General features: G+C 39.2%; 3 protein-coding genes and 1 long non-coding RNA gene across 4 annotated transcripts; 1 reads left to right on the top strand and 3 right to left on the bottom strand.

The window, feature by feature from the left end:
* Positions 1 to 19,706: 19,706 nt before the first annotated feature.
* On the bottom strand, positions 19,707 to 50,313 carry LOC139774803 (uncharacterized). Its single transcript, XR_011718678.1, has 4 exons — positions 50,075 to 50,313; positions 46,630 to 46,805; positions 20,860 to 20,991; positions 19,707 to 20,782 (listed from the first exon to the last, which is right to left on the bottom strand). It is a non-coding gene; the product is annotated as an uncharacterized lncRNA (long non-coding RNA).
* On the bottom strand, positions 47,561 to 49,273 carry Roc1a (Regulator of cullins 1a). The gene is made up of 5 exons (XM_071710286.1): positions 49,117 to 49,273; positions 48,913 to 48,940; positions 48,681 to 48,802; positions 48,113 to 48,198; positions 47,561 to 47,881 (listed from the first exon to the last, which is right to left on the bottom strand). The coding sequence occupies exons 1-5, from the start codon at positions 49,207 to 49,209 to the stop codon at positions 47,869 to 47,871; spliced, it is 342 nt and encodes a 113-aa protein (XP_071566387.1). The 5' UTR covers positions 49,210 to 49,273; the 3' UTR covers positions 47,561 to 47,868.
* Positions 50,314 to 51,431: 1,118 nt separating the features above from the next.
* Positions 51,432 to 59,731, top strand: LOC139774823 (jmjC domain-containing histone demethylation protein 1). Its single transcript, XM_071710298.1, has 7 exons — positions 51,432 to 51,684; positions 51,868 to 52,147; positions 52,224 to 52,911; positions 53,000 to 53,327; positions 54,623 to 54,911; positions 55,171 to 55,466; positions 55,601 to 59,731. The coding sequence occupies exons 1-7, from the start codon at positions 51,640 to 51,642 to the stop codon at positions 56,609 to 56,611; spliced, it is 2,937 nt and encodes a 978-aa protein (XP_071566399.1). The 5' UTR covers positions 51,432 to 51,639; the 3' UTR covers positions 56,612 to 59,731.
* Positions 59,732 to 59,891: 160 nt separating this feature from the next.
* LOC139774824 (uncharacterized) lies at positions 59,892 to 71,857 on the bottom strand. The gene is made up of 8 exons (XM_071710299.1): positions 71,151 to 71,857; positions 66,572 to 66,821; positions 65,519 to 65,809; positions 64,093 to 64,415; positions 63,711 to 63,954; positions 63,195 to 63,402; positions 62,784 to 63,081; positions 59,892 to 62,704 (listed from the first exon to the last, which is right to left on the bottom strand). The coding sequence occupies exons 1-8, from the start codon at positions 71,319 to 71,321 to the stop codon at positions 62,543 to 62,545; spliced, it is 1,947 nt and encodes a 648-aa protein (XP_071566400.1). The 5' UTR covers positions 71,322 to 71,857; the 3' UTR covers positions 59,892 to 62,542.
* Positions 71,858 to 72,089: the final 232 nt, after the last annotated feature.

Here is a 72,089-nt window from a genome sequence, read left to right as displayed (position 1 = left end):
ATTATTCAACTTTTTTTCTTTTTCTCGTGATCGATAGTCCTTAATGAATTGACAGAATCATTGAAAACCGATATTGACCGATATTCGAGGAAATAATTATAAAATGTATATCGCCAAATGCGCCGCGCGGTTATATATTTTCTGGTGAAGATAGGCAGCGACTACCCCCCGGTGCGCGAACGTAATTGCGACCGGACATGAAGGGTACGGGGGTGACAGCTTCATGTAAATTGCTGCTTAGAGCACATATCGATTGTGCCCAACTCTCTATCCTGTCAGCTAGATTAGAAAAAGTAAGGAGCCTCTTACGCGCTTGACTGGTCACGAGTCACCGTGAAGAAAAGGGGATTGAAGGGGAAGAGGGGAGGCTGGGAGATGGTTGGCAGGCGTAAAAGAGATGCAACGAGAGGCTGAGCTTCGAGGTAAATAAGGCGAACAAAGAAAGGAAGAGCGACAAAGAGAGGAGGGCGTACGTAGAGCGAACGAGAATGGAGGACGGCGCGGCGCGGCGATACTCGAAGCACGTTAATTCGTTGCCGGGCCGATAATCAAGCAGAATAACGATCGATCTCGCAGCCACTCCGCCTAATCTTGCACATCTGTCGAAATAAGGAGGGGATAGAGCCAAAGAGAGGGCAACGAGCGGCCTTTCTGCGCGCTAACGTCCGTAATTAGTATCCTGTCGGCCGCACGGAGCGTGAAATAACACGCGTGAAATATAATCGCGCCCTAGTGAAATACGTTAAACGGATACGCAGTCGTAACTCCGATCCTCGCGGCTTTTCTTAATAATTAAACGTGGGTTATATAATCCGTATAAGCGGATCCGTTTAAATGAGCGGCAGATCTAAATCTAAGGAAATGAAACTTTTAGTAAAATTGTATGTTGCGTCTGAGGAGGAACGTCGACGATTTTCTCTCCAACCATTCTTTAACGTTCTGATACACGTGGGTGCGGATGAGATGCGTGTAATTGATATGAACGGAACAGATCACAGCAGTTAAAAACAGCGCGTTCACTGCTTTATCAGGTCTATCGGATTTTCTACAAAAGTTTATTTACCAAGTACGAGAGAGGTCCAATATCCTGTCTGCGCTAGAAACGAGCGAATAGTTTTACTCTAACAAATATACATTTAAATATGTGCGTTGCAATAGTGTAACAGTATCGTGCATAGTGTTAGATTACAGGTTAAAATAAAAAATGCTTATGACATATTTGTGGCATATTTTTTTGTCTGATATAATATACGTGAGAGAAAGCAATCCCAGACAACAGGCATGTTTCAAAAAGACGTCTCTTTTAAGATCTCGTAAAAAATTTAACAAAGACGTTCTAAAAACATTTTCAAGACCTTTTAAAAAGACATCAAAAGTTGTCTTTTATATTTTTTAAAGCCTGTATGTATAGCTATGTACATGCTATCCTATCGATTCTAATATTTATTGACTAGCCTATAAAATGTAGTCTATAAAAATATTTACTGTTAGATAAAATCTAGCAATATTTTTCATTACTTCGGTCAAAACAATTAAGATAAAGTTCTGTGAAAATGCATTAATGAAAAAAGAAGATAGGAATTGGAATTACTTAATAAATCGGTATGATTTAATATTTACTTAATTTTCCTAACAGCAAAAATCTCTATCTACTATAATACGTCTATTTGAAATTTTTAAACGTCTTTTAGAAAACATCATGCAAAATATATTTTTTAAAATATTTATTTAAAAATAAGTACCTTAACCATTTTCTAACAATAATTCCTTGTAAAGAATCTCATCGACAGCTCGTGTGTATCTTCATAAAAAAAAAAAAAGAATGGCGTGTATGACCGTATTCGAAACGACATTTCACCGGCAGGACAAATCTAGTCTACGTAGACTATCAAGACTGACGACTGTTTCGGCGTAACGCATAGTTTCGGTAATAAGAACGTACGAGGACGTTGCTTGGCGTGGAATATCCGTCGAGAAGATCGGCGGGAGAGAAAATATCGGACCTATATAGCTATAGCCAATGAACTCTCAACGATTCGTGCAGCGTCTGTGCGTATAGGCAGCAATCCTATCTACTCGCATACGTCTACTTTCGTTTACGTATTTTCCTTTCCTGCCTGTGAGGCAGGGGATTGAGGGCGTCGTGAAAGGAATCGGTGAAGAGCAGAGGGGCCGACGACGACGACGACGAATCGCGCTCGGATGCGAGATGCAGCAACGCTGAATTCAACCGGGTTGATTGATTTCACGGGGAAAAATTCCGCGCCAATATGCACACGTATATCTCTCCTCCGCCTAAGGAGAGAAGGTCGAGCCCGTTCGCGCAGCCGACGTGAGATTTCGCCGATTCATTCCTTGTAATTGTGCAAAATCAAATTGTATAGAAGCGAGTCGAGTCGTTCTCGATTAACCGATGTCTGTCTCGCGGATATAGAGATCTTATTCGCGTGCGCGTAACGCGCGATTTACACGTGGAAATCGGCGAGATTGTTCTTCGCCGTTTATCAGACGATCTTTCTTCTCCCCTTCGACATTCCGACGAGATCGCTTTCATAATGAGCATCAACGCTCCATCGGGAAATCGGAGAAATGATAAAATACGCGGGTGCCACGTGCGCGAGATGAAATAACGAGGCAATAAAAACGCGGACCGCCCTCAACGTTTCATCGTCGGTTCAGTAATCCTCCCGCTTCGAGCTCGCGTGGCAGAGAATTTCCCTCCACGTGGCGCTTGGGTCAAAGGTCGGCCGGTATGCAAACAGAAATTACCGCGTGGCTAGCATAATCAGGCGAGATGAGGGAATACATAGCTGCATACGTCGACAGCCTCAGTTTCTTCATTTCAGTTTAAATTGCATTTCAATTGATCTCTACACGCCGCATTCTCGATCACAACGAACTGCGCTTATCTGTTAGCGCAAATAACGTGTATCAAAATTTAACGTAGCGTGACATTAACGTATATCAAGATTTACTGTTTTATTCTATTTTTATATCATATTATTAAAACTTTATCATGTACTGCTCTATTGAATCCACTAAAATTATTATAAACTTATTTTATTAAATACTTAAATTTTCCTTGCATTAACTAATGTAGAAATGGAAGAACATTAAAATTAAATTACTATATTTTCCATTAAATGTCTCACTCAGGAGCACGAAACAAACGATAATTGCTTGACGAGTAATCGTGATTATTGATGGTCTAATAATTTTCGGGGTAGTTAGCGACAATTGCACGACGCGATATCCGAGAAGGACAGAGCACCCGAAAATATGCCAACCGCACGCAGTGTTTTCAATGAGGGCTTTAAAGGCGAACGAAATCGCCAACACTAACACTTAACCCTCTAAAAAATTAAATTCCCTCTTAATGGGTAACGGCGAGCCTCGCGGAAAACAACCGGTGATAAAATTAAAGGCAAAGCCTCGAACGCTTGTAAAATTTTATTTTATTCGCCAGCCGGCAATTCGACTCGGACTACTCCTCCAGCTGTGTCTTGTAACATTCTCTATAAGCGTCCTCCTTTGCCATTCCGGCATAGAATCCATGGAAACCGAGCGTAAACACTCCTAAATAATAATAATCTACAATCTACATCTATGGTATAAATCATGTGCCCTTTTTACAAGGAATCTACGTTGATAGTGCATGATTTGTAAGCAATCACAACGGTGTTGCGTTCCTATTTAATCTCACAATTTATAACGAAACACAGAGATTTGTAACACCGAAGTATAATCAATCCTTTAACAAAGATATATTTCCACTAGGATAAAAATAATTAATATAAACCATATAATAGGAACGCGAAATTGGCTTCAATTCGCCACTGTACCGCGAGATTATTCGCAGGTAATTATCCTGCAGATAATACATAATCTCAAAGTCTTTTTCCGCTCTGACGTAGCTTCATTGCCCTCGTACCTCGCATGTGGAGAGTACGGAGAGATTGAAGTCTTCTAAATTTTTAACGCCAGGATTCCTTTGTCTAGGAATATTGAAGCGAGTCATCGCCAAGCGCTCTTGGATCTTGTCTCTCGACGAAGAAACGAAACGATCCGATTCCATCCCACATATTGGGAACCGATTGTGGCCGGAATTGAAATAGAACATCGTGAAAAGACGAGAGAGATGGGGGGACGTCTTCGATTGCGCTGTATGAGGAAAGATTTCCGGGGCCCGTACGTACCTATACGACGTCGTTAAGGGAATTAAGGGGGGTTACGGGCCGCGGTTAGCACGTTCACCCTACGCGCGGCTCAAACCCCTTACGACGAAATCACGTCCGTGCGACGCGCGTGCATGCGGAGAGACGATCGGCCCGCGCGCACGCTCACGCGGATTGCGGTCGGAGCGCGTTGCATAGACGCACCCCCTTGCTTGCAACCCTCGCTCCTTCCCCCCCCCCGCGCCCCGTTTTCTCACCATAGCGACCAACGCTCGAATACGTCTTCGTGCTAACGTGTACGGGACGTGCCCGTCGTCGTCGGCGTACGTGAAACCGGAATCGCATTCACGTAAATACCCGGCAGTATAACAGGTGCGCATAAAGGAGATATGAACGAAGTAAAAGCAGAGAGAGGGAGGGAGAGAGGAGAGGAGAAAAGCTGTAGATAGCGGCTGGGTAATAGCAAGGAGAGAACCAACCGGCAGAAAATCTCTTCCGCTGAATATAGTTCGAGAGGGTATAGTAGACAGGGAGGAAGGGTGGGCATAATATAATGGATATACGCGAGCTATCACGCAATGCATACTAAGCTCTCCTGACCGTTCGCGAGTCGCTGCGATCTTCGGCGTCGCTCTTTCCGGCCTCTTTCGCCTCGGTTTAAGCCGCCGGATTGTCTTTCGGTTTTGTCGGGATCGTCCTTGCAGAGGCACACGTCGGGAAGTCGTTTCTCCTCATTCCCGTGACGATTCAGCTTTCTCTATTCCGCACAATCGCTAAACACGAATCGCGAAATCGCGCTCGGTGGCGGACGTTTATTTTCTTTTTGTATAATTTTGCGTTTCCGCGACATAAATGTTAAGCCGGCAACTTTTAATGAGGTGCGCCGACATCGTGTTTTTATTAACTTTTAAAAAATTTAAAAGCTGAAGCGATGCGCGATATGCATCCTGCGAATACTCACTCGTCGATAACATTCGCAATTTTATCATGATTATTAAAGCGTATTTCGTAGATCGCGAGAATTTTAATATTCTGTCACGAGGTCGAAGTTAATCTAGCATAATCACTCTACACATATTATCTATGTAATGTAAATATAATTATAATATATGTAAGTAACTAATCAAGATATAAAGAAGTTGTCCGAAGTACTGAGACAAATCAATTGAAATAAACATAGATATAATGTCAGTTTTTAAACTTGCTGGAAACAATGAAATTAAAGTGTCTCAATTTAGAATTTGCGCAATATTGGTAATGATCGATAGGCGATTGATTCTGAGAGCATGAAAAATCACGGACACGCTATTCAATCGTATACGAATATCGACACGGTTGGCAGACTCGAATACGCTAAATTTGTCGAGTTGTCATTTGCGCATCGTCGCTTCACCCGGGCCCATTCTTTTGTCTATCGTTCGCGTTGTCTATCGAACGTTTCGCGCAATGGTATCGTTATCGCTCGTATCCAATTTCGTGATCCAACCGAAACGATGGATCATTAGACATGAATTCGACCATCGAGCCATAAACAATTAACTGCGTCACCCGTTAGGTACAGTCAGTTGGATAAATGTACGTTTATCGTAATGAAAAAAGAAATATTTTGAAACCGTTATTAATTTTTCCTCAAAGTACAAATCAGAAATTTTTTGAAAAAATGTATCTTTAGTAGTAAAAGTGGAATAGAATGTTTCATTAGTAATAATATATCCTGTTACAAAACGGGGAATGCAATTAATCCAAAACACACGGTTAACTAATAGATCAACGTTCGCTCAATGCATATAAAGAAATACGGGTTCAAATTAACAAAAAGACACTCTCGTGTGCTTAAAACTAACTGTGAGAATTATAATAAATTAAATAATTACGCGTGTTATCGCGGCGGCTAATTTATGCAAAAATAATCCGTGGGTTAAAACTATATTTGCTCGTGATAACACCGATAAATATTCATGAGTCTTTAAAAATTATTCAAATCTGAAACAGAACGCTATTAACATTAACGTCGGTTGCTCATAACCGTCTTGGTGAAAGGGAAGAGCGTTGTTGAATCATTATTCTACCTCATTATCACTCTTAAATTCTTCATAAAGTTTCATGACAAAGTAACGCGAAGTTTTGCCTATTAATTCGATGGGAAATTATCTTCCCGTTATACTTCATATTATTCTGTTCATAAAATCGGTAGATCATATCTAGTAAGAAATAAAATCATGATACATAGTATCTTAATCACTTATCGTAATCACAAGTCACATTAAGCTTAGTTAAATAAATTATTGTATTTATGATTTTTATTTCGTCGGAATGCTATTGTACGTTTGCTCTTATTTTTATAAAGATTTCTAAATGACATTATGTCCTTAATTCAGCGTAGTGAAGTTAATTGTGTCAAAAGGCGAAAATATTCCGTATTTTATAATATCCATAATTTTCATCGAGCCGATATCGCATAACTTGCGAAACGGCAATCACGTTTGCGAATTCGTCGAATATATCGTCGATAAATTCGCGCGGCACACCGGAAAGCTGTAAATTCGATAAATGCCGCACACTGTCGCAGGCCGGCCAAAGCCGCGCGATTCGGTCACCGAGTTCATTCGCAAAAATTAACGCTTAAGCCCGGGCCGGATAAAACGCCGCTGAACGACCATTGATCCCCGTAAGCTCTCCAGTCGTGCTCCCTGATATCCGGTACGGAATCGCGCGTGTATGCGGCGAGATTACACCTACGTCCACGCTACGTGCTCGCCACTTGGACGGGGTGGATCCCGATACGATGGGCACGCGTACAGAGAAATTTGAAAAGAGACATACGGATACAAATAGAAAAATGACTAATTAACGCAGTTGTGCAGATTAATGTCAACAAAAATACACATAGATAATTTACCTAATCCAATCAATTAAATACTACGATACGTAATAACAATCTCGTTCGACATTCTTGTGCGTTCATCAGTTGCCTATCACGGCCTATCTTGATCAAATCACTGAGTCATATCAGCTTATTTATAATTAGCTTCCATGAATTGCTTGTCAAGGCTAATTTGTGAGCCTACGTTAACTTTACATTACATTTTCACACCGAGTTTTACATGTTAAGTTCTAAAACCTTGGATCGTGTTTTTAGATAATCCTGTATACGCGATTGGTAGTTTCCGCGTTTCTCTTTATTCCAGGCCGTGACGCTCGTACGGCCGCGTACGTTCTCGTTATCGGCGCGATATTTCAGTTAGCGAGCGGAACGAAAGCGCGCTCCCGCATGTGCAAAGCAAAAATCGAGCGCAATCGTATAAATTTCACTACCATAAAGAAAGATCCGTTTGTGCGCGCTTAACGGTTTTAAATCGCGGCAGTTAGCGGGGATTGCGACGTGAAAGCACGAAATATGTTGTCGTTCGTGGCGTTTATCGAGATATTGTTATTGGTGATTACCATCGAACGGAAAAGAGAAAACTGCAGAAAAGATTCGTTTAGTGGTTTTAGATAGAAACTGTAAGAAACAAATTGAATTTGCAGGCAAAAATATTTTCATTGTCGCGTATTATTTGATAACGTAATCAAGATAATGACAGCAAATTATCGTTAAATCTCTGATGAAATATAATTATATAAAGTCTATAATTTATGATCCTCCCTCTTTCTCTCATATTAATAAACGTGACATAATATTGCGCAATAAATAATTACTCAAAAAGAGATCGATTCGAGAACCGACTCGGCCTGATTGAGGTTTTACTACAGTATCTTCGCTGATAACAAGGAACAAAGACATAATAGTTCAGATTGGAAATGTTCTACTGATGTCTATTGTGACGCGGGACAATAGATTAGGAGCAAAAAATATGGGGAGAGTTATCAGTATCGAGGCAAGAGAAAATACATGATTGTTCCACAGCTCGATAATAAGACTCGGAACGTGCGATTGGCAAGGGATTTAACGCGAAAGAAATTCACCGATCAAAAGAACGTCGTTCGATATTCTCTCTTAATGTCGCGGAAGAACGCCCCGGATCTATCACTGTTCCATGCTTTTCCTCTTCCTTTCGCTCTCCGTCTTTCACTCTTTCTCCCCCTTTCTGTCTCAGTCTCTCTTTTTCTGTTTCGCCGTCCCGAATGCCCGATGTAGCCTACGCATAATTAAAGTCGTCGCGAACTTAGATTGGCGAGAATTGCGCATCCACTCTTTGGTGAGCGCGCGCGAGGAAATTGGTGCTTGCAGCTCCAGAGAAACTTCAGCGGGCTCTTTAATTGGGAGAGACGCCGCGCGAGATGCCGGAAATGGAAATCGACCTTGAGAGAGCCGCGGATATGCTTAAAATTTCGTTAAAGCGCTGAAAGGAAAACCGCGGGCTTCGCTGTCCGTCAGATTCCGCGCCGGAATCCATTTCTCGACCACATTTCTCACCCTTGAGAATATAACGTCGTTCTGTTTCCACTCGAAAAACGTAGGCGGATTAACGAAGATCGATGGACAGATCGAGTTCTTACAAGTGTCTATGTTTTTACGTACCAGCCACGGTTTATGTATCTATCTTTTATTTCCAATTTAACTTTCGAAAAAAGTGCTACACGATATCTTCTTCAGAGAAAAAAGCATTTACATCGATCGAGAATTAAAAGTATTGAGAAAGAGAAAGAGATTGGGATTCGCATATTTTATATCAGAAGTTATTTATATAATGATATATCCAAACATATCTTCATGCTTACTACGAATATGTAATTTAAGATCAATAACTGACTTGAAGTAAAATCATCTGTAATAACGATATAATGTTATGATTCAGCAGAATTTCGGATGAAGGTAGCAACGTGGAAAATTACCGCACGATAGGTATACTTTTCCAAGGAGCGTTTAATGAGCTCTTTGCGGCATTCTGACCCGAATGGTTCCGCGGAAAGTCGGCAGTGAGATTTGCGCATTTTCGTTTAGATATAATAATTGAGTGAACGTGACGGGAATTCTCTCGAACGCTACGTAGTAGCGAAAGCGATTTCCGCGAGAACGAGAGCTTTTTAGCGGGACATTAACGGGAGGGGTGAATACGATTCGTCGATAGAGGGAGAGGGGGGGAGGGCAACGGGAAAACGGGTGAAAAGCCGCAGGGGTAACTTCCACGGGGTAGATGTAGCAGCAGGCAGTGGAAGGCGAAGAATGTCGCACCTACGACTTTCAGACTCGTAAAATTTGAAATTGCCCCGGGGGCCATTTGCATGCCACGTTTTGAGGGGACGGTTTGCCGCAAATTTATTCGTTCCCTCTCGTTTCTTGCCCCCATTTCTACCAATCCTCCTTTTTCTACCTTCGGTCTTCGCACTGGTGTGCGAATAGAATAGGCTCAGGACTTTTAGAAAGACGAAAATGACGCAAAATTCGGAATCTATTGGGAAGCAGGCGAAGAGCTTGATTTACCATGCACGCATAAAAAAATCCTGTCACATATGTTTTTGTTCGGGCGAAAAGAGCAGATACTCCATCATAACATCAATTTATATAACATAATAAAATGGATATAGTGTATATCTATCCATGAAAAATATATTTATTTGAATTATTAGTTATGTCACACGAATTTTCATATTAATCCGTTAAAATAAATTCTGAACGGAAATAAACTCTAATATCATGCTGTTATCTTAAACTATTTTAACACATGTTTGAGCTAAACGTACATTTCGTGTAATTTTAATATTTATCAAGGAACACCATAATGCGTTATGATCGCAACTACGCGATGAGGCTAAGTGGAAATTATTTTACGCTTAACAGACTCATTCCATCGTCAAAACTGTGATCCGTAATACTCGTCAGAGCTTTCGTTAGTTTTCTTCATATTGCACTGACGTTGAATGATTTCCCAAACGGAAAGATGGATGTTGCATCCATATTTTGCATGTAATAGAGAAAAATAGAAAATGGGAGGAAAAAACAAAGGAAGAGAACGAGTGACTTTTCGAGAGTGAGAAACAAGCAAAGCGGGTCACGTCGATCGAACGACATACGAGGAAACGGCGCGTAGATATCATGCGAGAATCGACAATATCACCTCACGCCTTCGGCTGTTTTCTTATCTATGGAGCCGATCTGGGTGCAAGCGGCAGCAGCAATCGCTTGAAAAGCCGATAGGAAGTTGCCACTATCAGCGACAACGAGTACCGCCCATCGACTGTACGATACGTGCCTTTATTGCCGTTAGATAACTCGTTTGAGACTTGCTTGGAGGATCATTGTTAGCGATCGTGCACGGCGACCTTTACACTCGGACCGCGACACGGAAACTTCAACCATTTCGATCTTATCAATCTGAAACGGGAATGTAGTCATAACATCGATGATTTTAATTATTCTATTTAACATTCTCATTAGTGCTGATGACTAAATATTTTAAATGTCGTTTTTTCAAACGAGCAATAGACGCGTGATATGATAAAGCGGTCTGACCATGATTGACTGCTTCTACTTAAAGTGGAATACGCCATAAGGATCGACCACAATCTCGCAGTGCCTGTCTGAAAATGATTTATACTACTGCGGTCAGCTTAATCCCACGAACTTATTCCACGTAGCGTCGATGAACTCAAAAAGGAATCTCGCGAGAGAAGATGGAAGATGTATCTTTTTCTGTAAGTTAAACGCATCAGGATATCTAAATTCATTACCGCTTGTTTCGCGAAGTTTAATTGAATGGGTGGCGCGCGCCGCGCGGGGGGAGGGGGCTCTCCGTAAATCCGAAGACAATGGCAAGTAGGGACATTAATACGCGGATACCCCGCGAGGAACGGGGGAAGAGATAAAGATTGCGAAGTCAGGAAATTAATAAGTGTCTATGCAAATATTTCACTCGGACAAACCGCGCTTCGCGCAATTCGGTAATTAAATTCTCCAGACTAGAGTCAAGCTCAACAGGGTCTTCTTTCCCCGCTAATTTTTCCAAGCCCGTTCCCTTGGCAGTGGTTTCGCTAGATAGTAGATAGGGACAGTGGGAATCTCGTTAATCCGCGACTTCGTCTACCGGTCGCGGGTTCTTCATCACTCTCGTCATTTCTGGAGTTCTCATCATTTTCTGGAGGAGGAAACTCGCGTCGAATGGCGAGAGTGCGGCGTTCTTACTTACAAAAAAAAAGGAATTACTAACGAGTTTAGAATGAAAAAGTTTCGCGCGCGATAAAATCGCAACAGTGATCGCGTGCGAATTTAGAAGTGCCGAGCGTTAATTCCGCGCAACGCGCGGAAAACGCCGTCCTCCGTTGCTTCTGCGCGACCTCCGCAATTATCCGGCCGAGCTCGACGTTTAAATTGCGAAAGTTGAGCGATACTCGCGACCCAAGTTCATTACGATTTTTCACAAAACTCGCAATCAGGTAAATAACTCGATTTCGACCGGCGCAAACTCTTATTGCCCGCGCCATACGACGCGAGTTCTCTTTAGCGTGGCGCTAACAGGAGTGCGAGATGAAATTACAAATTTATCGATTTACGTAGTTCAAAAACCGGCGGGCAAGACACGTTCGCGCGTTTTGCAAGCTCGCCAAAGCTATATAAAAAAATAAAAAAAGGACATCTCACTTTCCCGCTGAAATCAGGGAAATTTGTCGAGTTCTTTTGCCTTGAGATGCATCTCATTTACGCGCTCGATTTCCATGTCTGTGCCCATAGTATCATAGCAAAATGTAATTAAAACGCGTATCAGTCGCGATTTCTATCTTCCGATCAGATTTATGACAGTCAATCCGGCCGAGTGACATTGTCTGACTCAATTTTCAGGAATGACAAAACCATTCATAGAAATTGAATATGTCACGAGTGACACCGGTTAAACTTGCAATTCGATTTCTTCGTGCAGGCACATTCCGCAAGATGGTTCGTTGAAAATGGAGTATCCAGATATCCTGCATCCGTCCTGAATAATTCGATTTCTTCGGGCATTCTGCTCCACTTTTTACCGAGAGTAACCGAGAGACAACAGAGCCGATTAAAAAGCGAGGTCGCAACGCGAGTCAACGTCACTTCCTGAATTTGCGGCATGCCACGCGAGTTGTGTGAATTACTGGATGCGTGTCGGCAAGGTACAATGACGTTAGAACGTAAGGGAGAAGACGAGGGAAGGCTGTCAGATAGTAAAGCCGCGATAGCCAGACCGATTCACTGTGAACCTGTTACTCTATATATATATTATATATATATATATACACATATTCTCTCGCTCTCTCCCTCTCTTTGCGTACAATGTACCCCATGTGCACAATGCAGGCGATTGCCTGCGACACAAATGCACGGCGTGCACGCGTTCTCGCTCGCTCGAAACGAAGTGAGCACAGTGCGAAACGTCGAGCATGGCACGCTCGAATCGTATCTCAAACGGAAGGCGTGCATTGTTTCGCCCGAGTGGCAACGCCTGACGTCGCCGACGACATTTCCTTCGCACTTTAAACACCCGCATTGCTCTCTGTCTCTCTCCTTCCCCTCCCCCTCTCTCTTCTTCTCTTCATTCTGCGTATACAGGGTATCTCTGATTTAGATAAATTTTTTCCTTGGCCCGTAACAAAAAAAAAAGAGAATAAAATCTTTCTTTGAACTGTGAGTAATGGCTCATTTAATGCTAATTTTTTAATATAGGAAATATATTTGGTTTTATATAAAAACTACGGTGTTTTCGAGATTGTATTAAATTCTCGTGAATATCTAATATGTAACATAATATACATTTCCTATATATGCGTAAAAAGCATATTCACACATCTAGGGAGAGAATTTTTTGTTATATTTTACCCTTAAATTCACTACAAACTTGGGACAACTTGGCAACCAAGGAATTTTTAAAATATACAAAAGACATTTTACAAACAACGTGATAAAAATTACCAAGCAGATTGGTAAATTTTGAAAAATTATTGAAATTTCCTAGATATATTTTAGTAAAATTAATCAAACATATTTTATATTTTAATGTAATAGATATTAATATTTTTTATCATGGTAGATATTAATCAGAATAGCTCGCATAAAATTCTTGGTGGTACATGTTGTCCCACAACTACCATGATTTCAGGGTAAATTTTAAGAGAAAATTCTCTCCGTGCATATATTTTCGATTCGCCGCGCGAAGCCACGAGTTTAGCCTATTAACGAGTTTCCATTAAAAAATTCCTTACGCCCGTCGCGGCCCCGGCATCAGCGGTTAAGAGCGACAGCAACATCCAAAATCTCAACTCGAAGCCGACGTCTCCCTTTCCTTCCTGTTTGCCACCAGTGCCGGTCACCCCACCCGCCGCTTCGTAATTTTATTTCTCCGATTTTAAGCGACGCTCGGGGCCCTAATTTCGTTAAATGAGTTGTTTGCTAACTCGGTTAAATTCGTGAGCAGCCAGCCAACCAGCCAGCTAGCCAGCCAACAAGCTATCTAGGCAGGAGGCAGCAGTCTAGCAGTCAGACAGGCATGCAGCTCTTCCCGGCCGGTCGTCGGTCGACCGACCAACCAGCACCGAACCGGTCGACGGGGTCTCGCACGGGTAATGGTTTGACATGGTTATTGACGTTTCAGGCCGAAATCTAATTATTTGATATACGTGCTTGTCTGCCGTCACTGCGGCATACAGATACGTCAACCATCAACGCTCTCCTCTCGTTGACTCTCTCTTTCTCTCGCACTCGCTCTCGCTCTCGCTCTCGCTCTCGCTCTCGCTCGCCCTCTCGCATCTCCCTGTCGTCACTCTCCCTACGACTACCCGCTTCCTGGCTACCTAGTATATACGGCCATAGCTGCACATGAGCAACAAATTGCCCAAGGTGTACCATCACGCTCTTGATGTAGATAATAAAGATACAGGTCATGAAGGATTCAAGAAAAATGATTAAACGCAAAAGAAATGGATTCTTAACGCGATAACCTCAGGCAAAATATTCTTTCCTACTCGGATAAAAGATAAATTTCTGAGACTCTCACATATCTTATAGACGCACCGTTTTTCCACAACTTAAGTTTTAATAAATTCCAGCGATAATCGCAGCCATGTGATAATACATTAGAAAATCGATACGCATTTACGAGAGAACCTGAAAAACTTCCATCCGGACACGACGCCGGCAAATACTCGAATGGAATCCATATATTAAGCACGTGCGCGGCCAAAGTACAGTTAGTTAGTGTCTGATCACAAGAGCGGTCGGTTGCGCTACTCTATAACAGCGTTACGTTATAGGCTGGCTCGCAATACACTTCCCTATCTACCGCTCCTCTTCCGCGCACCTCCCCGGCTTCCTCTCGACTCTCGACTCGTCTGCAAGGGTGAATCTCGAGGTAACCAACTATTGGAAGCGACGGTAGTTCAGTATACGTGCACTATATGGCTTTCGCGCGCGCTACGCGACGGCGTACTTAACATAATTACAGAACGCCGTAGCATTGTTCCGCATCACGAATATCACGATGCCTTCGGGACAAACGATAATAATAAAGGTCGAGCTTTGGTCACCAAACCAGCCACCGATTTCCGGCTTTAATCTAACCTGTCTGCGATCGGCTTCCTCCTCTTACTCTTCCATTCTCTTTCTGTTTCCTGTCTCTCTCTGTCTCTCTACACGAAGGTTAATGACCTAATTTCTCCTTCAAAATTAGATTGCCCACACATTCGCCAGCATTTGATCTAAAGATAAAACGGATTTGGCTATGTACATACTTAAATTATCACGAATCGTTAATTTTATTAGTTTCGATTCGGATGTCGAAATTACACAACGAGTTTCGCGAGTGCGATGTATAAAGTTGGAATCTATTTCACGCGAAAAGGAACTTTATCCGTCCTTTATTCCAAAATCGTTGTTTCCGATCTGTTCATTACTACGATATATATAGTTAGGTGCTGCGCATAATCGTGGCCTAAGTTCGCAAATGAAGCACAAAGCCGCCTGTCTCTTTGACGCGTCCTCCCCATCTCTGTCCCTCCCTTTTATAATTTTAATCGTTATAACAGCAGATAACGCCCCGAACACGAAAGACGGGGTCGGCTCTTTACAGGCAGACGCACAAGTTCAGCCGAAATCGATCGCGCTTTTCATCGACGATCCGGGAGATGAACCGGACTTTGTCAAAGGACGTCGGGGAAGCGATCGGCCGGATTTTCAGGGAATATCGCGGCAACCTGGGCGTCCATGGCGTCAGCTTTACGCGTATGGAAGTTTAACCGGTTAATGCAACGAAAAAAGAGAGAGAGAGAGAGAGCGAGAGAGAGAGAGAGAGAGAGAGAGAGAGAGAGAGAGAGAGAGAGAGAGAGAGAGAAGAGAGAGAGAGCGAGGAAGAAAGGGTACGAGGTACTTTACCGAGCGTCTCTTTCGCTCCGACACTCGCAACGCTATATTCCTCCATCGCTTCACGCTGACGTTTTTTCTCCTCCCCCCCTCCCTCCGCCTCCGATATTTTGTCGTCTACTAATAGGAAGACCTGTCAATTGCGCTTTTCACAAAGCTCTCGTTCGGCGCTTTACAAAGAGCTTTTCCGCGGCGAAAGAGCGAGGATGCACGCGGCGCGACGGACGCGACGGATGCGTCGGCATGCACGTGTGTCCACACGCGTGCTTGCACATTGCACAGGCAGGAAGGACACGGAGGACACCCGCGACACGTACACAAACACCCGCGCGTGTTTATGCGTATGGCACGTGTATATACGTGGAAAAACACTCATACACGGACGGACACGCGCTCACGCGCGGCAGCTCGTGATACAGGGATGGACTTTACGCTCTGATCGCCGCGTGTATGTACCCGTGCCCGCCTCCACGGGGCGTCTTTCAGGGAAGTAACATCGTAATTTCATTAGGTATCCCACTCACTGACTCATTCGCTCCCGCTTGTCCCTTGTCCCTCTCTCTCTCTCTCTCACTCTCTCTCTCTCTCTCTTTCTTTCTATCTCTCTCGTGTGCGCACAGACGTGCAAACAATGCCTGCCAATCTCTCTCTCTCCCTCCTTTCTCTCTCTCTCTTTCTACTCTTTCCCAAACCATCCCCGTGGCCGTCTTGTTCGTCGTCGTCATCATCGTCATCGACTACCCTTCCCTGTAACCCAACCTTGATAACGGACTAAACGGACGGCGAATATAAATCGAATGCGCGCGTATCGGGTGCGCTTATTAACTCGGTTAACGTGGACGATTAGCGGCCGCTGACGGAATATTTAGCGGACGCGGCTTACAATAATTTCGTGTCGCACGTTGCGCTCTCGTAATATCATCGTAAGCACTGATTAAACGCGAGCCGGCCGTAACGATCGCGATGCGATACGGCGAACGCGGTAATTTTGCCGGGAGTATTACGAGCGCAGTAATGGAATCGATAATAATTACACGGCCGTGAGAGCAGTGCAACGCGCCGTTGTCCTCTGGAGAGAGAGCCTTCTTTCAAAGGCTGACCCATCGGCTTTATCCCCCGGATTGGCGAAGGCTGCACGTGCAGGATGTTAAAACCGAATCGTGATTTCTTTTATACAGAACGGCCCATTTTTATCAGATTAACCGTTAACGGCAAAATCTTTGGCGAATTCCGCACGCTTGTTTCCCTCTTAGTGGAAACGTCGAAAGAAATTAACAATCGATGAAGCTATTGGATATACAGGCAGGTTTGATTAAAATTAAATCAAATTATTCTTGAAATTTAATGAAAATAAAGCTACGCTGTATTTCTGCAACTGAATCGACTCTGAGTGATTACGCGGAGTCAACAACTATACCCATCACCTACATTACACTTTTGATCCGATTTTCAGTGTCACAAGCACGTATCAATCTCTCATATAAAATGAGATGTTATTCCACTTATTCGTAATGCAGTTTATACATAAAAGAGAAACGCTGTTAACCTCAAGAGCGGAATATCTGTCACGGCTTTAAATTCATAAAGCGTCGGATTATTTTTTCCTCTGCATCAGCCTTCTGTACTTTCTCGTCTATTCTTAAAACAAGGTTACGCTGAAAAACTTAATGCTAGCATTTTAATATTAGCTTCCTCGAAACGTATATATTATCATATGCATTTTCGCAGTATAGCAGCTTCTGCAAAAAAAATTCTGTATTACACAAGAAATAGATTTATCTTGACACCGTGACATATATCGCGCTAATTTTTTTTAACTAAGCAGGAAGGAAATATTTATGTCGACAAAATTCTGAATAAGTAAAAATCAAATAAAGAAGCACCTAATACAATGTGTTATTCATTGTATCGCTCGGGGGACCAATGCGGAAGGAGCATCGGAAGCATCAGGAAGAGGACCAAGCATGGACGCAGACGTCCGGGTTTCGTGACAGGCGAGCCGTTCATAAAACTTGGTTCGTTGTCGACGAAACCTGCACGATCTGCAACCACGTCGGCGGGGTGCCAGCGGCGCATGACGTCGCGGTGGAGAGGTGGAGACGCCTCGGATTTCTCGCTCGCTCGCTCGCGCGCGCGTGTGTGTGTCGGAAATAACACACGGCGCTGAAAACCGCGGGACCTCAAACAAAATCGTAAACGCATGAAACATCGACGCGCGCGCGCCCGTCATGCGAAGCGGCGCAAGTGATCTACCATAAACGCGAATAAAATAAATCGGAATACGCGCCGAGCGTCATGCCATGTAAACGCGATTCCCTGTGTCTGTGTACGTTATAGGGGAAAATATGGAACGTGGACTAAAGCAAAAGGGAAACAAAATATGTAATGAATATTATCTCGAATAAAAGAATATATAATTAAAGATAATGCATTATTTAGAATACAATCGAAAATAATTCTTCAGTGTAACATTCTTTTAATAAGATTATTATCCATTTTCGATATGAAAAATACATGAAACTGCGTATAACTGCAATATTCTTTAACAATTAGCTTTACACGAAATTACGCTCCTTTACGTCCTTTCCGTAAATATATAAATTTACAGTATACTTGGGACGGATAAAGAGAACGTCCCTTTCCAGGATAATAGGATAACGTGGCTATAAAAATAATAGCTTCGTAACATCGATGATAGCAGGTTTTAACTATTTTTGTCTGCAATCGGCGAGTAGCATTTCGTTTCGATTTGATCGGAAAAATGAGTTTTATACTTTTTAATAGTAATTACATATAAGGTAAATATTTTTCACGATTATATTATACGATATTCCATTACCGTCACAATTATGCCGTATTAAACGCTTTATGCGACTCATAACTTGTTCGATAATACCACTTTAGAGATACTCGAGAATCCTGATTTTAGGATCTCGAGAACAGATTAATATATGCAGCTTCTTCTCGAAACTGGGTATAAAGCTCTTAAATTAAATAAATGTTAACTCTTGTTACTGAGCCAAACTTATTGAATTAAAAAAGGGCGCGCAAGCCGAAACGCTGCTTTAAGCAAAATGCGTTTCAAGTTTTTATTTTATCTTATAAAATACTTAGAGAGAGAGAGAGAGAGAGAACCGCAACTCCATTATCTATTAACAGAGTTTTAGTGGTCCCTCCAGGTATTCTCTGAGATAAAATAAGAACTTGAAATGCATTTTCTTGAAAAATAATGTTTACGCTCCTTTTTGAATCGCCGCTGCACTTTATAGGTTCTCATTTGCGTTCTAAAATTGATCGAGGTTTTTAGCGGGGGAGTGAGTATCTCTCGTCAAAGATCGCCGCGAATCCCGCAGGAATCTCCATGACTGGCTCTCGTTAGTTCATACGACGCAAACGTAGACGAAACGGATGTTCAAGAAGGGCGGAGCAGCTGATCTAACGAAGTAGCGAGAGGATCACTCGAGGTCTGCTTAGGGGTTTCCTTAACTTGAGATTAACTCGAGGTTAATTCACTTAGGAGGACTTGGCCCGGGCACTGCTCCGGGGCTGCCTATTAAGTATTACTACTCGGATTAGTATTACCAGTTTACTCGAGTCGCGCCACACGATGCTATGCCGACGCACCGTGTGTCGCGTGCGCCGATATCTGTACGCGCTCATGTATATACACACAGGAATTTACGCGCGTTACATTAACGTGCCTCGGAAGAGCACAGCCTACAGCTCTTCCTTCTCTCTCTCTCTCTCTCTCTCCTTCGAAAATGGCTCCCGAGGCTATCGTATTTCCCTTAATGATATGCCCCGCGTGAATGACGACTTTTCGGGATTTAACGTGACGTCGCTGTTTTACAGCAAACGCCAGGATAAAGCAGCGTTACTATAAAACGATGCAGTTTCTCGTGGCCTTTGTACAACGCTCGAGGCATTATCGTAGATTGCGTCTTCCTGCTACCTCTGGTGTTGTTCAGCTGGTATGTAGAATAACAACGCCAACTTTTGAGCCGACAATTATAAAAGGTTTCAGCGAGAAGGATCCCGTTTGAACGTCCAACACGCGACCCTTTCCGCCCTTCCTATGTCCAGCTCTTTTATTATAAATATAAGAGAAGTTAAGTATTTACGCGTGAGATTAATATTAAATATTTAGTCGTACTGGCCGCTTCTGACAATTTGTACACTTCTCCTTTCTTTGTAGGATTTTAGTATTACATTATGCAAAATAGTCTTTTTTAGCATGAGAGAAGAGAGAGAGAGAGAGAGAGATTATTTGCTTTGTATTATAAAGAGATATTACGCAATAAAAATCTGTCGCTCATCAGATATAAATAGTTGTGATATAAATGTCATGCTATTCAACCGTATATTCATATCTTTTATTAATTTCGTTAAGCATAATCATAATAACTTTTGTTCTATGGCAATAATCCGTCCATGGGCGGACAAATTGAACATCGTCCTTCGCATACACAATTTCGCGAAATTTTCTACGTCGACTACCTTTACCTTGTTTATATAGGAATAAAAAATATATTAACATATTTTTACTCACACGGACTACATCTGACAAATACTTATATCTCTGCGAGCTCTCTGAAAAATATTAAAATATTTTCCACTACCAAAATTATCTCCTTTTTCTTACAAAAAATTAAAAAATTTCAGTAAAATTCTGTTCTAGTTAAGAAGCTTACTTTGTAAGCTATCTTTTTATTTATTATTTACTAGACACTACAGACGCGCGCTTCGCGCGCGCTATTTAGCTTTAACATTATGCTATTACTATTACACTATTAACTCCTTGATACACACAACTGTCAAAATATACAATGACAGCTGCAAATGAAGCAAGAGAACCAATCAGCATCGCGGAAAAGCGACAACAATAAACTTTACATCTCCTTTTTAGATATGGATGCCATTAATGAAAAAACCTGTGTATTTTCTTATACTTATGTACAATTCCGCAATAAAGATTACAAAACGCATTTATACTATCGTTCTAATAAAATTTTCTAGAAGCAGGTCGCCGCTGTACCCGCAAACGACTTATACAACCTTCCCCCAAGAATCCCGCAATATTTCACGTTCTCTACTTCTCCACTATTTGCATACATGTCTGTCGCGCGACGCGGCCGTTTCTCTCCTCTCGTCGTTTCTGCTCGTTTCTCGACTACGTTAATTAGAAACGCATCACGTATTAGCCATTAACGGCGGCGACAGACACAGGTGTCTTTTTCGCACGTACCGGCGACGTTTGACGCCCGAAATGACCATCGCCTGGTTACGAGAGCTATCGGAAATCATAATATATCGTAGCGCACACGGCATAATAACGAGGACCGGTGCGTAATGACAATTGTCTATTACCTGTGGATGGACGAGCGTGACCCGTGTGTAGCGATGGCATCGACATTGTGCGAAGTGTAAGTTTTTCAAGCTGATTGTGAGCCAACGTCGGTCCAACGTCGGTCTGCTGACGATCCAACTGTCCAATCGGTACTGGAAATAAAATAATAATGCAAGCGTCAAAATGTATGAGTATAAATGTTCGCACTGAAAAGTTTCGAACAATGAATCAAATTCAAAATTTATCAAGTCTATACATTTTATTGACAATATGACTTAAAATAGAGTTTGTAAAATGTGGATTCAGTGCATTTTTACTCTCTGGCCGAGTTCTCTCTTTCGATCGAGCATTCATATTCGGTTTGCTCGAAAATTGCGAGCAAGCATTGGTTCGAGGGCCATCACTACTCTACTATCTCTATCTCTCTCTCGCTCGCTCTCGCTCTCCAGGTGGTCCTTCCGCACGAGCGCCGTTCAATACTCACGTATGAATAGCGATGCGAAATCGGACAGCGCCGCGCGAATTCGCGATGCATGCCCGGGACTCGTTTAAACGCGTCACAAATGGCATGCACCTGCCCGACGAAATCGCCGTGCCAAATAGCGCGGCCGAGAATTTTTGCGCGCCGGTCACTCTCATGCGTCACAAAGCGCGATCGTTTTGGCACAAAAACGGAGCAAAAGTGTCTAAATCGTCGCAAGTAACCTGATATCGTCGAAGACCGGTAGTCCAGATTACCCGTACTTTATTTGAAGTTTCAGAATGAAGTTTTAGAACGATTTGTATTTGATTTCTATTTCGGTAAAGAATGTCGAAACGATACTTATTAAACAGAAGGAACGAAATTAGATAATGTATATTCTTTATTGAATTGCGCATTCCATAAATTTTTTACAGAAGCTTTTGCTTGATTACAAATGTATCATTTAAGATAAAATTGATAAAAGTTTAACTTTTTTGAAATGTATGACGGTTTAATGATTTCACACCTGTCGAAATAAAAGATATCAGTTGCGTTAATTATATCCTTTATTTTAAATACAACAGATTAAATTTTTCTAGATATACAGTACAGTAGATAAAACCGATAAAATAACAAACTGAGACGTACGAGAAATATAACGAAATTTACATATAACACAGTATTCAATTGTAACTTATTTCAATTGTATAACACGGCAATTTCCAACACGTTGTTCCACGAGAGATAAATTCACAATACGACGGCACAAAATTTCTACGATCATAGTTTGTCTCGCTTATCAGCGAGAAATAATCTCCGATAATTAAGTTAAATCCCCGAACGCTCTGTTATATCCAAGTTGTAAACCGACAATTAATATACGCGAATTAGTGGTCGATCAGACGCGGTAGCGGTCCCAGATATAACCGAACGAAAGGCCTTTACTCCTTTCAATTCCCGGCGTTACAAACCGAAAGCGACATCGGCAAACGGCCCTACGGAGAAAGGAGGATCAACGTGGTTCCAGTAGGATGATCGGCCGAGGAAAAAAGAGGATCTAACGAGAAAACGAGCAGCGATGGCGAGAGCGGGCAAGAGCGGCGGGCAGATTTCAATTACAAATAGGAACGTATCGCAAAGTAGTGGACAGTGGACATAGTATTAAAAGCCGAGCGGACTTGGCTTTTCGGCGCGAAACCCCGGAGGAGAGAGGAAGAGTGCCGAAGGGGCGAGAGGACGAGCGCTCCTCTTGTATCACTCGTGCTGGCCAGCATTCATCCATTTCCATTGAGCCGACCTGGCTGCCGTGCAGCCCTCGCACAATGCCGGGCGCTCGCTATTGCGCGCGCGAGAGACCTATTATTTCATCAGCTCGTCCCTTTTCTTCGATCCGCGTATCCGATATATCCTCCCCCTTCATCCCGGGTATTCCGACCACCCCCTCTCGTCTCCCCGACCTTCGTGCGCTCCGTCCGATCGTCGATCTTTTTCCTCCTTTCTCTCTTCGCATTGCCAACGTCTCTCCGCTTCGTATTTCGCGTTATTAAGGATCATATCCTAGACCACCGACGTCGCCGTCGCGATACGCCCGAGTGAACGGATCGATTTTCGGCCACCGCGCGCTCGAGACGTCAGCAGAATGCACCTGCATCTCGCTCGAAATAAAAGATCAGTTCCTATTCTTGCTCGCGTTTCCGTCTCACATTCCACGTTAAAAGCGAAATACACGTGGACTTTATCGATAAGTATTTATACTTGAAGAGAGAAAGACTCAGCTATGAGAAGTGCAACTACATCTTACAGTCCTATTTCCACTTTTTGGATATTTTATATTTTAGATATAAGTATTAATATTCGTAACTCTCTCGCTGTCCGTGAAACTTTCGAAGTAAAAAAGCTATCTAGTTCTTTCTTTGCTCATGAGACTTTTATGGGATATTCTTTTTCTTTTTCCGCCTGCATTTTTTATTTAATTTTTATTCTTGTATATTATCTGTGCTTACTAATTAATTCTCTTCATCTCTTGTCTCCAGGTCAATCAATACCGGCATTGACGTTGCAAATTTAGATAAATTTTCTATGTATTACAAAGTAAGCAAACCTATTGTGTTTTCTCTCTGTTTGGCTCTATCTCTCGACTTCCTCGTCTCTCGTCTCTCTTATGTACACATGCACGCTAACCGGAAGCTGTGATAGCTCTTGACAAGCACGTGACGTTTGCGGCCGTCCTGCTGCCAAGCATGTAATTATCGCGTACCGCGTAGGCAGCTAGTTGCATTGCTATCGGCTGTTCTTACTCGCGATGCATTAAGAGACGTTCGATTGTACTGGGATGCCCGGAATAAAGTTTGTCTATTTTCTTTGCGTGCCGCCGCTTCGTATTTCGGCTCCAATTTCGCAAATATTGTGTAATTTGTAACAAAACCATAATGATATAATCACAGTCGCTAAAATATATCTAATATTAGTAATAATAATATTTATAAAAACCTCAGAATTAAATCTGCTAGAAAATGTTATAAATTTAATGTAATATTAAATGTTATCAAAGTAATATATTATGGTAAATGTAACTATAATCAATGTTGGCAAATTAAAAAAAAAAGATAATTTTTTAATTTATGTGAATTTCAGGACAAATTTACTGTACTTTTTAATAACATCGCGACATGTGTGACACAGAAATTATTAAATACACTTTTAAGTTATACTTTATAAAAACAAATAAATATTCGTTATACATACGTGATAGGAATATTTAAAAATAAATGTTGAATTGACCGCTAATATCGATATCAGATATCAGATATCTTGAATGTTCCAATCGCTTTCAATAAATAAACCCAAAATATTCGATAACTTCACGGTCCTGCGCGCATGTGAGTCGTATTATTAAAATTTAAAAAAAAATGGTACGATCTCGCAGGCCAGGCTTTCGGGGCCGGTTAATCCAGCAATAACGACGCGATAGCACTCGCGCAGACGATCTCACATCCGGCCGACTCTCTTTCCGCATTAGAGAACTTAATTGCACCTCGAGAAGCAGATCGAGAGAAATGCTGGACGTGGACTCGTTCTGCGGTACTCGTGCGGAATCGCGTATTGTCTCCCGGCCAACCCTTCAAGCTCGCTTCGTCGCCCACACGCCTCGTCGGCGCGGCACCCCGTACCGCCACCCGCCCCACGTGCACGCCGTCCACGGTAACGAACCATCTCGCCGTCACCATCACCGACCAGCGCCAGCGCCAGCACCAGCACCAGCAATGACCGGCTTTACCTCTCACGCGCGCAACACAGTAACGTCGCTGTGTGAAAGCCGCTCCTGATCATTCGCGCGTGCTATATTATTTTTACCTCGGCAACTAGAGCGGCGAAACACGTAGCGTTATCAAACAACGGCTTTGTCTAACTTTAATTGAAAATATTGGAATAAATTTTCCAATAGACGTCGCCGATGAAACCGCCGCCACCGCCGCCGTCGAGCGCATGGCCACCCACCCGACGCGGAGTGAATGGATGACTGAGTCGCGCGCAAGGGGATAGAAAATATATCGGGGGAGAGAGAGAGAACGGGGACCTCATCGCGGCACCGCACACCGAGAGATGGGTAGGTAAATAGCCGTTTTGCGGGACGAGTTTGTATGACGAGTTTATATAGGATTGTTGTTCAAAAACGGGACCGCGCGTGGCCAGTCAACCATTTTCGGTCCGATTGATGTCATGCCGATGCTCGTACTTTCGTTCGGATGCGGCAGGTAGATCACGGCGGAATCAACGATGCCATAAATGAAACGTACCACGTATGTATACGAGCATCGGTCGCGGTGACCATCGTGCTAATGTGTATACGTGTCTGAATAAACGATGAAATCGGTCAGACCGCGAGCGAGCGACGCTGACGCCCGCTAACGATTAATACACGTCCCCCTACGTATGTCGCCAAGATCTGGTCGTTATCCCGGTTATCCGGGAAAGGTCGCAGCTATTTTTCATGGACCCTCGGCAGGACGGGCAGCAGCCGGCCACGTCCGTCGGCGATCTAGCCCGCGGTAGTCTAGCTGATGATAAGCGACTGTTGTGCAAAATACGTCAATCCAGCGATGGTCACTTGTATAGTGAAGAATATAATTTATATCGTAAAAAGGCGCGTGAAAATTGTGGAAATTTTAGAAGAAATATTGTAATACCTTAAGTAAACATTATTTCTATTAAACTTGACGGTGACAAATGAAATTTAGCAGCGGCAGGTAAAATTTTTTTAATTAAAAGTCGATGGAAATTTTTTTCTCTAATCGAAGACTGAAATGATCAATGAAGAGCCAAAGATAATCATAAATCATCAAATTGCAAAAAAATAAAATTTCTCTAAATTGCTCAATTAAAATTTAAGAGCATTTTCTATCTATTAAATCAATATGATGAGTGAATAGAAGAAATAAAGTCAATCACTAGTCATCACCTATTCGACACAGCCTATACGACACAGGTAACAGAGATTCAGCGGCGGCCGGGTCTCAGCAGGCAAAATGACAGACTGGAGGGCAGACCGGAAGCGAGTTCACCGCTCATTTGCGTCAGGATGAAGCCATGCCCTCAGCCCTGACTCCTGCGCCTCCCCGATTCTCCCCCCGTCTGGCTCTTCTTCCCTTCCGAGCCCTCATCCCTCTCGTGTGCCCTCCCCCCCCCCCCGCCGTTAACCAGCCCCACTGGATGTCTGGGGCCCGTCGCCGCCGACGGTCTCTTCTTCCCGGGGGCGGGACCAGGCAGAACCGGAAGTGCCCGGATATGAGTTTCCGGCGCGGACAATTTGCAACGCGAAATTGAATGATCGACTCCGATAACCGTCCCGGAGCCGTTCCTACCTAGCAGCCGACGACTACCGCGTATTCGAGAACGGCGCCATCGCCGTTATGTCGAAAACGAATCGCCGGGCCGCCTCGCCATTACTGCGATTCGTTATCGTCATTACCGGCATCGACGGTGCGCGCCGGATCGCTCCGGGGAAAGACGAAAGAGAGCGTATGGCCGACGGTGATTGTTGCAATCGCGATCTGCAAACGCGAATGTGGAGGTTCTCTTTTAACCTGGACCGGATCGGACGGTAATAGTAAAAAAACACACAGGGACACGTTAATGACAATTAATAATAAATAATAATAATTAATTCAACGATGCTAATAAATAGATCATGTTAGTTAATAATAATTCGATATAGAAATAAACTTATTGTTAGATCACGCCAACGACTCTACGTTCAATTTTGATTCATCGAACCAGCTATAATCCCCGTTAATTCCCGCCTATACTTCTCGATATTTATATCCGCTATCAGATCAGCGCGATTTTATTAACATTGTTGTTACCCGTGTGTTTAACGGGATTACAACAATAACGATTAACTACGCCTCGCAAACCGGTCACGCTTCAGGCAAAGTCAACCTGCGTGTCACCGGCGGCGGCGCGTCCAGCATGATACAATCGATAATGGCGATTAATAATACGGATATCGCGATTATAATTAGCAGAATCATACGGGCGGCGAGATGGGAGGGGACCTCGTCGTTTAGCGCGACAATAAATTTTCGCCGTTATCCGTGTCGGCGATTTGATCGACGTAAATTTCGTCGCAATTAAACGCGTTGCGCGAAACCGCATTTTGACCGAGGTGTCTCTATATATTCAACAATCGCTGCATCGTTTTGTAATATTTCAGCTCGAGAGAGAGAGAGAGAGAGAGAGAGAGACCAGAGCGAAACGCCAACGCAGACGGTAATAGCTTACTTCGATAGATATACATATATGTATATACATATACCGTGTAACACTTTTCAACGTAAAAGCGCCCACGATTTCCGCGTGATTAAAATGACTGCGATTTGCATTCACAAGTGATTGATTTTTTCAAACTATAGTTAAAAATAAATTAGAGAGATGCCAAACTTAAAACTTATTCCTTCTCTGCATTCTCTGCAATATACACATATTCTTTGTTCCCATTTTCTACAAACCGCAAAATTTTGTATAATTACACTGCAAATCCAAGTGTGTTATTTACTAAACTAAAACTCTTCTTACATATTTCTTGCCATTTTAAATCACGTCATTTAACATGATTGAACGTATTGACTTTTAATTTAATGCGGTTAAGCGTGTTAAATGACGTGATTTAAAACGTCAAAAAATGTGTAAGAAGAACTTCAGTCAAATGTGTCATTTTTAGATGTTTAGGGGAGACCGGGGCTCGTTGGCACAGTTTTCACAATTTCGGCATTTGAGTTTTTAAACAACTAATTTTCATGATTAAACAGTACTAATATGATAGAGAGAACCTTTCTCCACATTTTCATGCCAAGAACGCTCCTGTATAGTTTCTTTGTAATAAGTGAAATACGAACATGCTGCATTGTAGCCAACTTGCCCCGATAGTAGGGTAAGTTGGCTATGCGACAAAAGTCCATGTTAAATTAATGAAAACGTAATAGAAACACAAAACGGGTAACAGATATGTACTTCTTGATAAAGATTGTATCTTTTAAAGTTATTTTGTAATGATGGAATAGCAAAATGCTGTTGCAGAAGAACAATTGTAAACTATTTTAGATGTAGCTTTCTTCAATATAAAAATATTAATATAAATATATATCTACACACAGAAAAATATATACTACCTACAAGTTAATATTACTTGCTTCAAGTATTTGATAAGTTCATATATCCGCAAATCTACCATAAAGTCGTCATAAGTATCACATTTACTCAAAACATATTCTAGATCTTAGCAAGTTTAGTACTTGAAACAAGAATATTAAATTAATACGAACATTCTGTTTACTTACAATATAGAGTCCACGGAAGAGAAGCATATACTTCAATAAAGATATCACATTTTCTTGAGAGAAGTTTATCCGTTATTTGAATCAAGTAAAAATTTTATTCATCTAGAATAATCGTTTACTTCAAAAAAGAATTTGTATTCTTGATGATTACAATTAATATTATTTTTATTTATTTAATTTTCTTTAATTCTTTAGTTCCTAAGTGGAATGTAGGTTAGGAGGTTTTCGTGCGCGGTGCGGAGGGGTACAGTTTAGAATATAAAAATTCCTGTCCTCAGGTGGACTCGAACCCGGTTCCTCGTGGTTATGAGTCTGACACTTTATCACTAGGCTACATATCTGATTATATTCTTAGTGCTGCAGTATCTAGTTTTCACAGAAGTGATTCATTGATTTCAAGTATTTCATATTCTTACCTAAAGAATCAGTAAATATTCAAATCAAGCTTATGTGGCTTTTCTTAGATAAAGTTTACAGAATATACTTGAAATCAATGAATCACTTCTGTCAAAACTAGATACTGCAGCACTAAGAATATAATCAGAGATGTGGCCTAGTAATAAAGTATCAGACTCATAACCACGAGGAACCGAGTTCGAGTCCATCTGATGACAGGAATTTTAATATTCTAAACTGTACCCCTCCGGACCGCGCACGAAAACCTCCTAACCTAGAAGAATGTTGTTCTATACAGCCAAGTATTTCATATTCTTACCTAAAGAATCAGTAAATATTCAAATCAAGCTTATGTTGCTTTTCTTAGATAAAGTTTCAGAATATACTTGAAAGAAGAATAAATTCTTCTTTTAAGCACATGATGATAAGCTTTTCTAATATTTATGATGAGTATATCTTAAAACTAATATTAAGAAAATATTCTTTGTTGAAGAAAATTATTACTCAAACCAAATAAAATAAAATGAGTAATTGCTTTTCTTGGCTGTAGAACGATATTTTTCTGTGTGTAGCTTCTATCAGCATTGTAGGTAGCAAATCACATGCTCACACAGGTCTCACGCGCGCGGCAACAACAAGTCAAGCTAAGCATGCCTTGATATGAGCCAACATACCCCATCCCTACATACGTTTGATTTCAGTCATTTTTTTTACAATAAATTACTGTTGTTCCTCAAAATGACATGTCGTATAGTAACAGAAACTTTTCTTTTAACTAATAATACGTCATTTTGATTTACTTCTCAAGCTGAAGAGTTTTAATACGATATTTTGAAACGCTCGAAAATTTACTTGCCACCTCTTGAATCAGTTTTCTCTTTTTCTATTGTAATACTTGTTTGATTTAAATAAAACTTTGGGAAAAGTACCTATATCATAAAAGAAATATTTTGTGATAACTTTTCCATTGTTTCTTTCGCTATAAATACATAAACGGAACGCATTGCCAACTTGCCTCTTGTGCCAATGAGCCCCGGTCTCCGCTATGCGTGTAAAACTAACACACTTAGATTTGCAGTGCACCGTTATTCTTATTGATTCTTAATGATAATCGTTTAAAGATGTTTTGAGATAATTTTTGTCGCGACAAAAGCGCGTACTCGACTTCCCGACGGCCGGAATTTTTCGGTGTTGCGTCGTGCCCGTTTCTGGGGTAGCAAACAAGTGGATAAAAGAAAACTTAACTCTGTATCTCTCTGTCTTTCACAAAGGGGACATTCGCGCAACGGGCTTTTGTGCGATTCGTATCGTCAGTGGTAGTTGGTAGCTGCCTGCAGCCTGCAACGCCATTACCGCCTTGCCTTGCCGGCAACAGAACTGAACTCGAGTGGCACATTACGACTGTTTCTGTCGACTGACGCACCGATAGCGTCACCAGTCTCCACGATTCGTTCAACATAATTCAAACAAAAGTTCCCGAAGTTACGGCCGTTGTGCACTGCAGTCGGCGTCATATGTACCTACGTCGAATCAATGCGCCGGGAATTACAATCCAACGAGGTGAAGGTAAAAGGAAGAGATGCGGTCGCTACTGCGACAAAGATGTTACTTGAAAGTGGTGCTTTAACGTCATCAAAGTTATATAAGCCCCATCTATTTGCTTGATTATACACACAAAGATTTGTGAAATGTTACGCTTATCGTTCGATCGTTCGATCGTTCTGTGATCTTCGATAGTGAAGAGAATAAATCGCTATGTACGAAAATTTATGTATAAGATTGCGCAATAATTATTATGTTATTTTCAAAATTTATTATTGTTATATTTCTATTGCAATTGTAAAAGATTAGCCATCCTTGCTACTCGCGTTGATAAGAATCAGTCATAATCGATACGTTTGTCGATATCAGAGTGCGCGTTCTTGTTTTATAGATCAAGAATTTAATTTCCTTTTTCAGCCGCATGTTAAATCGGTAACAAACTGTTCTCGATCCATTTGGAAGTGTTGAACGCGAAACAAACGTGAAGGGAGGGAGAGAGAGAAAGAGAGAGATCGATCAATCACTCCTCGTGTGGGAGAAGAGGGTGAAGAGCAACGCATAGCGGTGCGAATGAATTCTCGGATCTCTAGCGACCTTTTTGCGACCTCGTTTTACGCGAGGAGAAGGCAGAGAGATTGACTCCGGCAGAATCGCTTTCTTATAGACGATTAAGCGAGCGAGGTAGGCGGGGCGTTTCGCTGCCACCGTAAGAAAGAAAGTTCCGCGCGTCAGCCTGCTAAAAATTCAAACGCGCGAATTTCCCCGGGAATAAATTTCCAAGTTTCCCGGCCGAGAACAGCCGAGCAAATACATCGTGCCGAGCTTACGCGGCGCGGCGCGGCGCCGAGCCAGCCAGCTAGCGCGCGGTCCAACTGGAAAGTTTGGCGCATTGTCGGCGAATAAACGGAAACGATTGTTGTGCGCGACGCTCCCGCGCGCGGTGGGATGGAGGGCTGAAACTTTGCGGACGCGCGCGCGATGCGCATTTATTGGTACTCCGCGATTGGCAACGAATGCGTCCCATCATGCGGGGTGACGTAAGTCAGAATAGCGTGGGACGCGTTGAAATAAAAAAGGCGTTTTAACAGAATAATTCATTCAGAAAAAAAGAGAACGCGGGAATAGAGCATGAAGTATCGAGATACTTCGTTCAACACCGCAGAGAATAACAACAAGATTGCTATTCTCATCCTCATGAAATAATAAAGCGCTCTTGAATATTGACACGTACGTAAGGGAAATAAATCGGTGAGATATCTGACATGAAGAAGATGATTAATACCGGATAATAAGTAATGTTATTTTCTTTATAAAATTATTCTTATAAATATCTGAAGATTGTCGCGAACACAGATGTTCCTTAAAAGCAAAAAAATTTCGTTGAAATTGCCTGTTAACTTGATTAAACGCTGGCGAAAATAAATATTTTGAGTACCGCAATAATTAAATACTAAAAATTATAGCAGCGATAGGAAAATCTGATTGAAGGAAGATCAAAGCGATCCGTCGTGGAACTACAATCGGATATACGTGACTGCAAGCGGAAACATTACAGCACTTGGTCAATCATGGATTGGACGTGCTTTGCGCGAGACTGCTTGTCGTAGTCGGAATAGCTGCGCCAGTCATGACCAATCTTAACCACAAGAGTACCAGTTGCCTCAAATCAGATCACTGACGACATTGATGGACCGTGCGTGCACCTCCTGTTTGCAGCACGTTTCATTGTCTCTGCATACCTTCCCTATATTCGTAATGAAGGAATAAACAACTCATACCGATCAATTGTACCTGCGAATTAGAGAGTAAAAATGCCAACTAAGCACCCCGCAAAGTGATATTCTAAGTCACAACGAAAAGAACATTTTCTATTTTATATTTGGCGATATGACATAATACGATTATACTAATCAGTTCTTCGAGATTCAAATTATGTAATACAAAAAGTAATTTTTTTATAATTGTAGAAAAAATTAATCTCGCTTATCCATACAGTATAAAGTCATTGATAATATGATTAATTATAATATACATATACAGTACAGTGACCAGATCGTGAAGAAAGATATAAATTATAGTAACATATGACACGTATATGATTCCTCATAATAATACTTAATAAATCTCTTTGCATTCACGATTATCACACCACTAGGATTTGACAAATAAAAACAATGACAATTATTATTAAGTCATAGTAGTGTGAATGTAACGGAGATTAAAACGATTCGCGAAATATAAATATATTAATTATTAATTGGATTCTATTTCCTTAGACTGAGAACATAATTTCAGAATTCATGAAAGATAAGAATTTTTATTAAATTCAAGTTATAACAGTGTAATTGCTACGTGTTTGTCGTAACACATCTATTTTTAAAGATGTGCAAGCTGCTTGTGAATTGTGAAAGGCTCTGAATATCGTATTCTTCTATTATTCACATGTGACTCTGTCATTTATGCGTACGACCTCATTCCGTTTTATTATGTAGAATGTAAATACGTATATGTAATTGATTAAAAAATAATCGAAAAAGTCGCTTTGAGAAGTATATCGTTATGCTCCGCATTCGAATGTTTCGCAGAATATAATTTCAACTACTTGATCGAAATTTAATAAAATTATATATAGGGTGTGTCATTTTAAATGCCCCAGGCCAATATCTGGAAAAATATATAAGATACGGAAAAACCTTTCAGACAAAAGTTGTAGGATATTAAGGGGAACAAATAATGACGAAATTTGATGAAAAAATCGATTTTTGTCGAAAATTGGTTTTATTATTATTTGTCCTCCTTAATATCCTACAACTTTTGTCTGAAAGGTTTTTCCGTATCTTCCATAGTTTTCAAGATATTTGCCTGGGGCATTTAAAATGGCACATCATGTATATGTATAGGAATGTATGAGTTTTACAATTTTCTATTAATTTACAGTTATATAAATAAAAATAAAAATTGTTTTTCTCCCTCTATCAGTGATGATCTTATATTGTCACATTCGCTTTATGAATGTAAATTATGTGTATAAATACATATATTGCTTATAATTCTGTGTATAACTACATATATTGCTTATAATAATTATGCCGACTAATTATACCGACATTTATACTATAACTTAATTACTCTAGATATATTATCAATTACGAGAAATTGCGTGAAGCGACACTTACATATGTAAATACGTTAGATATAATGTATGTATCTCTTAAATGCAGAAAATGTGACAATTCTGAGTTTAACTCCTAATTAGGCTGAGATCGTTTATCGCTGGCAACCTAAATGAAGGTATTGTCTTGAATTTCAATATGCATTATATTGTGAATATATATACCATAAACACAAGCCAACGTTATCTCATTTATACATTCGCTCTCGCGAGACACGTGTTTCTGTTAGCACAGTTTAGTTATTACATTATATATTATATATTACTGTACATATAACTGACGACACGCTACGCAAAAATAAAGTATTTTCTGCTTGTCATATCAATTCTATCAATGGGAACTATGAGTATCGGCAAGCTGCTTCTTGAGTATACCAGTGGGAAATATTTTGATCTTCTCTTTGGGAAAGTCCGCAGCAGAAGCAAGAAGCGATAAATTCCGGCACATATAATACTAGCACAACCTATTTATATGACGCAAATAAGGCACCTGGTAGGTATTATTCAAAGATTTTATAGTAATTCTTTATAGAAATACGAATACCTTTTTAAACAAAAGCCTACTATTGTTATACCAAATATCATCATGCTCTAAGTCTTGTTATACGATTTTGATGTTGCTAATGTAAATAACATTGCTATTGCAACAAATTTGTAATATATTCACGATATATACATTTTAATACATCTAGACATATTGCGCCTATATATTGCGTTCACAATAAATGTAGTAGATAATAATAAAGTAGTAAAATATTTGTATTTTTTACTATCTTTAGATTGAATGCAATCAGTTGATTATGGATGGTAGTAGAATAGGAGAAAACCAAACATGCTTCCAAACATAGGAGAAGACGCAGCTACTAATCTTCGATTTATTAACTGAATATAAATTAATTAAATGTGCCACCGTCCCAATTGAAATCGCTCTTGATTTGAATCGAAACGAAACCACAGCTTTGAGTTGTTAGCTTCAATTTCCGTTTATATACTCCAGATTGCAGAAAATGTGAAGAATAATGCAATTGTTAGTACATTCTTTTAAATGTGAGAAAAATTGTTTAGTTAGAAAGAGAGAAAATTCAAAAAATTTTTAATAATCGTATTATACATGTATACTTTATGTACGGATATTACTTATTTGATATGTTGTATTCTATTTTTTTAATGGATATGCAAATATATTATTATATTAATCAAATCGCAACTCAGATATTCATGGGAGACTTGGGAGGTGCTTGCCTAGTGATATATAACGTGCGCACTTCAAAGTTGTGCAGAGTCGAATCTGATTTCATGAAAGTAACTAATTTTAGTTTCATACTAGAAAACCAGAGTTTCGATGATCCTTGCGCTCGACGGCTGACAGTTATTGGAAAACGTAAGTACTTGTTTGTTTTTGACAAGAAAAGAAGATTATTTATTATGTGAACTTGGGACATCACATATTACGTATTTTAAATCCGTACTCTAACTTTAGACTTCAGACACCTTTGCATTATATCATTATATTATTCTCCTTCTTTATCTTATTATTGTTCACGTAAACATATGCTTCATGTGCTGATAATTGTAAAAATTGACACATTAGTGATATTTTCCTAATCTCTGCAATTAACACTTCCATCGTATATGTTTTAGGTTTATACTAAGGGTATGGCTTAATATGACGTTAACTGTTTCAACATTGCTAACATCGCAATCGTAATCTTGTAATCTGTAACCTTTCAATAGTATCTTGATGGGAAAATTTTAAAATAAAGAAACTTAAGTGTGTGATAAAAAATAATTAAATGTAAATTTTTTATAGATTTTAAATCATATAATGTAAAATATTTTATTATATTCGCATTGTTACTTAGAAAGTGAAGAAATAGTAGCGATAACTAACATCTATGTAGACTTGAGAGCTTACTATAAAATTTTTGCACATATCCTCGCTTTTTTTTAAATTAGTTATCCATATACTTGTATATGTATGATTCATTCTTATTGATCTTTGTTTCTGCCACGAATCGTCACTCTGGTCACAAAATTGTCCACGTCAAATAAAAATTCCGTTCCGTGGAATCGGCAGTCGATCATCGCGCACTTAATTATATAGCGTATATATTTCGAAACAATAATGAGACTCGGTATACATCGCAGATATAGCAGCGGGCTTTTGTCTGAGACTGGGTGCGGTGGTATTTGACACTGGCTCGCTGGATTGCAAATTGGGGCGGAATAGCTTCCGGCCTGTTCAGGATGATTGTACCGTGTGCTCTAGTATAACTTCTGGTCACGGCCCAGATTCACGTACTTCATGTTCCTGAACAGCAAGAACCGACAAGATCCAGTCGGCAAATCGTAAAACTTTTTCTACTGTATTTGGATCAACGAATCTTCACAAACAACTTGCGAGCGAAAATTTTCACGATTAGGAAGAAAATAAAAAGAACCTACATGTGTATATGTCGGGGAATCAATATACGATTATATTCGAAATAAAAGTATACTACATAAAAAACCGACATTAGTCACACTAATTATATGGGATAATTTGTATAGTAAAATTTTACTATTACTTAATCACATAAAACGATGTTTTCTCATTTACACGACCGAAACTTAATTCGCGAAACTCTTCTCGATGTGAAATACATCTATTATGATGCACTGTAAAAAATTTTTGTAAAATTACAACTATTATAGTGGGTAATTTTGAGACCCACTATAATAGGTGTAAATTTCCACAAAATTACAGTACGGAAGGAAAAAGTAATTTTGTATTACAATTACACAAATTAAAAATGTATGTAAAATTACAACTATTATAGTGGGTCTCAAAATTACCCACTATAATAGTTGTAATTTTACAAAATTTTTTTACAGTGTGCATCGCAATTACTTATCGCAAATTTCCTAGCAAAAAATCAATTTAAAATATGTACATGAACGAATTTTAAATGTTAATCATATAATCTGTGTTGATGAATTTTAATTCGTTTCTAAACTCACACTGGGCAATATATTTTAACAAGATCACTCTAATTATCGACAGAAACTGAAACACAGCGGGTGTAACAAAGCGATCTTACGTCGCGACGATCGAGTACAGATGTAGACGACGCACGCGTCTAATTATTACCATTATTATCCGGCTAATTTGAGTTCGATCGCATGGTGACGGCCACTTTGAGCGTCGAGCTTGCAAGCGTTCGCCATGCTATCCTATGCAAGTCAAGGACGGCTGGTCGTTACGTAGGTGGAGAATAACGAGCGGACGAGCATCATCAAGGGAATTACATTTCGATAATCAATAAGCTTTTAATTCCAGTAAGCGTTGATTAACCATGCCCGGTATTTATCGAAGTCGAACATAATATTTATCGGAATGTAGCGCCGATATTTATCGAGATCGGTCGCCGTGTTTGTCAACGGGCCGTTAAGTCGACATGTTTGCCTTCTGCCCTTATCCCCATTGAAGTTATTCCGGCGTGTAAGTAATGCGAACTTTAAATCGTCGATATAATGCTAGATTGATTGAAGAACATTGTTTGCCGCTTTGTATGCGCCTTCGTAGCTTCGAAATATAAACTAATTAAAATTATAGATAGAATCTGCTAAATTGCCCATTATCAATTAACGCACTTTCTTTTAAGGCTTATTACTCTAAAATTTAGAAATTTGTTAGAGAAAGGAATATATACAAAATAGACGTAATATACTAAATGCTAGATTCCAAATATATGCCTGAGTTAAATTTATCTCATAATATCTTAACAGACGTCAGGTACTTATAATAATAGATATAATTAATTATAATCAAATTTGTATCAAAATCTAATACTGCGAGCAGGCAATTATAATAATTTGCTTAGATGGACGGCTATAACTCTAACATCAATCTAATTCAAATATGCGTATATGTTTCAAATCAATTTATAATATATGTATATTACATATTTACACATATACATATATATATGTATATATTCTCTTGTAACAAATTTTTAAAAACTTAGTACTAATTGATCTAGAAGAAAGTGTAAAAGCTTTATAAAAGACATCTAATCAAAGTAAGATTTTATCAGCACACATTAAGAAGAAATATTTAAGTAATATTATATACAGCTGAGTACACTCCACCAGTTATTTTCACCATGACTGAATCATAATCCGGCAATAGAGAATACAAATTTCATTGAATAAGGCTTCTACTGTGTCCATTTCGGGATCGAACTTTGCGAGAATGGAAAAATGGAAGACCGCGCGATGGCCATAAACGGCGGCTCGCAAAATTGATGGAGATACGTACTTTTATCGACGTACTCGAAAAATACAGACAGCTACAACGCCGAAGCGGGCCGGCTCTCGACAGTTTGATACGGTTTACGGTAAACACATTTCGGTGGCAATCACGTCATGGGGCAAGCAAGCAGCAAGCAAGCAAGCAAGCAAGCAAGCAAGCAAGACTAGTTGACCGAAGAGTACGTGATGCCTCCTAGGTTGGGGAAGGTGCGCGAGTGGTCGCTGAAGAGCTCTTAGCCGACCCTTTGTTGTCCCTGCCATCCCCACTTCTATCATCACGCAAGGGATGACGGTGGGGCTGGTATGGGGGTTAAAGGGTGGCCTCGCTCTTGGCCAAAGGCCTCTGATTTACTTAGCCTATTGAGTGCTCTCCCGGAGACTCGCCCGCGCCAAGAATACCGTGTACCGAGTGTCCGGCGACTATCGTACGATACTTTAATAACGTGCGCTGAAGATTGATTAGCCGAAAAATTCTAATACATAAATATCGAGAGCACAATAGTTTCCGAATTAAAAACAATTCAGATTCGTAGAAATAGCATCGCCAGTTGAGTTCGCGCGCTCAGTCTGTAATTACGCGTACACGCGTATTGATCTATCGATTTTCAAGTCTAATTCAGTCTGGCAAATTTTTATATGTAAAAAGTTTCACAGTGATTTAATCCGTGAATGAATTACTATCAGTAGCAAATACATATAATTAATTTTTTATAAATAATTGCATGTGTTAAAAACTTATACTTATGTCATCCATATTCGAATAATAACAAATATTTTAGTACAATTATATAAATATAGTACATAACGCTCTCGAAACTGATTATTTCTGGCTCCCGCTTCGTTTGCATTAATATATCAATTATATTTCATCCTTCTTCACATAAATTTTATGCCAAAATTTAGAGTATTGTTACTATATTGAATATTAAATATTTGAATATTGGGGGACCGACAATCTTACGAAATTATATTTAAAAAATAGACATTAAAGAGTTTGAAGTGTAATAAATATTATCTATATAAAATATATTAAACGTAAATATACCTACTTATTATATTGCCAATTTAGCGTGAAAATCAATTATATATCTTGTGACAAATTTTTCAACTCTATTATAACTGCGTCTAGGTTTATAGGGTTTAGAGTGCGCAAATTTAACTCTCACATCTACTGATATGTTTTCTCTCGCACACTCATTTTATATCACTAGACGTCACAGACGCGCGCGCTATTTAGCTTAAACATTATACTATTATTATTACACTATTAACTTCTTGATACACGTAAAATAATACTGTCAAAATATGCGATGGCAGATGCTCACGAAGTCAGCGCAATGAGAGAACTAAATGAGCATCGCGGAAAAGCGTTAACAATAAAATCTCTTATGCCCATTTCTACCAATGTAGATTAACTTTAATCTCGGTTTAACTTACTTTCTATCTTTTTCTAACTTTTAGAACTAGGAAAAGATGATAGGTAAGTTAAACCAAGATTAAAATTAACCTGCGTTGATAGAAATGGACATTATACACGGTTTTTTATAAATGGATTAAAATAAAAAAATAATTTAACTCACTCTACTGATGCGAGAGTTAAATTTGCGCACTCTAAGGCCCAGTTTCACAAGTGTCGGTTAACTTTTAACATTAGATTAACTCACTCTTCGTCTCTTTCTAAGAGGGACGTTAGAAAGAGACGAAGAGTGAGTTGATCTAAAGTTAAAAGTTAACCGACGCTTGTGAAACTGGACCTAAACCATATAAATCTAAATCCCATTATAATAGAATTAAAAAATTCATGTTGCGTGAATTGGAAGTAATAATACTTCCATGGTCGATCATATGACCACAGTCCACACGGTAGCACCTGGGAAGTGCTACGTGTGACTGTCCCTTTATTTGAATTAGCAAGCTGTGGGCAGCACATTTGAATTAATACCCCGAGATGTAAGCTTACATGTATATGCCGGTTTTGTAAGCTTACATGTATATGTAAGCTTACACCTCAAGGCATTAATTCAAATGTGCTGCCCACAGCATACTAGTTCAAATAGAATAGAGGGACAGTCACACGTAGCACTTTCCAGGTGCTACCCGTGTGGACTTTGAACCAACTGCCTCCGAAAGATGGCTCAGTTTCTCCACACGAGCCCCACTCGTGCGGTGGTGTGCAGTCTGCAATATAAAAATTCCTGTGATCAGGTGGACTCAAACCCGGTACCTCGGGGTTATGAGTCTGGCGCTTTACCACAAGACCACATTGCTGCCCTGTCCTTATTGTTAAAGGAAAATTATTTTAATATCAAGTATTTTTAATTATTTGCACATAACTGATCAATCTAATATAATTTATATGAAAAATATATAACTTTCCTCTTTTGTGATAAAATGTTTATTAGATCCATTACATTTCGTATCATATGATATAAAGTTACCAATTTATGGGCTAAGAAACATTAGAATAAAAATAATTAACAATTAATTATTCACGCGTTTTTTTTGTAATTATAAAATGTTTCTTATCAAAATATGTAAAAGATAACAATATCTCTAACAGATAATTTCTATTTTGCGTAAATAATCCAGTTTTGTCAAACGTAGATGTAAAATACTTTCTATCTTTTCCAATTTTTGCTCGTAGGTTTAAATTTTCTACAAATTTCAAGCAATTTGTGCACTTCGTAATTAATATTCTGTTGCATAATAATACACCAAAATATGCCAATAAATGATGAAATCGGTCAATGATGCATTGATAATAAGCTCTATTTTATGAGCTTTCATATGTATGCGTTCTTGTACGCACAATAAATCGACGGATGATTATACATATTCCAGAGTTAAACATTTTGAATAATGTCCCAGCCCATCCATTTCAAGGCACAATAGATCTGTGATATATATATTTTTTTTTATCTATAATATTCTTACATAATACATATAACTAAAATTTTTTAATGTACCTACCATAAAAGTAAGTAATGAATTCAGATATCAAGCAGTTTATGAAAATAAATAATATAGGATATTTACCACTACGACTGTTATATCATTACAAATTCAAATCTTTGTTTGATATACAAATAATTATTTTAAAAAAGATTTTTAATCCTTCGAATTGCTATTGGTATTCCTTATATATTTTCTCTTGCTGACTCATCTTATCACATTAAAATAAAAAACATAATTTAACTTACTGAAACGATGCGCCAACAATTTAAAAAATGTGATTTAAAAAATAAATAGATGATAAGTTATTAACCTTATAACTGCTCCGCATCGTAGCCTATAGATTTTCTCCTTCTCTCATGTCCTCGTTCCTCGTTGTTTCTCGATGGCACTAACCAACACTCACTCGCGAAAACATGATTAATTGCGCAATAGCAACGGCAGCTTTTCACTCTAATACCCTGCAATGCGGTTAATAAGGTCGCGTTACTGACTAATTAGAATAGACCGCTTCGAAAATATACGATTAAAATTTAATATTATATTCAATCGTAATGAACACATTTCGGACGTACAAATTCCGTACGAAATACACGTATTATTAATAAATACGATACAATGTATCATTTTTTGTTTTGTTTTGTTTTATTTATTTATTTGAACACGACATTCGATCTGACAATTCATGTACAAATCCGCGCTCTCGATCAAAAATAATATTCAAATTACAATCAAATCGGCGAAATATTCATAGTGCCGAAACATGTTTGAGCATCTGATCTCAATGAATCAAGTAACTATCGCACCGAAATCGTAACGTACAACTCCCGTCGGCTGAATTTGATTCGAGTGAATAGTTCGTGCGAGATTGTTATTTCGACAACAACAATCGTCTCGATACGTTAGCGAGTTGTTAATCGCGTAAATTGGCAGTCGCTAATCGTAATAATGACAAGGAACCATCGCCATTTAGTCTTCCAACACTCATTGCGATCGTACCTCGAAGAATAATGCGAGAAGTAACGCTGCCTGCCCGCTCGAGTGTCGCTACGCAAATCATGATAGTACAGTGACTTTATGTACACGACACGCTGTATACTGTATAGCTATGTCGTAAAAAAAAAAACACTAAGCACGCAATGTGCCAGCCGCTAGCGTTACAAAATATTTAACACCCTGCAAAATAAACATAATACGCACGAATATTTCGTTCTTTTGTATTTCACATACAGGGGATCGATCATGTATCTTTTCCCCTAGGACGGAACGTGACAAGTGAAAAGTTTATCTCTTTCTATTCAACACTAATAGAAAGAGATAGTTACATGAAACTTTTCACTTTTCACGTTTCCGCTCTAGGGAAAAAGTTACATGATCGCTACCCTGATTTGAACGGGCTCTTATGACACATCTAACGTTCAGAGTGAGCCTATTCTGTAACTCTTAACGACAGTTTCGTTATCGTTATATTGGCGTTGCGCAGCTTTTTTACCATATATAATATCTGCAATGCGCAACGCAAATATAACGATAACGAAACTATCGTTAAGTTACAGAATAGACCCACGTGACTTGAATTTATCCTCGTTTCGATCGTAAAAGTACTTCTATCTAAAACAAATTTAATGTCACTTTTCGAAACGCAATTTCGAAAGATCGTCGGTTAAAATATTCAATCTTTAAAGGCAATATCAGTGCCAATATCGTGATATAAAAATTTAAATAAAAGGATGGAATTATGGTTGATATAGATATTACAAATACAAACAAAGCGGAAAGCAGATGCCAGAAATGATTACGTTCAAGCGTTACGTAAGTATACTTATGTAATTTCTATAATGAAGAGTATCTAGTAAAAATACTTGACACTCCTCATAAATAAATGATATAGGTACTTATGCAAATTAACATTTATTACTACTTTTTTACTTAGTTTTTATATTCCGAAAAGAAATCCGGAAGGAATAAAATTGTGTGATTTTAATAAATCGATAATTGTAATTTTAATAAGTGAAGAAGATGAGATTATATAAATCGTCGTAAAAAGATGTGGCAACTTAATCGCGTTTGCTCGATTTATGAAAATCACACAATTTCATTCCTCTCAGGATATAAAAATTAAAGGAAATAATAATAATAAATTAATTTCCATAGTTTTCCAGTCAAGATTTCTAAGATAAATTTAATTTTTTAAATAAATAGATTTAATCATTCTTTTTAGTTGGAGTAATTAACTAATTTAAATTTTCATTAAGAGATAAAACTGCTCAAAACTGCTAACTTTACTTACTTTAACAAATAAAATTTACCATTAATAATCAATTTATTAATGTTATATGTAGTACCAACAAATAATAAAATCACAAAATTGACTACAATAAAATGAGCAGAAAATTAATAACAAATGACGGATCGATACAACGTAGTTAATATGGCACGAGCAAAGTAAATTTTGCAATTTTGATTTTTCTCTGTTAACGACATGGCAACATATAACATAATATTTTGAAATATATTAAAGGGAAGGAAGCTAGCGGCGGCAACCGGAAATTCGCGACGAGGAGACGAGGAGACGAGGAGGCAAGGAGGTCAGACAACCCTTTCGCGCGGTAAGAAACCCGGAGAGAGGGAAAGAATATCACCGAGTCGGTCGGAGCCCTTTGTTTTTCTCGAGCATCTAACGAGGATTTACCGCTGTTACAACTACTCGCGTTCTCGGCAGTCGCCACCATCACCGGCGCAGCATCGGTGTGAAGATCTCTCGATGCCGGAGAAAAACGCGGTATCTCGGTTCCGGCAGGAGTCGTAAGAATAAAGCAACGACGCCGTCTCCCGCAGGAACCAATTTAGCTACACGCTCGCGGACAGATTTAAATCAAATCAGTCTCTCATCGCTATATTCGCGAAAATTAATCCGCGACGAGCCGTCCTCCGAGTCTTCTTCTCGGAGAAATACCAGTATTACGAAAATTATTAATTTTACGATTTAAATCGTTATAATCAAATCACAATCGTCTACTATTTCTTTGTTTAATAGTGGTCGATGTTTAAGCCGCTTCTCTCTAATCAGAGATTTGAAAGTAGTTAGTTTATTACGAGAACAAGGAACTGCGAATTTGACTATTTTTTCATATTATATTTTACCAAAACAAAGTACGAAAGAAAAAAATGGTAATAACCGCGAATCAACGTCGAAGTACTAACTTATTATTATTCGGCTATTTATAATTATTTTAATTTAACGAGCTAATTTTATTTGTAGAGATACCTACATAGAATATAATAAACCGTGTCTATATATCTATGCTTACAGGTAACCCTCGAATAACACGAGTAATTGGCTCCGTGTTATTCGAGACTTAGGATTTATACAATTTTGGAGATCACGTTCCGTGCTATTGAAAATTGTGCAATTCAAGGCTCCAAATCTATACAAAATTGGGCATTTGATTCCAAGGGATTATTTTAAAAAATACTTGAAAAAAATAGGATCGTCCCAATTTTTTAGCGTGCTATTCGAGACTCCGTGCAATTCAAACGCCGTGTTATTCGAGGGTAACTTGTATTTTACATATCTCTCTTTCGATTTTTCGTTATCTAATTATTTCATCTAATCACTCGCATGATTTTCCAAACACAATCGTCAACGTTCGAGAGTAACATGTGGCCGAGGGAGAAATCTCTCGATTTATCGGCGCACTCATCCCGAAGTTGCATCGACAATCTTGGCTGATTCGAAAGTCTGCGGCGCGAGGAGGAACAACAAGTAGAAAAGGACGACGGCGATCGCGACCTGGCGCGGGGCGACGAGGCGAAGGAAGCCTTGATATATCCGCCAAACACAAGGGGCCCGAACACCTCGGCGGGATTTATCGGGACTACGGATATAATGGATGGCTTCGCGCAGCCACCAAGGACGCCGCTTTTTTAAATAATACAACGCAGAAAGGTGAAAAATTCCTGGCTTCCGCTATAATCGCGGCTACCAGAATACGACGGGATATAATAAAGATTACTGAAAAACTGTCAGTTTCGTTTGTTAAACGAAACCATGTAAACATTACAAATAATTCTGTAAATCTTTACCCAATACACTTGTCAATATAGGTACTTATTCATCATTACGATGAAAAGATGAACAACGTTATCAGACAAATTTCCAAAACCCTGCTTACAACTACTTGAAAAGTTTAGGATAACGACTAAGGGAATTTCAGAATCTTTTACAATCTTCACATATGTAATTACATATAACAGTAAGTATATGATGAGCGGATATAGATATACGTTTTTAAAGTTGAGATAAAAAATTCTGATAATATGGTTACCTCCTGTCTCAATCGTGAATATTGTACGTGAAATCAAAAGAGAGCACGACTTTTTCAATGTAAAGGTATCAAAGAGCGTTAGTTACGGCAGCAACGACGAAACTCAAAGGATTTCGGCGACTCGAGCTTCAGGTGTAGCGCAGTGACGACAGCTTAACAGCCTTAACCGGCTTTCCAGAGTAAATTTACCTCTAGATTTACACTAAGATTTAAGGGGAAGCAAGAACGGCCGGCGTCGAGGCGGACGAACCGCGAGACAAAAACCGCGGAGGCACCGGCGTCGTCGGATTGGATCCACCGCGGGAATGTATTTAATTCGATTGGCCTTTGCCGCCGCCGCCGCCGCCGCTGTTGAAGCAAGGAGGGCGAGAAGAGCGGGGTGGCTTTTATCAGGGGGGGGGGGGGTGAGAGAACCTCTGTTTCCGCCGGAAATGAGGCCCTCGCTACCCCACGTCGCCCCGCGCCAGCGACCTACTCTCTCCCTATCAACCTTTCCTCCTTTCTTCCCTTTCTCCCGCCCTCCTCGTCGCAGTCGCTCTTTCTCGTCGTCGTCGAGGATGAAAATCGTATTTATATCTCATCTCTCGCGCGCTCAGGTAAATATTACAAGCGGGTGTATGCACCTGCCGCTATACGAGCTATGACAAGCGAGATCCACGACACCGAAAAATCGGCGCTCTCGTCGCGATGTTACCCTCAACATGCCGACCTGGCCGCGCTTAGATATTTTACATTTGCAAATTTCGAACATAGCAACAAGAAGTTATAAAATCAGAAACTACTCCGGTTTACTTGTCGCAAGAGAGGTGTGTTAGTTGCGTTTGCGCATTAAAAATTAATAGTAATAAAATTAAAGAGTAATAATTAATAAATATCCTGAATGAAGAAATGAGATTTAATGCCGCCGTATTATGAAAATCGACTTTTATTAAACTAAGGGTGCGTTCTCGAAAACGCTATTAGTGCTATTTGCTTATTCTATCCTTGTTTTACACCTGATGAGCGATAAAGATAGAATGATGCAATAGCGCTAATAGCGCGCTTCCCGAACGCAGCCTAAGACTACTTAATTCGTACAGTTGCAATTATTTAGATATTCCAGATCGAATGTTATTTTCTTCCTACATTGCGTATAGTTAGTGAAGATGTATAAGGTTGACAATTATTTTATTTATAGTTGACACACGTATCTTAGAAAATGCAACGACGAGAATATTTATGGATTAAAACCCTTTGTCTCGGATAGCAACTAAATGTGTTGGCAATGTTCCACATTTCTCATATATATATATATTTATCTAATTAATTTTTTCCTTTGCCTACATCTTTCTGTTGTATCTTTCTAATCATCCGAGGAATTCAAGCGGTTAAATCAATTCCAATGGGTAATTTCGCGACATGGATTTCGCTCACGGAAATACTGCTGCATCTCTCGAAACGTCCGTTCGCAGACAGGCGTATCTTATTCCTCTTACAAACGCAAATTAATTCGAACTCTGACATAAAGTAATATAAAATCCGTACAATGATCCGATCAACTGATCGACCGGACCACCCACGGGTTCTTCCCGTTAGGTGCGCGCCTTCCTCGAGGGGGTGCGGACCGAGGGCGATCTCATCCTCGCGCGCGCGCGAGTCCCTTCCCCTCGCCTGACTATTCATAAGCTCTCTTAGAACAGGTACGGATCGCAACTCTCTTTTTCCCTCCCTTTATATTTTTTGTTTTTATCGTGCACGAATCCCCGAATAAGGCGACGGGGGATATCTAGAGCCAGACGCGGCAGAGAATCGAGGTGGAAGAAGCTTACCGTTGCTCGTCTCTCTAGGCGGATGTCGACTGGCTCTCCCACCTCCGGCCATTCTGCGAGATGTAATTTTCGCTGTATGCCGAGATTAGAAGCCAGCTCGTCGGGACTACCCCCGGTTCCGCCCGCCTGATAAGTATTGCCTGCCCCGTGCCAGTCTCCTCCTGAATGCCCTAGAACTGGAAAAGGGATTCGAGAGATGATCTCGGTACGATCGATCGGCCTTACGACGTGACGTCACGAACGACGATGGGTGACCATTATATCTCGTTAAGGAGCTACGTATACCCACCATAGGCGCGGATTTGCGGAATCGCCTTGAGCATATAATGAAGATCTACTACGTCGAACTGTTAAATAAATGTCATTGCTATTAATACATCTTAAGGCGGACCGCATTGCAAGCCCTGTATGATAACTCGTTTAAACAAGGCCGTATATAATTAAAAGTAAAGATTAATCTAATGTGTAAAATATTCGTGAATTCGCGTAAGAGACTGACAAGAATTCTTTTCAAGGCGATTCACATTAGAATTAAAATTGGATGAAGAGGAGTGTGCGGTGGAAGCAGGATGCGATTCAAAGGTAAAAAGAGTATCGCTTTCATCCCACACTCCCTTCGTATTCACTTCGCGTCGTCTTTGCGATAGAGCGGGACGAAACTTTTGCTAGACGAAATCTCTGAAAGATTGTATAATCGGATTAATCAAAGTTACGGTTAAAAAATTACATAAAAAAGAATATAAGTAACTAAGTACAAATAACGGATACTAATGTAATGCGCTATATGTTTAAAAACATATATCTTCAATTAAAAATATTAAAAATTAGCCACATCAAATAAATTACTTAATGTTCTGCAATACTGCAAGATTCAACGAGATCGCCATTTAAAAAACGGTTCAGGGATGATGTGGATAAATCATCAGAAGCGTGCCATAATTTTCATTTATTATATAAGACTTACAATCTATAAATTACATAATGAAATTTGACGAAAATTGTGATTTGAATTAATTTTACATCTGCTACTGACTGAAATTTGGTTTGCTGATAACATTAAAAAACTTGGTTATATTTGACTATGCATGCCACTTTCTTATCTTCGCTTATACAGTTGTCACTTTTCTATGTAAGGGTTATATTTTCTGTATATAATCTCCCAAATCTCCCAGTTTGAATGCTTTCAGTATAAACAGCTAAACAGAGGAAAATCCGATTTGTACAGTTGAACACATCCGATTAATGACCATATCTGTAAATAGAAATGACAAAATTGTCATACATATTCATATATGTATATACATAATTATTTAATTATCTTAAAAACTAAAAAACTTAATTTAAACTTTATTAAGATATCTACTTACACATTTTATTTAAATATCTCAACATTCTTAATTTTGTACTTAAAGGATAAAAAAACAGGACAAAAGTAGTACATATGTAACGAAACTTATATATTAACAAATGAAAATCTACTTACTTCTGAAACTCCCATTCACGATTATCAAGTGGACACACCTGTCTTGTTTTCAGCCAACGTGAGATACAATGAAAATGGAAGGCGTGCTGAGCAGAAAAACAGTTACGGTAATAACCAAGTGAAATACAACCGTATATGATATACAATTAAATTAAATTAAGGAAAACGCTGTTAAACAGTCAGAACTGAATCTTGGTTGTCTAATATTATTCGCGTAAATTTATATACAAAGAAAGGTGTTTGGTTTGTTAGAGCAAAGAATTGTACATAAATTCGCGTGAATAATATTAAACAATCCAAGATCCAGTCCTGGATAGAGCTCGATTATTAAATTCATTCACAAAAGAAACGTATATATAAACAAATTCTGCTCTTACAGAAAAGTTGCAAGTTGATTGGCTATCGGCATAGCTTTTAGCCAATCAACTTGTACATTTTCGTAAGAATGGAATTTGTACGCACGTTTATCTTGCGAATAAATTCAAGAATTGAGACTCTGATCATTTAACGGCGATTACAATAAGATCCAAATAGAAACTTGACGGTGTCAAAGTACTACCAAACCTACGTTGCATACGCCCCAAGCTACTGTGCACTCCTCGCTCGTGGCGGACGCCTGGTTCGCCTGGCACTCGATACAGAGGTCCATGATGTGATTACGGCAAATAGCGCAATTGTCCACAACAATATCTAAAAGACATGTGCGAGAAATTGCGTTAGAGAGCGTTTCGCTGTACTTACTATTACATTGTGCTTCGGAGACCGTACAGTCACGATGCTCGAACGTAGTTTTTACTTACCCCAGGCCCATAGTGCCACCGCGTTCCACTGAAACGGACATGATCACGTTTAGCAATAGAAAATAACAAATCACACGAGCACACCGTGGAAAGCCGAGCGGAGTGACAAAGCGTAAACAAGGTTAGAAATCACGCTTGCACGCCGCGCGGCGACCGCGAGCGCATTCGATCACGCGTGATTCGCACGCACGTATCCACGCTTACCTTCTTCACCTCGAAACGTTTCTTCTCGCCTTTCCCGGTGCTGGAGGTCGGCAGATCGCACTCGTCATCGTCGATCTCCATGGTCGTCGCCATTCTTTAATTTTGAAGCGTCGCCCGACCGAGTGCCCCAAGTGGCGCTGCTGCCGGAGTTGCCAGACACGCAGTTCGCAATTGATCAAACGACACCTTCTGAAGGTCAACTCAACCGCGTGGTACATACGTGACTCCGTCCACGCGCGTCGAAGCGAAACAATTTATAATTTATATTTGCCCGACGAGTAGTTTGAGAAAAATAAAAAAAAAGAAAAACGCGACCGCGCGTCAATTTATTCGCAAACGCTCCGGTACTCCACAAAATTGTATGCATGTATGTATGTACATACACTGACCGGCAGGACTGGGCAGGACTGCCTGGACATTTTGATATGTATTGTATATGACATATATGTGTATGTGTATATCTATATATGTATTATGTCCAGGCATTCCTGCCGGTAGAGTGTACATACATACACCTAATCCTCGACAAATGAGAGGAATTATGAAAGATTCTCTCTCTTTCACACACTGTCTTTCCGATCCTCTCTCTCTTCCACACAGGAGCAAGCGATTGTAGGTTACTTCACATTGGTAGGAAAAAAAAACTCTGAACTAGTGCAGTCAGTTCAGCTACAAAGAATAAACTTCGTGTTCGTCAAATAAGCCCGCTGTGCTCGAGAATAATTCGCAATACGATCGAGACGGGAAATTAATAATCATGCGCGTGCGCGCGCACGCGCTCTAATTACACGAACAAAATACACGCAAATATATTTTATTTCATTTGCAAATATCGGAGAGAGGCGACGCGAGAAACAACTCCGCTGCCTCCTCGTTGCGCTTAAAATATTCCTTCGACAGCGATCTTGATTCGTAACAGAAGCAATATAACAGAAAGCGTATATGCAGATTCACTCACCGCCTCACCGTTGTCCGAAAAGTTGTTGGCGCCAAGCTCCGTCCGGTCGATCCGCTCGTCGCGAGGCTTGTCGCACTCGGAATACTCGGACGCGAGAAGCGCGGTCGATTACGCGACGCGACGATCGTCCGATATCCTTCGGCATCCTTCGATACGAGTCCACACGCGGCACTCACACTCCCGGAAAGAGAAAATAATCGCGAAAATCGCACGGAAATCGCGGAGCCGCTACGTCCCGGCGGCAATCGAACGCGACGCGACGCGACGCGACGCGAACAATATGGCGGCCCTGCGCGCAGGCGCGACTTCAAATCCGCCGGCGCGAAACGACACGGAATATATGTATTCGAGCGGTCGAGAAACATCACCCGGGTATACACGGGTATACTCCCTTCTCCTTCTAACTCGCTGAGATAGAAAGAGAAGGGAGTATACTCGTGTGCACTCGGGTGACGTTTTCGAACGCACGGAATATATGTATTCGAGCGGTCGAGCCGTTTAATTTCTTCACCGCCCATTTCGACGCTACGTCGAACGGCACGTAGTCGAATATCTTCCCGCGGCGATGTATCGTCCTCCCCTGCCTGTAGAAAATGAGCAAAAGGAATTGAAAAGACAAGGGAAGCACCTGGGAAGCCGGCAAGGAAAGAATCAAACTCATAACTCTCAAAATGGAGTTCCCATTTTCGGAATTAATTGTTCCCCTTGTGTCCGCAATGCTAGAAATGTTACAATTATGCCGCTTATGTCGCAAATATATTTTCCGAACTTCAAAGACATATCTTAAGGTGCCTTTTCACCTTGACGCTCGACGCTCATTTTCAGCAAGCAAAAATCTTCAGAAATAATATCTTTTATTTATATGTATCCATAAAATAATTATTACTTGAAGATATTACTTGAAAATAATTAATATTTTACGTATTTCGAAGTGTATGTTTGATTGTACTGGGACGATTTAAACAAATTCAACTTCATTTCTTTGACGCTAGCGTCAAAGCGAAATCACCACGTTCGCCTTGTTGACGCTCATTTTCAGCGTCTCATGAATTGGCACCTTAAAACTTCGATAGTTATTCGAAGTTAACTTCGAAGCTTTGAATCTTCGAAGTTGTCAAACGTAACAACCCTAGTCGCGAGCCGATATTTCACGGGGCCAATACATACCATATTTCTTTCCGACATTTCCATCGGCCTCTCCCGCTCCCGCGCTCTCCTTTCCGAGATCCGACGCGCGAAACACGAAAACGCGCGCTTTCGAAAATCTCAAGAGAATTGTCGCAGCGCGGGCGGCAGAGCAGGGGGATGGTGGGGAGGACAGAGAGAGAGAGACGTTGGCAGCATTGACCGGCAGGAAAATGGCGTAGCTGTTCCGCTGCTACACACGGGCGAGGAACGTGTTTTCGCGGCGTCACTGGCGCGTCGCGTCTAACATGTAGAAAAATACAAGACAGGCCGCGTACGATCGTGCTAACGTGGGTCGCGAGCTCGTCTTGTCATTTCCGTAACGCCTACCGTGCATTCCGATGAGATTCCGGTGATACGTTTCTGGCTGCACGTCCGCAATGGCCGCCGACTCCGCTCCTCCGCTCCCGAAGAGGCGCCAATTGGTAAACAAAGAGCGCGCGCGACGCCGGCGTCGACGCCGGAGTCAACGACGTCGGATGCCGTTGCCGGCGACGGCGACGGCAACGGCGACGTCGGCGCCGACGTTCGCGTCGCCGCCGCGTCGAGTGATCCTCGAGCGGCATCGTCCACGTGTTGTCTCTCATCCCGCGTGTGCCATCTTACAGCGCGAGCGAACTAGGAAGCTGTACACGGACGACTGGACCATAGGCGACGAGGAGATCGAGGGCCGCAGGACCTTCCCGCTCGACGAGAAGATCGAGGGCGAGAAGTACGACCTGAGCAATTTCAGCGGCCTCTTCCGCGAGATGAACGGATCCGACCTCAATCTAACTTACCTGCAGAAACATGGTCTGCAAATACCGCTGCTGTTCAGAGAGAAGTCCGGGCTGGGCTTGCGAGTGCCCAGCTCCAATTTCTCCGTCAACGACGTCAGAACCTGTGTTGGTAAGTGCCAGATTTTTTAGGGAGAGAAAAACTTGACAGATTGATAGATGTTTAACAACAGCATTTGTATTGATAGGTTCTAAGAGAGTGCTAGACGTTATGGACGTTAATACTCAGAAGAATGAAGATATGACTATGAAAGAGTGGCAGAAGTATTACGAAGATCCCAACAAGGAACGCTTGTTGAATGTGATCTCATTAGAATTTAGTCATACCAAGTTAGAGAATTACGTACAATCGCCTGCACTAGTGCGACAAGTAGATTGGGTAGACGTAGTGTGGCCGAGGCATCTGAAGGAGGCTCAGGTCGAATCTACCAATCTCCTAGAGGACATGATGTACCCGAAAGTACAGAAGTATTGTTTAATGTCGGTAAAAGGTTGTTACACTGACTTTCACGTTGACTTTGGTGGTACGAGCGTGTGGTATCACATCCTGCGTGGTGGCAAAATCTTTTGGTTGATTCCACCCACGGAGAAAAACTTGACTCTTTATCAGGAGTGGGTGCTGAGTGGCAAACAATCGGATGTATTCTTTGGTGATATGGTAGACAGATGTGGCAGGATAACCCTAAATGCCGGCATGACTCTTTTTATACCGACCGGTTGGATACACGCAGTGTATACTCCTCAAGACTCTTTGGTCTTCGGTGGAAATTTCCTTCATAGCTTCGGTATAGAAAAGCAGTTGAAAGTGGCGCAAGTGGAGGAGCATACGAAAGTACCACAGAAATTCCGATATCCATTCTTTACAGAAATGTTATGGTAAGAATGAACACAATATATTTTATACTATTAAATGTGATATACATGCTACTTTTTGTATATTGTAAGGATTCGTATATTGCCGCAGGTATGTCCTCGAAAGATACGTGCACGTGCTCTTGCGTAGAAGTCACTTGGATATATCCGAATCGCAGCGGCAGCACTTAATCCCGCAACAGCTGCAAGAGCACGTACATATCACGCCGTTCGAGTTACATGGCTTGAAAGCAATAGTAATGTATCTACATTCATTGCCGTCGACGAAAAAGAACGTTCCGGAATTGATACGCGATCCGGTTGCTCTCATTCACGATGTCCGATGTTTGGTGGAAAAGCATAGACATGATAATCCAGAAGCGGCTGTGACAGGCAATCCTGTGTTACCACCACCACCACCTTTGAGTATCGCTGATAGGGTATTTATCATTCATTACCTTAAATTGAAACAAGTACATTTGATCAATTTGATAAAGAACATAAAAGGCAAGTAAAAGCCAGCGCCGATGGTGAAGCAAAAGTAATATTATACAATAAGGCACATATCTTGAAAATACTATTACATAACAAACGTTTCGGTCTTAGGTTTAGATTCTCCTCGGTGTAAAAAATAATGAAATGCACTTACAATGATATTAATAGATAGTCATCGTATGGTAGTCGATAGTCATATTGGTAAAAACGAATACCGACGCCAAAACGCAAAAGTGACTGCTGCCTTATAAAAGAAAAATTAAAATAAATGACTAGCAAAATTAAGAAGTAAAAAGTTCTTAAAACGAATATGAAACTTGCTTACCTAACAGTCAATTTATGAAATTCTTTGGCATCAGTATTCGGTATGGTCTATATATCGAACAGAGAACATCTTACAGACTAAACCAGTCTTATCTAATGAGTTAATGAGCAAAAAAATGTATACAGATACGTACTATAAGTATATAAGCTACGCTATATAAGCAAACAGAAACAAATAATATAAGTAAAAACATAAAAACAGGCTAAAGTACAACATTTATACATATATGTGAAAGTCTCTCAATAATTCGTAAATACTCGTTGCTGAGTATCTAATGTATCCTCTTATAGGTTAATACTGTTAATTTAACGTTTTATATGGAACATTTTAAAAATGCTGTTTTATATAAGATTTCTCTGTCCAAAATTTTAATATTGTCCCAATCAAACTCGTGTCCTGTCAATCTGTGTTGAGAAACAAAAGAGTAATTTTTTACATTCCTACTAAGTTGATAGCGATGTTCTTTAATATGAATACCAAACTGTCTGCTAGTCTGACCAATATAAGCATCATAATTTTGTCAATAAATCTTGTACAACACACCATTTGGTGCATCATCCGGTAATTTATCCTTGTAAGGTTTGATCAAGAAGTTGAATTTATTTGAGTCAACGTACAAAGTGTGAAGATTAAACTTTTTAATATTATTACATAAACTCTCTGAAAACTTATGAATGTAAGGTATAATAAATAAACCAATCAGTGTCATGTAAAAATATAATGTATATGTATTTTCAAGAAATGTACCTTTCTGTATAATATTACTTTCGCTTCACATCGGCGCCAACTCTTACTTGCCTCTATGTGTACTTTATTAATTTGATTGTGTATCTGGAGAGCTTTATCTTTGTATTTGTATAAAATACATTTTAATATTTCTTAACTAATTTCTTTTTGCTCCGTTTTCTTTTTCAGGAACGCATGAGAGTAACGAGAAAAGGTTTTGTAAAAAGACACCACTCGGACAAGTCCGAAAGAGCGTTTCCACGCAGGAGACGAACCAGATGCAAAAAGTGTGAGGCTTGCACTCGACAAGATTGTCGGGAGTGTGTGTTTTGCCAAGATATGGTCAAATTTGGAGGCAGTGGGCGCGCTAAGCAAACGTGCCTCATGCGTCAATGTCTTAGGCCCATGCTTCCAGTTACGTCATCCTGTAAAGTATGTAATTTAGATGGTTGGAAACAACCACCTGCACCATTGACGGGTATGTACAATTTGCAACCAATTAAATATAACTTGTTTTTATAATTTTTTAAAATAAATTTTTTGGGTCTTGGTATATCTTGAATCCTTTATTCACTTTACAAATTTTTTATTTACTATTATAAATTATTATATTATAATATAATTTTATATTGACAAATTAAAACATTTGTATATTTTAAATCTTTATATAATTTAAAAATTATATGTGTAAGCCATGTCACTCTCTCCCCATAAGTCGAACATTTAAATAATTTCAGGTAAACCGTTTCCCACAACACCATCTACTTTAATGGAGTGTTCAATCTGCTTCGACATCGTACATCCAGAATGTATAGGTTTGAACTCCAAGGAGGTAACCGTCAATGATGATTTACCAAATAGTTGGGAGTGTCCACAGTGTTGCGAGCAAGGTCGAAACTTGGATTATCGGCCGCGTCAACAAAGGGGTCGCACGCGAAAATTATCAGTATCCAGCGCAGCCTCCTCAGCACCGACCACGGATTCCGAGCGGGCAATGACACCAAGTAAACGATCGAGACTTGATCCCAACGAGGTACATTAATTCTTACATAGAAATTATTTTAAAAAAACCCTGCAGTGGAATAATTTTTGCGTGGTTGAATCTCCAGATAAGCCGCGTTGTATAGAGCGTTGCTGTATACATTTCGCGTGCTTTATTTTCCTCAGGCGTGGAATGATTCGCCCGGGGAACCAGCCGAAGGTGAACAGAGAATGACGCAGCAGCGTACCCAATTAGCTATGCAATTGATTGCCTCGAGCAGCAGATCTTTGGTGAGGCCGCACGTAGTAGTTAGGCCAGCGCCGCTGCCGCCTATCCAAGAAACGGACGGCGAATCGAACGAGCAGAATTTGGTGTACAACAAGGTAGTGGTGCTTGCGGTATTTCGATTTCTTAACATAAAGGATCTGCTTAATTGTGCCTTGGTTTGCCGTACCTGGGCAAGATACAGTATAGATTCCAGCCTGTGGAAGAAACTCAACTTGTCACACTATAAACTCCGTTCCTTACACTTGACGGTTGTCATCAGACGTCAACCCGAGTGTCTTTCGCTGGACTGGACCAACATCAATAAGATGCAATTAGCTTGGCTGCTGAGCAGATTGCCGCAGTTACGAACGTTGTCCCTTCAGGGCTGTACTTGGGCCGGCGTTCGTGCCCTGAAGAGTTGCAGCTGTCCGCCTCTAGAAAAATTGAATCTGAATTATGTTACCTCTTTGAATGACGCTGTCTTGCAAGAAATCCTGGACTCACCAACGGATTCAAGACCCGGCCTTATTGACAAAACATCACGATTGAAGCATCTCAAGAATCTGTCTTTAGCCGGATCCGATCTTACGGATCGAGGCGTGAGATATATAGTCCAGCACCTGTTGGATCTTGAAACCTTAGACCTCTCCTCGATCGGCAGGCTCACCGATTCCGGAGTGGCGCACCTGACGTCGCTGCCAAATCTGGGATCGCTGAACTTAGCAAACTGCAAATTGCTCACCGAAACGACTCTTGATCACCTGACGAGATGTAAGGCGCTAAAACGCCTGGACCTGCGACACACGACTCAAGTATCGACGCAAGCCATCATCAAGTTCGCTGCTAAAAGCGAGCACAATTTGCATGTAACGGACGTTAAGTTGGTGGAGGAGAAGAAGAAGGTCAAAGCTGAAATTGTGGACACGTGAAAGAGCATTGTGCTCACCCGCAAACTAGTGTTCAGTGCAATCCGGTTATCGTCGCGTAAGAACACTGCTTGCAAAGAATTAGAGCCATGATAAATAGTACATGCTACGATCAGTGATTATTTATTTTACACAAGAGAATCTATAGGCATCATTACAAGGTGTATCCTTATGATGCAATAGAAAGGACCTGACTAGCATAGAATTTCTATTCGGATAACACTTACCTTTACCGACGTAAAACCAAAACGCAATTTTGACAAGAACGATTCCTTCGCAACTTGGATTTATTATTCTTTTCATTTTTCTTATTGCAGATTTTTATCTATTCTATCGTGTAGTTCATGTAGATATATGTTTATGTATTTTTCACTGAATGTCATTTTAAAAACAAATAATCTAATTTATTTAGATTTTTTCTTTGAAACAATATCGAGAGGAAGTGGCGCTATTATTTATTGCAATTTTATGATTCTTTTGTGTATCTCTGTAACTAAAACTTGAACTCAGATCTTATTAAACTCCATTAAACTAATTGAAAAATGTAGTTCTGTTATTCACTTAGCATCTTGAAGTTTAATTTGCGAAATTGACTCCAAATTTGTCATTTAAAAGGACATTCAATAATTTGGAATATATATACTCACGCGCATACATATACATAAGACACATGTTATAATTAATATGTATTATTATGTATAATAATAATATATATTGTAATTGCATATACATGCATATATACACGGAAAAAAAGTGAAGTTGCTTCAATTAAACATCGACGTCACGGGCTGCCACAAACATAAATAGTTAATTCAATTGGATATTATTGAGCCAAATATTTAAATTATTAACACGATTATCTGATGTTCTTTGTTCATTAATATTGATGTTGCATCAATAGGTTTTGTCTCAATTAAACTGATGCTGTTCATACAACATCATTTTTTTTCTGTGTATATATGCATATATATATAGATATATATGTCGCTCATTTGCACAACAATGACATAACTCAAAAATTGTCATTTTTGAACTGTTTGCAAAAGAAGGGTGAAAATTCAATACGCTGAATGAAGAGCTAATATATAGCTAGATATTTTTGTTCCTCTACAATCAGTTATTGCACCAAAATCGCATTTAAAAGTATAATAAAAATTTTAATAATTCGAAACATTTAAACTTGTTTTTTTGGAAAATTTTGTTTTCTGAGTTATGTCATTGTTGTAGCAAATGAGCGATGTATATACACATACACACACGACTATTATAACATTGTCTGACTATAGAAGTATATACATATATACAGATATATATATGTAAATATATCTTCATTTATTTTGCATTAAATTCTGCTTAATCTAACCTCGAAACTTTGCACAGAAATAATGTAGAATAATGATAGAAACGGTTTCCTAAACCTTATTATCTGTTTCGTACTTTAAATATTTCATAAAAATGTTAATACTTTATTATTTCATTTTTTTTTCTTTCCTTTACTCAACGTTGTGTAACAGGTTGCAAAGGTACATCGTATACTAAATTTGGAAAAGTACGAAAATGGGTGGTATGTTGGAATTCTGTCGGATCATTATTCACATCAAAAACAGTATTTTTCGCATAGGTTGTGAAGATAGAAATTCTCAAAAATAAGTATTTATTTCGCACGAGTGTCTGAACAAATCTCGACCGAGAATTTATCGAAAAAAAAAACGATGTTTGTAAATTACACACATACCGATATACACGTATGTACACATTTATCCATAGATCATACATCAAAACATTTACCGAAATCGACTGTATTATTTTGTAACATTACGTGATTGAAGGTAGCATGTACGTGCTTCGAATTTGGATTTCCGACCTGGATTGCATCTCGTGATGTTCTGTGCAAGCCAATGTATATATACCTGCTTTTTATATATATGCACTTCCAGTTGTAATTTTTCTTTTTCTCGTTTCTGTTCCCTCTTTAAATGTTCCATTTGCGATTTCATGTAAAGACAACAAGAATTATAGGAGAACTGACTCATCAAGTGCCATCGTGCATCTCGTGAAATTATGTCCGTTCTCATCATTATGTTCCAGCGCGTCGAATAACGAATTCATTGCGATCATGCGTGTTTGTATAATAATATTTTGAAGAAGGTATTGCGGTAGCAAATATCGTTCTCACGAGTTTTATGTGTTGCTATCCTTGCGCTGATAGACATTGTCGCGAGAAAAAGTTGTTCTTATTTTTTTCTACACAATTTAAATTTCAGCAATTTTAAAAAATCGCCACGATGTAACACATTGTATAAATGTAATCCATGGAGAGCAATAGCGATCTCTGATTTCCAAATATAATTTTTATTTGTAAAAGGCGATCTACTCTTCTCTCTTCCTGTCGTTTAATTTTTCTAAATAATTTAAATTCTATAATTTAAAATAGATAATGGAAGCTGCTATTGTTCGAAAAGTTCCAAGAGAGAATGTATTGCCAAGAATCAGTGATGCCGCGGCTCACTGAAAATCGGGTGGCGTAAAAAAATCAGACGACAAATGAATCATTAAAAAAAAATGAAACTTGAGTAATTAAAATCTGTAAGAAGGACTTAAGACTGTTGTTATGTAAAAGAATAGTTATATTTGAATAATAAATTACAGATTTCTGAGAAAAAAAATATATAGAATATTATCTTTGATGTGTATAAACTATTATATATTTGTGTTGAAATTTTTGATAATATTTTACATCTTATCGGAAAACAAGAAAAAAAAGAGACTTTTAGATTATTTTATAATTATTCTTTCTTTGAAACTTTTCGTAATTCAAATTTTGGAGTTATAGGTTTATAATAATTAATTAATAGGTTTATAATTATTAAGAATAGAATTTTAAAAACTTTATTTCTAGAAGAAGTTTAACTGAATATAAAATATTCCTACGTGAAAGGATATTTAAAGTATTCGACGGAGGAGAAGATTGCTAATTTAGCTTTTGTGTCCGATCAGTTTTGTTTCTACGGAAAAATTTTCCAAATAAAAATATAAATATGCCTTGCATTCTCTGAAAATATCGCGCGCGCGAATTTATAAGATGTATCAGATAAATTTTTATTAAAAAATTCACAAATATTACATATAGTTTATTTAAAATTGTATCAATATTTGGTTTATGTAGCAAAGTCATATTTATATATGTGTATATTTCGTTTCAACAGAGCAATAATTGGCGATAAAAGGTAGAAAGGAAGAGAGAGAAAATGAAGGGAAAAAGAAACAAAACGTAACGCAAAAATCCGATCAAGGTCGATTTTTGTACGTGTAATTGTGTATTTAAGAAATTACTCAGACTCATCCAACGTAGATAAAATCTTCTCTGAAATAAAAAAGGCATCTTTTAATTTATATGTAACAATAAAGATATAACATATAAAATAATGTTTCTCATGCTCCGCATAGTAGTTTATGATGCCTTGCACGGAAGACAAATTTTGCTGGCACATATTTTTTTGACAAATTCCGTCAGTTACTATGCGAAAATATTTTCTAAGAACACATATTTTTTATCGAAACAATAGATTATTTCGCTAATAACAACAATTTAATGCTTATTCTGCCAATAAAACAATGATAATTATTGTAGTAGCGAAATGTACTTGTCAGGTGAATATTTTATTTTACTCTAGCAGCTTCGTGATCTTAGGAATAAATTTTTATCAATATTTTTCTATCCCTGTTTCTAAGAAAAAAACAGATTTTATCGTAAAATCGAATAATTGATTGCTTTTATTGAATGAGCAACGACAGTTTCGTTGCAACGGCAAAATTCTTTCTTTCTGTGTAGGGCCATGTGAGTTTTGTAGATTTTTTTACAACTTTTAACAACGAGGTATTTTAATACATTTATTCGTACTAAATAATAAAAAATAAGTTTATAGGTTTATAATCATTAAAAATAGGATTCCAACAACTTTATTTCTAGACGAAGTTAACTGAATATAAAATATTCCTACGTGAAAGGATATTGGAAGGAAGCACGGAGGATGAAGAAAATCGGAGAAGATTCAATCAATCGGTCTAGCATTCCTGAATTTTTCATCTGTAAAAACCAATTCGCTTTTCGGCAAATAATTGCTCCTTCGAGTATTTAAACGCACAGAGGACTCGTTTCGGTCTCATTTCTCTTTCATCCTTCTTCAACAAAGTTTAAAAAAGTTTAGTGAAGAGACGAGACGTGTTTAAAAAGCATTTTTACGCAAAAGTAAAAAATTCAAAGATAAAAATCAAATTTTCCACATATCTTGTTTCTTTAGAATATGTATCCATTTACTTGGATAAAGCCTGTCTCACAAAACGCGTAATGTACGTATTAAAATAACTAATAATAATTATCGTAATACGAAATCTCGCTCATTAAAAAATTTATATAATAATTTTAATATACGTTAGTTTTAATACACTTTTTATTAATATAATCTGATTGATTTTGAATAAAAAATTGTCACAGAATATTTGCCTAAAAATACAGTAGCGATATCTTTAATTATCACTGTCAATACATATAATGTAAAAACAATTTCATATTTCACGAAATTGTATTTAACAAAAATCGTCGTCAAAATAAATCGTACAGGCATCTGATGGAAAAGAATAGATTGTCACATGCTCTGTTTAAAGACAACTTTGACAGACAAAAAATAAACCTTTTTTAAAGCTAGATGTTTAAAAGATAAAAAAAACTCTGAGTATTTGAAACTATGGCACATAATTCTATATTCTTTTATAATTATTTAAAAAAAGAATGATTAAAAAATATTAATAATAACAGGAGTTATTGATAATGAAGGAAAGCAGTTCTTTCCGTTCACTAGTTGTGTGGACATGGTTCCGGAGTAACAAAAAATCTAAAACAAAATAAGAAAGAAACAGATTCATAATCAAGAAAAGTGTATCTGTGTTAAAAACACAATTTTATAACAATTTTTTTTCAATTTTATTGAAGAAAATGCAATTTTGCACTTTCTTGCAACTAAAATATTTTCTCAGAAAAGTATATGTTCCGCCAATAAGTGATTAACAAGAAAAACTCTATTTTTAATCAACAACATTTGGCAATGTCGTGACAATTCGACCATTGGTTTTGGTCGGATTAATCGTCACGTTTCGACCATGGGATTTGGTCTTTTCTAAATTGATATAATCTTTGATACTTATGTATAAGCATCTCATTTTTATTAAATTAAATTATTAAATTTATTACGAAAAATATTACCCCAGCCAGGATAAAATATTATCTGTTTTTTTTTTAAATTTTTTTTCGAAATTCTGTTCCTCACACATTTGAGATATTGTTTTTAACATGTCAAACATTTTTGAAAGAAATCATTAAAGTCGTTTTCAAAATTTCATGTCCACTACCAGTATACTGAACTGGTTCCCTTCATTATCAATAAATTTTGTTATTATTAATTGATATTTTTTAAAATAATGATTCTATATTCTTTTTTAATAAAGGAATAATCACGTGCCGAAGTTTCAAATACTCAGAGTTTTTTATTTCTTAAATATTTAATGTAAAAAAAATCAATTTTTTGCTTGCATTGTCTACCCCCTTAACAATTGACAATCAAGCTCGTTCATTCGATCGATTCAAAGCGCCGGGAAACGTTTCAAGTTTCAAGCCCACCTTGGTTTTACATCTTGAATATCGCATATATAGAGCGTTTATTTTATTAAAGCTATTCGCTTCTTAAATTCAATAAGCCATTACGAGAAGCTTCGCGTTCGGTCAATAATAATTTATTAAAAAATATGTGTGTAATTATTCTCGTAACATACAATTGTCTATATTTCAATATGTAATATTTGTATGGTGTATATTTGTATACGATACAATCTCTGCATGTGGAAATATTCTTCGCTTACAGTGCTTACACTGTATTTAATCTAACCTAGTTCCGCTAAGACGGAATCAAGGTCCTCCTGCAGCCTGATACTATCTTCTCGCTGCTTCACCAAATTGTCCTTGATTCTGTCTACTTGCGCTTTCAGCAGGTAGTTGCCCTTTTTCAAGGCTGCCAGTCGTCCCTCGTGCTTATTCACTCGTTTCTAAAAAAAGAAATGAATATTCAGGAACGAGATTCAGAAATTTAATTGCAATATCTTCGTCTGTGCAATGGCAACTCACTTGCAAATTGTCTTTGCGCTTCTCGATAGGTGCTTGATCGTCGTCAGACTCGGAATCTTCTTCCTCCGATTCCTCAGACTCCGACTCTTCCTCCGACTCCGTTTCCTCCTCTTCCTCCTCCTCTTCTTCCTCTTCCTCTTCGTCGTCGTCGTCGGTATCCCCCATTAGCTTCGCCATCTTGTCCACCTGCTTCTGCAGCTGCTTGTATTTCTTCTTTTCTTCCACCAGTAATTTCTGCTGCTGTTTAATCTGCTCCTTCAGCGCGTGCCTCTCTTTCCTGGCGTTCACAGCCTTGTCCCTATTTAGACAATTTGTTATACAATAATTTTTTGTGTTATTTAATGTATTATCGATACGGTTACACATTATTACGAGTTGAATAAATCGCGGAAACCTCGTCATCGTACTCACTTGAAATTCTTAATTTTCGAAATGAGAAGCTTCATCTCCCTCTGTGCGCGTTTCTCCGCTCCGGCTTTAGGATCCTCGTCTTCCTCTTCTTCTTCCGTGCTCTCCTCTTCCTCCTCGCTCGTGCTGCAAACATCTTGTTTGTCTACACTCTTTTGCGACGCGATCCTAGCTACGTCTTTCGCGCTTGGACAACCAGCCAGTGCCATTCCTGCAACATTGTACCATCCTACGTCTTCCCAATCCTCTTCTAACTCCACTATCGGCTCGCAATCAGCTTCAATCGGCGTAAGCTCTTCTTCTGACAAGCAAAGCAAGGAAAAGCGAAGCGAAAAAGCGTGATTAATATAAGCGTTGATATAAAGCATAAGAAATAGATATGAGATTCGCATGGAATTGATAATAACGTTTTGTTTCAAAAGCGATTAAATTCAAGGTAATTAGGGAGAGATTGCAGGAAAACACGATTAATATAGCTCAGCTAGCTTTAAAAGCAAAGCTACACTTTTAATTACGCACCAGCCTTCATACGCTTTTCTAGCGTCGCATACATTCTTCTCATTTCTTCCAACTCGTTTCTAGCCTTGTCTCTTTCCTCGGCGGCGGTGGCGAAATCTTTCTCCGCTTTTTCTGCGTCCTTTCTCGCTTGTTGCACTTCCTGTCTCAAGGATTCCGTGAGTTTCTCATCCTGTTGCTTGTTTTCCTGCGCATTCTTTTGTAGCTTCATATGTTCCACTTCTGCCTCAAGATTCAAAATTCTCGCCTGCACATATTATCTCGGTAAGAAATTATCTTTATCTTAAGCTATATTTATTTCTATTAAAATCCTTAGCTATTTTTTTTAACCCTCTAATTTTTCCTCATTCCAGCAAGTCGCTGGTTTGCCTTGTTTGAATATTACCTGCAATCGCTTATTGTCTCGTTCCAAGACTTCTTTATTCCTAAGTTCCATCGCGAGCATCTGCTTAGTGCTTTGCAAATCATCCCTAACGGCATCAATGTCATCCATCTCGTCCTGAATAGCATCGTCCACGGGCGCTTCCTCGGCTTTTTGAATCTGCTCCTCGATGGTCATTTGTCGTCGGAACTTCCTCAGTCCTTCTAGTATCGGCTTAGAGCGATCGTTCGTCTTTACATTCTTGAGCTTTACACCATCCTGGATCTGTTTCAGTAGTTGATTGTGCATATTCGATTTTTCGGATTCGAATACGAAGTGGGCCTTGCCTGGCGGAAAGAGACAATCAATCAGGATAAAAACGGATATATATTGTTGCCACTTCGTTGCGTTATATTTTAATAAAGAGAACACGAAGTTCTTATATACACGAAGTATTTAATGCCTCCTTGTAGTAACAAAAAATTAGTATTTTCCAAATCATAACATAAAAATATAGTTTCACATTATTTCAAATTATATTACATACATTAAAGACTCAAAAAGGGCGATCTTATAGATGTACGCAAATCATAAAATCATATTTCTGACTTATTTTAAAGTCTAGTTAGACTTATTTTCAAAGTTCGAAAAATGATAATAATTGCCTTACTTTTCTTGAAATTTTTTTGTAGCTAAAGAATGATATTATACATGATACTATAATCAGTATAATGATACTGATATAAAGATACTGAATGATACTATAAATTTAATAGATCATTTCGCTTAGCTTAATAGATCATTTCGCTTAGCTTGACGAAAGACGTCATGTAGAATTTTATGAGAACTATTGATTGATACTTAACACTTCGCACCGACGCACGTATCTTTAATAGAAGAGAACGACGAGTGTCACCCGCCTCTAAGTGACGTTTTCGTATCCCGTCGAGGACGTCGATTCGGAGAGTGAAAGATCCTGATCGCTGCTCACTCGTGTGAGGGGAGAAAGGGGAGGGTGGGATGTTGGTAAACCCATTGAGAAACATGAAGACACCAGTTAATTCAACGGTAATCAATTAACAGTTTAATTAGTCCAACAGTTTAACAATGGACAAACACGATGGCTCGCCTAATCGACGGGGGTAGAGGTGGTTCGGGGGCATTGGGGAGGGGAAAGAGGGCGATAACAACAAAACAATACCGCTGGCTATTTGCGCTACACACGGGACGTGTTGTGTTAATCGAAATTTCTGCCTGCGCATCCATTGTACTACGTCCCCTTCAAACGATCGCACGAGAAAAGAAAAGCGGAAGAAGAGGAGAAGCCCCGCGAAGCGCAATCTTTCTCTCTACGACGAATTCCCTTCTTAAGGAGAGGACACTTTCGGTAAGGAGGGAAGATACGGCCCCGTGGGCACCCGACGGGGATCGAAGAGGGTTCGACGATCACCTGCTGGATCGGCCGTGACCTTGTTCACCCTCTCGATCAGGGGTGCGCTCCGGTCGTTGCACTTGACGTGCTTGAGCTTCTTGCCGCTTTCGAGCTCCTTCATCATGCTGCCCCAGTCCGGTCGTTTCCTCGGCCTGGACTTCAAAGATTCCAGCTTCTGCATTTGGTTATCGTTGAGGGGCGGCAAGTCCTTGAGGATCGTCGTACGACTGGGCGGCGGTGGTGGCGGTCGTGGGGGTGGCGGTGGCGGAAAGTTCGCTCGCGACGAGCTCTTCGATAAAGTTGGTGCACCTTAGCATAGAGGATCTTCATTATTTAGGGAAAGTGTGACATTATCGTGCATAAAAGTCATTATTTGCATCTGAAATAGGATCACACGCAAAAGTATCTTCCATTTTAATAAATAAAATTGAGGAATTCATACTTTCAATTGATGTAAAACTACACTGTTAAATTCCTAGTGTCAAATTATATTCAATTTGAGTCATTTCGATATGACGTTAATTTAACTAAAACAATGTTAATTTAACTAAACCAATGGGGTTAAATAATACTGTTTTATGTTAAAATAATAAATTTTGAAAACACGTGGTAGTTAAAAATAACAAAGTGTTATTTAACTCAAGGTATTGATTTAAATATTTAACAATGTTTTTTAGTTTCGCTCACTTTACAAGTAGGTATTCGAAATTTTATTAAAATCGAAAAGGGATACTTCGCAAGTTTTGTTTAATCCTTTCGTGATGCTTTATTATATTGTTACTTCGCTTCTGAATCATGTTGCTAACATTTAATTTACTTATTAATGTAAATTATTAAATTCTGTCCTGTTTCTCTTTGTCTATCCATAAAATTGTTCTAAATTCCGTGTCTCTATCGCGTAATAGATTCGTCGCGCATAGAAAATGGTTTTTGTCTCAGCAAAAGACTTAGAATTGAGAAAAAAAAAGAGTTCAACGTTCAATGACGATTTCATATCTGAAAGGATTAAATGTTTGACATCGCGAATGATGGAATCTACGGGAAGGAATGACTGATCATCGCCGCTCGTACCTGTGGTGCTTTCACTCTTCGAGAGTGGTATAATGTCACCCCGTGATCGAGATCTCTCGATGCGGATCTGTCGTTCGAGTTGCGGCCTCGAATTTGGCTCCTGTCGTCCATTCTCGCGTGGCTTCGCTGGCACCGGTCGGCCACTCGGGATCTTTTCATTGTTCGGCTGCTTCGGTATTATCGTGATTTTGCTCTGTTTACGCGGTCCATCTGACGAAGGTGCTGCCGGCTCCGCGGGTTTCGGCACGCTCTGTCAGACCGAGGAAAAGGAACACTTACTTGATTATAGCATTAATAATACGAGTATACAGTAAAATTTATTTTTATCTATTCAGCCAATGGTATACTAAACTATTTATTAATCTTAGAAATATTATGTGTTTATGTGCAGATAACAATATGTATGTATAGTATAACATGTATATGATAATAATTTATATATTTCTCTTTTAAGAAATTATTATGTGTATGTATTTTATTATTATTTTATTATCTATTCTATTTATCATATATTTCAATATCGTTTAGTAAATTATTAAAAGTGTATTAAACAGTTTTATTTTTCACTCCATTAACAAGAATTCCGTCACAATTCAACGAATCGAGTTTACGTTTTTGCGGCGACCGCCGACGTCTTTTCTCGATTCACAGTTTACGTTTTTGTCACATTCTCGCGACGCAAATCAATTTTTCGCGCTTTTTATTTCGACGTGTTTTTTCTAGGATCGTGCCACGTTAAACAGAATACGAAAGAATAATCGTCGCACGTCTCGCGTAAAGTAGCCATGATGGAAAATAAAAAAATCGCCCTCCCTCCAATCCTCTTCCCTTGATTGTGTGTGACAGAGAGAAAGAGAGAGAGAGAGAGGAGAGCAGGGAAGGGAGAGATAGAGAGAGATCCAAAGAATTTTCTTGGCAAGTCTCGGAGAATTCGTTCCGCCGGCTTTAAATAATCCACATTGAATTTCGCACTCGAGATATCACGTTATCCAGCTTTGATCGTCATCGATGCGGAGTTTCCACCTTTTGAAATAAATGGCTCTCGTACGTGGAATCGCTGTTCAACGTCCGGGCCATTCTCTCGGAAATTTTTGCCATCTCTTCTTGTTTCTGTAAAAATTGTTTGGCCGAAAATATTATTTATCCGCGAAATTCGCGCTTTCGATGTATATCCGTGACGTTGCATACGCGATTTTCAAGCGAAATCGCGATATAAACGTGTTAAGAAACTGGCGGAAGACGCAGCTGGCAAGCCATTTGAAATAGAAACGCGTGTTCTTTAAATAATCGTGACCCAGAGGCTTATATGCGGGCACGCACGCACGACGGATCTCACTTTCTTTCGCGTCGAAAAAACGAAATCGCAATTGACAAACACGTGCGGCATGTCGGCAGATTTTAACGAATGGCCGTGAACTATATACTTGCAGCGCTCTGCAGTTTTTCGAATAATTAAAAGAGAATTAAACGCCCGAGCTAATTGTAAGCAAAACTTAAGAGAAGAGGTCAACGACCAATAACGAACATAATATATAACATGTAAGTTTAAAATAAAACACAAATTTATTTACAAAAATAAGATGAAAAACATTGTACATTTTGACTTTACTCAGTCTTCGTCAGCAATTAAAATAGAATAGAAGATACATAATTAGATAATGAAAAAGGAGAAAAGAATAATAAGATAACAATTACAATGTATTCCGGTGATTAAAATTTTCATATAGTAGAATAATATAGAGCAGAACGAGGATATATTTAAAAAACCTGTGGCAAAAATCGAACACATTGTCAAGGGATATAAAAATGAAAAGTTAATCTGACAATTAATTAAAAGTTAACATCAAAATTCCGTCAATGATTCAAACTAATATTACATTATTATTCAATGTTTGAAAGCGCGAATAAGTAAGTCCAAGAATATCCCGTTATAAAATGTCCAACAAATTAACCACCGATAAGTCTGTAAATTATGAATTCAATAAGAATCCGTTTTCAATCATTGAAAGTTAAAACCGTAAATGGTTCTATATTAAAAAAAAAAAACACGAAATTATAAGAAACTCTATATTGACAAATACACCTCCTCATGAAGTAAAATCGTATAAAAATAAAAGGTTAAAAACTTACGATTATGGTCAAGCAAAAGATAAAATAAAAATATGTCCAAATATTTGCCACTAGCTTCTTGCTCTTGTAATGTCTTGTATGTTAATTAAGAACAATTAAGAGAGTTAACCGATATTATTAATGTATATAATAACAGAACTCAAAAGTTCTTTGATATGTTATGCCTGAGAAGTATTTACAAACTCTCTAACAATTAGTACATCGGAATATGACTCGTCCAAAAGTTTAACATCTTTGTTAAGGTTTATTCCATACTTTGTTCTTATTTGTGTATCACTTCAGATGTGAGTCTTTTATAAAAATTATACTATTAATATTTATAATATTATATGTATATATATATAGATTTTTTTATTGAATTCTTAATTTACGCACTTAATTACGGACCAGTGATTAATTTGTTGGAAATCTCAACGGGGTATTTTTAGACTTACTTATTTACGCTTTTATACAAGGTGTTCGGTAACCGCCGAATCTCTGTATATATAAACGATATTGAATAACGATATAATATTTGAACTATTGACGGATTTTTGGTTAATTTTTTAATTATAATTGTCAGATTAACTCTTCATTTTTGTGTTCTTTGACAATGTATTCGACCTTTGTTACAAGCTTTTATTTAACACACCCTCATTTGCGCTTGTTCCGCTCTATTATTCATTTATGATTTTAATCACCAAAATACATTGTAATGGTTATTTTATTATTCTTTTCTCCTTTTCTTTTCATTATCTAATTATGTCTTTTCTATTCTATTTTCACATTATATTTTAATTGTTGAAGAAGACGAAGTAGAGTCGAAACGTACAATGTTTTTCATCTTATTTTTGTAAATAAACTTGTGTTTTATTTTAATACCTTGTTATATTCATTGGCCGTTGACTCAATATTTTTTATTTTGTTCTTGTAACTATGATCAGATTACCTGCGATTAACAAATGCAATAAGACGCGTATCTTAAATTTATAACTATTGTTAAATTTCTGAATAATACGATCATCCAGTATATAAATAATAATAAAACAAGGGTAAAAAATTTCAAATAAAATAAAGGATTATTGAATCAAGAATTGGAAGAGAAGATCTGAAAACTTTTAAATAATTCTATATCTTTACTAGTATCATTCGCATGTAATAATTAATAAAGAATTGAAGTATAATAAAGAATTATGAAATCAGCGTAACGAAGCATAGCTTGATTGACGAAACTGCGATTTGAATTTAATATGTTCTATTAATGATCTAAGTATTCTGATGTAAGTGTATATGAAACGATCAGCGATATAACAACATAATGTCAAGCCACGCGAAATCTTCATACGCCATCGCGATTTCGCGCGTCGCTTATTTCGCGCAGATTACATATTAAATATCAACCCTGTGATTTTACGTGGACCGTCGCCAAGAGATTAAAGTAATCACTTAGGAATTTTTCCACGTAATATGCGCTAAAGAAAGATAATGTAATAGTTTCAAACGTGTTACTTCAAGTCGCTCTTATAAAATATCTTAGATTATCAGAGATTATATAATTGCATAACGGATTGCAGACGTGTTTATTCATGACTTATAACTTGCATTATTTGAGAGAGAAACGCATTTTTTAATAATTTATATTTAATTTGTAACCACTCTCCCTGCAACGATGAAACAAAAACATGCTTACTGTCAAACTATCGTAAACTTTTCTGTAAAGAGAATATAAAGTAGTGAGTTTGTAAATCAGGATGGACTATCAAAGTGCATTGTTTGCATACAACAGATCGTATGGAACTTCGCGCCACCCGAAATGTTTATCGCGCTTACTCGTTGCAGGACACCCACGCCGGCTATTAATATCACCGTCAGTAAAGTCTGCTGACTTTGAAACCCAATATCTGAATGGAAAAAGACAGCGAAAGTTGCATAGGCGACTCCTATTTTCGCTAGAAACAGAACATTTTACCCGATTTCGGCGCAAATGGAAGTCACGATTTTCGTGTTTGAATAAAACTGTTGTCTTCAATCAAATGCGATAGAATAGCTCCGATTAATTTTCGTTTTGTAACTTAAACAAATGCGTAGAATTGTCCAACACTGTTGATTGCTAGCTTTAAAATATTGTTATTTAATTATAGAAATAAAAATATAGAAAGATGATTTAATTATTTAATAATCGCTTCAATTGTAATATGATACGTTTCTATAAGTTCGATCGATCGTTAGGAACAATTTGATAGCGAGAAATATATTTGGTATTTATAAAAACTACAAGAAAAATACTTAATGATAAAAGTTGAAAAACTTGAAAAAAATTATTAAATTTTGTATCCGCGCACGCGAGGCTGTTTGCTTCATTACTTCGCGAAAAAAAAAGAGGAAAACCTGTCTTGGAGCAGCTTATCTCGCGACTATCGCGAAAAGGAACAATGCTACATCGTCGAATCTTTCGAAATTCTTCACCCACCTTCAAGGTGACTTGGGCAAAAGCCGGAACTTCCTCAGTCTTCGGCTTAGAGTCCCTGCGGGAGTTGAGGGTCCAAGGCGCGGTGGGCAAGGGCAACGGGTTTGGACCATCCTTGACCCACGGCGGTCGGAAGGTGGTCCTCTGCGGTGGCTGACCACCGGCGCCGGGCATCCTCGCTCAGCGTTCTCTCTCAGCGGCGGGGGATGATCCTGCTCCTGTTCCACCCTCAAGAACAACGCTGTCGCGATGCGTCGATCTTGCGTCCGGTCGGCGATGTTGATCCTATCCGATCGCGTTTGCTCGCGTTCGCGGGACAAACGCGATGGTCCACGCTGTTCTCCGATGACGATCCTCCCGAGGACGTGCGCGATGCGCTACTGACGGACTCCTGGACCGATAGGATCGCGATAGGTGGGGACCACGCGTGGGTGAGGTCTCTGGGGCGACCCACTTCTCGCGAGAGTGTCGTTTCGGGAACAGGAGTCTCGGAGTCGCGGCTACACCCTCTCTCCAGGAGGAGGAAGATCCTCGAAGATACGCGATCGTGCGGCACCGCGACGCCAATCGACTGCCGCGTTCTCGCGTCTCTCTTTCTCTCTCTCTCTCTTTCTCTTTCGTTCTCTCGTCCAGCTGGAGAGAACGACTGCGGATCACGACGCCGACGGGGTCGAGAATTTTTGCGCGAGTCCGGGAAAGATCGAGACCTGGACCGCGCAACAGGCGGACTGCACCTCCCTAACCGTACGATATTTTCGTCCGTGTGACGTCATCGAGAGACGCGAGACTGAAATAGAAAGATGATCCTCTTCTCCTCTAGGACGCCCTCGGCGACACGCTCGTCGAGGCCTCCGCCGCCTCCTCGTTTCGCGTCATCGACATCCTACAATGCATTCTGCTGTCTGTTTACGATGCAACCGTCGATCGCGACCAACCACGAAG

This window comes from Temnothorax nylanderi, unplaced genomic scaffold (genome assembly GCF_030848795.1).
Source record: "Temnothorax nylanderi isolate EJ_2023f unplaced genomic scaffold, tnyl_v1.0 TNYL_tig0088_pilon, whole genome shotgun sequence".
NCBI lineage: Eukaryota > Metazoa > Arthropoda > Insecta > Hymenoptera > Formicidae > Temnothorax > Temnothorax nylanderi.
This window is presented reverse-complemented; position numbering and strand designations above follow the sequence as displayed.

Coding starts and splice junctions, on each gene's coding strand:
- LOC139774823 (XM_071710298.1), top strand. CDS start 51,640: ATGGCCGCCGACTCCGCTCCTCCGCTCCCGAAGAGGCGCCAATTG. Junction 52,912..52,999: donor TTCTTTACAGAAATGTTATG/GTAAGAATGAAC, acceptor ATATTGCCGCAG/GTATGTCCTCGAAAGATACG. Junction 55,467..55,600: donor CGAGACTTGATCCCAACGAG/GTACATTAATTC, acceptor TATTTTCCTCAG/GCGTGGAATGATTCGCCCGG.
- Roc1a (XM_071710286.1), bottom strand. CDS start 49,209: ATGGCGACGACCATGGAGATCGACGATGACGAGTGCGATCTGCCGACC. Junction 48,941..49,116: donor AACGTTTCGAGGTGAAGAAG/GTAAGCGTGGAT, acceptor TGTCCGTTTCAG/TGGAACGCGGTGGCACTATG. Junction 48,803..48,912: donor GGTGGCACTATGGGCCTGGG/GTAAGTAAAAAC, acceptor CATGTCTTTTAG/ATATTGTTGTGGACAATTGC.
- LOC139774824 (XM_071710299.1), bottom strand. CDS start 71,321: ATGCCCGGCGCCGGTGGTCAGCCACCGCAGAGGACCACCTTCCGACCG. Junction 66,822..71,150: donor TTGCCCAAGTCACCTTGAAG/GTGGGTGAAGAA, acceptor TCGGTCTGACAG/AGCGTGCCGAAACCCGCGGA. Junction 63,082..63,194: donor TCGAAAATTAAGAATTTCAA/GTGAGTACGATG, acceptor TTGTCTAAATAG/GGACAAGGCTGTGAACGCCA.